Raw genomic sequence first — 72089 nt, forward strand, 5'->3', positions numbered from 1 at the left:
TGTCAAGACGTGTTGTATGAGCCTTCCCAGAAGCTCTGTGAAGGGCACAGAACAGCTTCCATCTGTAAAAGGGCCAGCATGGGCTGACCTCAGGTAAAATCATTCTCACTCTGATGGAGGGGGTTGAGGCTCCAGGCACAGACTGCTTGGAGAAGTGGGACTCCCCTGGAGCAGGCAGCCCTTATGTGCCACTCCTGGGGCAAAGGTGTGGAACTCCAAGTTCCAAAGAGGGGGACTGGGGGACACCAGCTCTTGGCACAGTCATACAAGCACCAATGTTCACATGGTGACCCTGGATCAATTTTAGCAGGGCAATGAATGCTCCAAAGACAGCCGATGAAGTAAGGACTGTTATTATCCACATTTCAGAGGAAGAAACTGAGGCACAGAGTCACAGAGCTGCCTAAGTGCCTTGCATGTCCCACGAGGCCACCGGGATCAAACTTTTCCCGAGCACAAGTGTGTGGGCATTCCCATTCTCCACTACTGGGGAGCCTGCAGTCCTTATCCCAAAAGAGTGGTTCTTGAAAGAGTAAGAAGGAAGTTGTCAGGCTATAATAGGAGTTATCTTTGAGTGGGATAATTACAGATGATTTCTGTTTTTCCTTTATACCCAAATTTCCAATCAGAAATTAGGAATGCAGGGATACCCGGGTGGCTCAGTCAATTGAGCATCCAACTCTCGATTTCTGTTTGGGTCATCATGCCAGGGCTGTGGGATGGAGCCCGTGTCGAGCTCCATGGTAAGCATAGAGCCTGCTTAAGATTCTCTCTATTTCCCTCTGCCCCTCTCCCTTGCTCACTCTCTTTCTCAAGAAAAAGAGAGAGAGGGAAGGAGGGGGGAAGGGAAGGAAGGAAGGAAGGAAGGAAGGAAGGAAGGAAGGAAGGAAGGAAAGAAGGGAGGAAGGAAGGAAGGAAGGAAGGAAGGAAGGAAGGAAGGAAGGAAGGAAGGAAAGAAGGGAGGAAGGAAGGAAGGAAGGAAGGAAGGAAGGAAGGAAGGAAGGAAGAAATTAGGAATACAGACCAAAACAAGGCATGTTTTTCAGGGCCCCATAACTGAGCAGAGCTGAGGTAGGAGGAGTGGGAAGTCTCCCTTTAGAGAATCCTCCTGGCACCTGTCCTCTGGGACCCCAGCCCTCACTGGGCTTGTGGGGTTGTATGCCCTAGCAGGACCCACCCCTGGCCTCAGGCAACAGGCCTGGCTGGGCTCCAGGACCCCCTCTCGGGTTGGGGCCTTGAAGCTGGGCCAGCCTCTCTTTGGTGTCTGATCACAAGAGGAAGATCTCAGGGCTGCCCTCATGTGTCCCTTCAAAGAGGCCAGATGGAAAAGCCAGTGTGCAAGAAGAGAAGGGGAGAAAGAAGACAGCATGGTACTGTCCTCTCATTGAACTTGACATGCAGCCATAATCCTGTTCTTGGGCATTATGATACCCTCAAAACTCATTCCTGTTTGCTTTTACTCAGTTGGCCTGGTTTCCTGTTGCCTCCAGCCCAAGCCATCCCCCATCCAGGACAGAAAGGAGGTTTGTGTTGCCCACCACCATGTGCTGAGCACTGAGCTGGTCAGTGAACATGTCCATGATGCCCTTCTCAGATGTCAGGTGTCTCAGGTTCCCCAGGGGCTGAGGGGGGTGGGGTGGGGGGTCGGACTGTGACCTCTTCTAGTCCAGGACACTGAGGCTTAGAGAAGTGCCCACATACACCCCTTCTGGCAGTTCCTTCCTATTCCCTCCTATTGATCTGCTCTGTGGACCACCCCACATCCCCCAGAATCCCCAGTCAGCAGCCCTCCTAAAAAGCCACCTTGGAAATCCTCATGCTAGGCTTCACTCAACGTCATGCTAGGTTGACATGGAGCAGCCGGGTTTTCCTGACTCTTGGCAGAACCCCACCACTCAGGATCTCTGGTGCCATTGAGGGTTTGGTAGCCCAGGAAGCCTGGGATGTGCAGGCCAGCTGCTCTGTGCACCAGATGTGGACAAGAGGACAGGGGGTGGGGTGTGAGTCAGACCAATATAATGGGCATGAGGCCTGTGTGACCACACAAGCTGTGTACTCAGAAAGACCCCGGTGTTAATACTCTGATGTCACCATCACACTTTTCCATTGTGTCCTGGACCCCAGAGGTTTTGCAGCTGGCCTTGGGTGAGACGCTTGGACCTGGAGGACAGTCTGCTTCAGCCCCTCTGAGGCTCAGCTGGGTGAAGAACTCAGGCAGTTGATGTGTTGGGGCTGCTACTCTCACTGTTATTTTCCTCTCTCGCAAAAATGGACGCATAGAGTCTGTTGGCTAAAGCCTGCCTTTAACCTCCCAGCCCTAAAGTTCACTGACAGGGGTGCTTCCCAAACTGTTCTGCGCTCAGTCCCAGGAGGAAGAGTGGCTCCATGGAGAGGTCCAGGGTAGGCCCTGCTCTGAACCCTCCTCCATGGGGAGGCTCCTCCATGGGGAGGCTGACAGGTTGCTCAACATCTCACCTGGGGAGGTGTAGGGGATTGTAGCACTGCTTCTGGCCAGTAACTGACACATAGCCTGCAAATCCTACAGTCTCCCCTCCAGTTAAGTAATAAGCAAAATATGCCTGGGATTCTCTCCTTCCAACACTCGTGTCTTGTTCCACTGGGGTGAGCTCCTTGGGAGAAATCCACCCAGCACACTGCTGGATGGCTCGCTGGGCAACACAGTAGGAGACAAGTCAGCTGGCAGCTGCACACACACAGGGCACTTCTGTCTGTGTCTGAACAGTGCACCCTTTCCCATCCCCGAATCCCATCTCACTCTCTGGAGGCCAGAGGTGGACCTGGAGAATAGGTGGACATGGAGTGACCTGCCCCAGTGGACACTCAGCCCACATGAGACCGAAGGGTCCTCAGTGCATGTGGACAGGACCCTCATGCTCCTGTCCGGTCTTGCCTGAAGCCCTTCTCCACACCTGCGTCGGCCCCTTTCTTCATCTCAGATTCCACTCCACTCCTTCACGAGCTGCTAAAGACAGAGACTCCTGGTTTTTCTAGCCGTTTTCCTCTTTCCCACCCACCCCCCACTGTTCTGATTCTGGCCCCAGGAGCCTCGTACACCGTCCCATTCCACAGCCCTCCACTGCTGACAGACCCAGTCCTCACACATATCTGCCCTTGGCCCCAGACCTAAGCCTGGCACCCAAGACAAGGTCCAGTCTTTAAGACAGTGCATGGGCCCCCTAGTCTGTCCTGCCTGCCTCTGGCTTCCCCACCCCCACTGTCCCAGACAGCACCACCTCCTACATCTGCCGCTGCCCTCCAGCTCCTTCTCCCGTAGTTCTCCCTGACCTGAGGACTCCTGCCCTGCAGCTGGGTCTGATGCCCTCAGGGCTCCCGCTATGGGTGCTGGTGTGCCCCGCACTGCCCACCAGGTAGTCACTGCCTGCACTCGTCTCCCATCAGAGTATGACCAGGCACTTTCTGGGGACCTGTCTTCTACCTCGGCATGCTTTCACCTGACAAAGTACAGTTGCGTGTCCATAGCTGAAGCTCAAAACCTGGCCCCAAACCAGGCAGTGAGCAGAGTGCCTGCACAATGGAGGCAGAGGGTCTGCAGGCCAGGTTTGCCTGAGCCCCCAGCATTGCCTTGCACACTCACAGGCACACACGCACACATGCATGTTCAGAAACATTCACCTATACTCACACCACAGAACTTCTAAAACTGCAGCCAGGACTGCCAAAGCGCATAGCGAGGAGCCCTGCGGAAAGGGGGGCAAGTGGAATTAGAACATCCATGCCTTCATCAAAGCACCTTCTAGGACCTCTCACCCACAGCCTGGCTCCCTAAGATGTGCATACCACCCACTCTTTCACAGCTCCCCTTTTAAGTCCACCTGCCTGGATAAATTCTTAAATTTTAAATCCTCATTTTCCATACTTTTACAGCCTAGGGTAGAAGAATTTCTTTATGCAAGGTCAGCCCTGGGGTGGGCACTGGAGAAGTCACCTTGCTTCCTGAGGCTTGGTTTCTCGGCTCCTAAGGAGCTTGGTAGCTTGGGAACTTCAGAACACTCTGAGCCCAGACAGGTGTCGGGTGCATCCTTCCAGCTGCCGGGAGTGCAGCCTAGTGGGCAGAATGTGCCTTTGGATCTGGAGAGCAGTGGAATCAGAACCCCTTCCCCTGTATGAGTCCTCTCTAATTTCTCTGCATGGATGGGCCTTCTTGCCCTCTACTATGTTGGTCAACACAGTCCCAAGGCAGCCCTGAATGCAAGGGGAGGGAATACACAACTCCTTCCTGGGGGACTAGGCTGCAGGGAGTTGCAGAATCTCAGCTTTCACATTCACAGGCACAGTGCCCCCAGGGGAGTGAGCTTCAAAGAATACCTATTGAATGAATGAGCACACCACAAATGAGCACGCCTCTCAGTCACATTCCAGACAGCAGAAGCATTGCCTCCATTCCAGACAGATAGGAACATGCCTGTGGCATGCTGAGCCTAACATCTTCTCTCTGAGTCTTGAAGCCCAGCACCTGGCCCCTCAGAGCCATGAAGAATGTGACCAGAACCCACTCTTCTGTCCACTGCAGACACAGCTACCATTTTATCTCACGTGTCTCTCAAGGCAAGGGCACTCAGTCTACCCCACATACACGATGGCCCATGTCTCAAGAGCTGTCTCAGAGCCTCACAGGGCTATGGGATTGATGGTGCTCACCAAGATGGATAGTCATGGCTAAGAAGAGAGAAGCTGTCACTGCCAGTTGAGCCTCTGCTTGGCCCTGTGACAGTGTGGAGCTTCCCACAGGGATGTGCATGGGGTAGAAGGGTCTGGCCATGGCGAACACAGCTGACACAGACAGCAGAGGCTTGCACATGTCTTACTGGCCCTGGAATGCTCACTGCCTTTTGAGTGTTTCCTGGCTTGTTGGTGGGTTCTCTGGTCATCTTCAGCTATGTCCCCAGCTCCACTCTTTATCTGTGTGTGTGTGTGTGTGTGTGTGTGTGTGTGTGCACATCAACACAAGCATGCATGCACATGTACTGTACATCTGTCTGTGCTAGGGTAATGACTTGATCCCAGGCACCCCCATGGAGCACAGGGCACATTCTCTGTTTGATTCAGAGCACCCAGACCTCGTGCAGCTGAGGGATGGCCACCCACTGAAGCACCCTCCAGGTGCTTCCTACCCTGGCACATAGATACTCTAATCACTACTTTGAAGACAAGGAGACTGAAGCACACAGACTCAGTGGCTGTCAAAGTTGTGGGGAGGGTGCAGCTTTAACCTGCATATATCCGGTCACAGACAACCCACTTTCCACAGCATGGAACAACCCTCAAGATACCCTGCAGACCCCTCTTTCCCCCAAATACTTCTTAATCCTCCATTGCTTCCTTTTGTTCTCCTTTTTTAAACAAAAATAATAAAAGAAAAAGAAAACTGAAAGAGTACATTTACAAAATATTAACAAAAGGTTCATCTTCAGATGGTAAGGCTCTGACTTAGATTTTGAAAATAAATTTAGACCGTTTAATGAGGTGGATAAGAAAAAAGTCTCCCTTTTCTGCCTGTTTTCTCCTTTGCCAATAGCACAGTAGATAATTCCTTTATGTCTGAGGTGACTCTACAGTGCATGAAATAAATTATGCAGTGGGCTGGAATAATTGCAAGGCCCTTCCCTCCTTCCTTCCACCATTAAAATGCATTCTATACGGTGTACTTTATTAAAGTAATTAAAATGTATTCAAATTCCTTAGCCGTTTGCTCTCAAAATGTCAAAGACCAATTCTCAGATTCAAGCCATTTCTGCGAACCAACCCAAGCCTGGATATGGCTGCAAAGCACCCACCTCGACACCTGAGCAGAAGCCACCAGGCCTTTGGCTTCTCCCACCACCCCTGCAGTTGCTGACCAAGTTCCTTTCTCTCCACCTTTGTCCTTGGAAAGTGATACAGCAGCCACTGGTCAGTGACTCACTGGGCAGCAGGAGAGGGGGTCTCCAGGCCCCCTCCAGTGTGTCCCTCATGCAGGTGAACCACCTCCTTGTCCAGCCCACAGCACGGAGACATCCTTCTTGGTGCTTGTCTCAAGAGCCACAATGCCCCGTGCTTCCCAGCATATTGCCTAGCATACAGCAGGATCCCCAAAATGTCTTTAGACTTTGTTTCTGCTTAACAGGGCTCAACCTGATTCATTCCAATCCTGGACCAGGCCATAGTATGGCCACTGTTCACCAAGTAAGACATATGCAGTAAGAAGTCCCATGTAATAAGACCTGCTTCACACCAGCAACGTGCAAACATCACTGTATTTATTGCTCATAGCAACACTCAATTCAGAAGACGTTGGGTGCTGTGCTGTCAGGTAGAACCATTCTGCCACTTATTGACTCTGGTCAACTTGAGCCTAACTTATTATGCCTCAGTTTCTTCAACTGTTTAAGGAAACGTATAAGACAATAGTCTATAATGATACTTTTGTTTTGAAAACTAGATCATATTATGTGTCGGTCACACAATAAGTGGTCAATAGGATGAAAATGACAATAATGATGATATTGATTAGTGAACATCACTGTGATGGTGGGGTCATGATGAGGATGGTGATAATGATCATGGTGACAATGATGGTGATAATAGTGATTGTTATGGTGATGACAGTGATGATGGCGATAATTATGGTGATGATGATGGTCATGGTTATGATGGTGATGGTAGTGATGATGGTGATGATGATGGTAATGACCATGATGATGATGATGATGATGGTGGTGATGGTGATAATGGTAATGGTAATAATAATGATGATGATAGTTGTAGATTATATTATTTATACTTCACAGAGTCCAGAGACATTAAGACATTTTCTCAAGTTCTCAGAGATGGTAAAAACATGAAGATATAGCTTATTTCATAGTCAATGCCTTTCCAAACACCTATTGCCTTTTTCCAATGTTCATTTCAATTCTTAACTGACTTCTCATATCTATTATTCTTTCAGCAGCTTGACACAAGTCCTCCCCCTGTCCATCACAATTTTATTCACTCTTCCTTTTTTCAAGCATCTTTGCATCTGACCTTCCTCACACAGCCCCTGAATAATGAACTGCTGCCAGGCAGAGCATTGGAGTGTGAATAGCCGGACCTCCTCACGTCCTGAACATCTGGTCCCTCCACACTCAGAGGACTTGAAATATGCAGAGGCCGGGTGCTACAAATTGGAATTCAGAGGCCCACCCTCCCTTTCCTTTCAATTTCCTTTTTGAGAATTTAGTTCTCCAACATCAATTTCTGTTTATAATAAATATTTAAGCACTTTGCCTGCCAAGCTTGCAGCATGGGAACGCTTCAAGCTGGCAACCCGAGAGCCTCTCGCTGCCCCACTTGCCCTCCCAAGAAAACTCCCTCAGGAGGTCTCACCTAGGGTGCTTCTGGTGTCCTCCGTTCCCATAGCCCCTGCAAAGAACTCCTCCCTTTGGCTTGTCTTCCATATCAAGTCAAGGGCCACATCCCATCTGACTGAAATTGTGGCCACAGACTCCTTGGCTTCTGTGCCTCCAGCCACCCTGCCCCTACCCTCATCCACACTTCTCTACTAAGTGAAATCCAAATCTGATCTGTCACTGCCCGGCCTGAAATCCCACGATGGCTCCCTGCAACATAAAGTCCAAACTTGTTAACCCTCTGCTCCAGCCCCTGTGTGATGTCTCCCACCTCCCTAGCTCCAGCTCACACCTCTTCATTGTACAGTATTGCTGGCACACACACTGATTATCATTCCAGGCTTTGCTCCTGTCCCTGGGCCCCCACACCACTGCTGCCAGCTGCTCAGTGCTGACTAGCACATGCTCATGCTCCAGCTCACCCTCAGCTGTCACCTGCTGCCTCTCCTGGACCTCCCTGAGCCTGGCCTCAGTACCGTCCCCTGTCCTGCATCCCTCCACTCCAGTTCTTCCATCACAACTCCATTACATTACACAGCACAGCACCTGCCCATCTGTTTTTTGTCTCTCTCACTGACTACAGACTTGTCCAGGGCCCAGAAGGAGATGCAGGACCAGAGTGGCCAGAAGCAGGGCTATGAAAAGGTACCCTAGGAACTCAGCCCCGACAAAGCCTTGTCTGCAGCCCAGTTCCACACCCTCCCCATCTCCCTGCCCCCCTTGGCCACTCAAGGCTCCCTAGCCTGGACTTGCCCCTTTTAGCACCTCTCTAGTTCTTCTGAAACTTGTCTGTGATGTCCTGAGCCTTTATAAGATGCTTTTGGGTGCCACAAGCTCTAAGGAGCAGAGCCCAATAGCCTGGGTGCCGGCAATGGCTGGACATTGAATGCAGTGACATGGGAAGTGTCTGCATCCATGTTCCACATGGTAAATCTCCAGTCCCAGCTGCATTCCAGTCAAGAACCTCTTGTTCTGGACAAAGGAACCAAAAGTCCCCCTATCACAGCTGCCTGATCCCAAAACAACCCATACAAAGCTCAAGAACCATCAAGTTCAGAGACCAGGACTGCACCTGTCCCACAGACAGAATGGATGTCTTTTTTTTAATGTTTATTCCTTTTTGAGAGAGAGGGAGAGACAAGCATGAACAGGGGAGGAGCAAAGAGATAGGCAGACATAATCAGAAGCAGGCTCCAGGCTCCAAGCTGTCAGCACAGAGCCCGATGTGGGGCTTGAATTCACAAGCCATGAGATCACAACCTGAGCTGAAGTTGGATACTTAACCTACTGAGCCACCCAGGTGCCCCTGGATGTCTTTTTTTTTTTTTAATTAAAGTGTAGTTGTCATACAACATTATATTAGTTTCAGGTGTACAACATAATGATTCAACATTTGTATACGTTCTGAAGTAATCACCAAGATAAGTCTAGCTACCATCTGTCACTGTACAAGGCTGTCACAATATTATTGATGATATTCCCTAAGAACAGGGGTCTCTTCCAACACGAGCAAAAGAGGTAGCCAGCCTCTCTAGAGAATGTCACCCAGCCACTCAATTTGTCTGGGTGTGGAGCACCCCACTCCCTGTGTGAAAGGCAAAGGGTGGCATTTTCAACAGCAGGAGTGTCTGGCCTGTAAGGACAGCTATTTGTGGGCACTCCCATAGGCTGACAGAGGAACTCAGAGCCTCCTAGTCCTTCCCAGGAAGTTACCAATTCTGCAGACACCCTGGACCCATCCAGCTGAGCCTACTCAGCTGTAGCTCAGGTCTTAGAACTCTTCATTCTCACTCCCACCTCTCCAAGACAGGGCAGTCTGCAAATGTAGGTGTCGGATGGGAGGAAACAGGTTCTCAAAAGGTAAGATATCTACATGCTTCGGGGGTGGGGGATGGGGAACTCCTGAGAAAGATGCTGTGACTCTTCCCCCTCACCCCCAGTGAGCAGGTCAAGGATGGCAGCCCACCCCTGGGAAAGCAATGGGGCTTGAATCCCACCCCCAGCAGCTAGAGGAGCAAGGAAGGAGTCCCTCAGCACTGGCTTGTCTCTGGTCCTCTGTAGGTCAGCTGGGAGGGCAAGTAGAAAAGCCAGCCAGGCTCACAGAGCATGTGATGGAGATGCTGGCCCCTCACTCTCACTTTGCTGCCAGCCATGGGCTGGGAAGGTGACTTAAAGTCAACAATGAACCTGTAGGAAATCAATTTTGCACCTTGCACCTCACCTCAGCTGAATTCATGAATGGTTATGTTCAGGGATACTTACAAAGCAGAGTGTTAAACAGCCCAGGGCCCAGGGCTCAGAAAAATCTTCACACAGAATCCATAAGTTCCATAGGGCAATGGCACTGGGGACAAAGGAAGGAACTCCAGTCCCACTGGCCCATCCACTTTGAAGATCTGTTCATCAGCATTGTTATCACTGAGGGAGGTATGTTATTATCCCCCTTTTACAGATGAGAATACTAAGGCTAAGAAAACTTAAATAACTTGGTCAAGGAACTAGAGGCCAAGCTTGAATCAGGAAAGGTAGCCTTGCAGTGGTGAGATGCTAGGTCTCCCTTACTGGCCACCTGCCCATGGCCGCATGACTGGGCCTCTCTGTAGCCTGAGCTTTACACAAAGACTGCAAGTTGTAGGCTTGCAAGCCCCATGCAGACCAGCATAGGAAGCCTGTACACTTGCCCATAGGGAGAGCTCAGTGAGGTAGCACTGTTGTGGTAATGACCTGGAGCTCAGGACCCAGTGCATGCTGGGGACATAGCACTGGGGGTACAGTAACTGACTGAACAGATGAGATCCTTGTTCACATGTTGTTTGTGTTCCAGTGTGGGGAGACTCAAAAATGCCAGTGAGCAAATCAACATAAACCTGGTCACCTAATAACAAATCCAGTGGACAAAACCAAATAGGGAGGGCAGGGTGGGGACATGGTCCACAGCTCATATCAGGAGGACCTGAGGGAGTAGGGATCAAGCATGTGGACATTTCCAGCAGAGGGGCACAGAGCAGAGGCCCCAGGTCAGGGTGAGCTGGGTGCCCATAGGGAAGAGGTGAGTCTGGCTGGGGCAGAGTGAGGGGGTGGCCTGTGGGAAAAGCCCAGAAGGGCCATATGAAGACTTTGGCTTTCACTCTGGAAGGGATGGGAGCCACTGAGGGTTTGAGCAGAAGAGGGATCCAATATGACTCAGGTGTAACAGGGTCATTCTGGCCGCAGTGCCCATATAGACAGCAGGTGGAGTGAAAGCAGCAAGGCCAGGGGGCTGGATGCTTGAACCAAGGAAAGTGGGTGAGGTGGCCAGGAGGCCCAATTCTGGATGCATTTGTTGATGTGGGAAATACCAGAGAAGAAGGAGGCAAGATGATTCCCAGACTCCCGATCTGAGCAACCAGAAAGATAGAGATGGCATTCTCAAGAAGGTTCCTGTGATCCACTCAACACCTAAGAGATCTTGTTTTCTCCTCTCTGGAAACACCATTGTGGGAGTGATGTGAGGCATCGCATTGGGATGATCCAGTTCACCTGAGTCTTCCAAAATGGGCTGCTGGCCAGGTGAGCTCTGGAAGAGCTGTCATGTCTCCTTTCTTTGGCCAGCCTCACACTGGGACCTCTCTGTCCTATGTGACATGATGCTTGGAGAGAGCAACTGCCAACCCAAGCTGCTGGGTGGTGCCTCACACACACAGACCCAGGTTCTGCCTGGCAGGGACCATGGAGGGGCAGGGTCAGAGGGCCACAGCCTTGGCAACACTGAGAAGATTCTGAGTTCACATCACAGGCAATCCCAGCAATCAGCTTAGCACTTTGCAGCTGGGCTGGGAGACCAGCTGTGTGCCCAGAGGTGAAATGTAAAAGTTCCCCCCTGTGTCAGACATGTCTTGATAAAGTCATCTGCAGTCCAGGAAAAGTGTGAGACTTGACCAGCAGCTGCTTCAGTGCCCAACGAGTACTCAGAGATAGATCATCGCCTGCCACAGGGCAGCCCTGGGCTTCCTGGCCTCCTTTACCTCCTGTGGCTGCCCCAGGCCTGGATGCTGGGAGGTTCACAACGAGATGGTGCTGTCCCCAAGCCACATGGCTGAGTGTGGTGGGAGGGGTGAGTGATGAGGCCTGAAAATAGAAGTTGTGCTTTACTGAATGGATTTCACCAGGTTCTGGTGATTTCACCAGTCTGCCTTATTTCCCAAATTTCCATGGGGCACAGAAACCACATCTTGTCCTTCCTGGAGCAGGAGAGGTGCAGGCACAGGCCAGAGAGCCAGTCAGGGTGGGCCATTATTGGGCTCTGAATCAGGGATAGCTTTCCTCAAAACTTTTATCTAGTTCTCCATTCCAATCCCACCCCCAATACCCCACCTTCAATTCTAGAGCCTTCCCGGGGTTTTGTACCAATAACATAATTTGTTTCCAGCTTTCTCCAGTGTGCAAAGTCACTTACTATTTATTCATCCACTCCCAGGCTTCCAAAGTGTTCTGAGCATCTCTTTTCTGGTACAGGTGCATCTCATTTTGTTGCCCTTTACTTTATTGAGCTTTGTAGACACTGCATTTTTCACAAACTGAAGGTTTGTGACGAACCTGCGTGGAGCACGTCTACCAACACCATTTTCCCAACAGTATTTGCTCACTTCGTGTTTGTATCACATTTTGGTGATTCTCACAATATTTCAACGTTTTTCATTATTACTGCCTTTGTTAGGGTGACCATGGTCGGTGATCTTTAATGTGATAGTAATTGTTTTGGGGGCACTACAAACCATGCCCATATAAGACAGTGAACTTAATCGATAAATCTTGTGTTTTCTGCCTGATTCACCAACCACTAGTTCCTATCTCTCTCCCTCTCAGGTCCCCTACTCCCTAAGATACAACAATACTAAAATGAGGCTAATTTAAAAGAACCCTACAACGGTCTCTAAGTGCTCAGGTGAGAGGAAGAGTCACAAATCTCTCACTTCAAAAGCTAGAAAGGATTCAGCTCAGTGAGGGAGGCATGGTGAACTCTGAGACAGGACAAAAGCTGGGCCTCTTGCACCAAACAGTTAGCCAGGTTGTGAGTGCAAAGGAAAAGTTCTTGAAGGAAATTAAAAGCGCTACTCCAGTGAACACACAAATGGTGAGAAAACAGAACAGTCTTATAGCTGATACAGAGAAAGTGTGAGTGATCTGGGTAGAGGATCAAATCAGCCACAACTTTCCCCTAAGCCAAACCCTAATCCAGAGGAAGGCCCTGACTCTCTTCAATTCTGTGAATGCTGAGAGAGGGAAGAAGCTGCAGAAGAAAGTATGAACTAACATACTAACAGGTTGGTTCATGATGTTCAAGAAAAGAAACCAGCTTTATAACATAAAAGGCAAGGTAAAGCAGCAAGAGCTGATGTAAAAGCTGCAACAAGTTACCCATAAGATGTAGCTAAGATCATTAATGAAGGTGGCTACACCGAACAAGAGATTTTCAGTGCAGATGAAACAGCCTTCTATTGGAAGAAGATGCTATCCAGGATTTTCATAGCTACAGATGAGAAGCCAATGCCTGGCTTCGAAGGACAAGCGGACTCCCTTGTTAGGGGCTAATGCAGCTGGTGACTTTAAGTTAAGGCCAATTCTCCTGTGCCATTCCAAAAATCCTGGGGCCCTTAAAAATTATGCTTAAAACTACTCTGCATGTGCTCTACAAATGGAACAACAAAGCTTGGGTGATGACACATCTGTTTATAAATGGTTCACTAAATATTTTGAGCCCACCATTAACTCTGGCATGCCTGGTAACACAGCATCCGTTCTGCAGCCCATGGATCAAGGAGTAAATTTTGACCCTCAAGTCTTATTATTTGAGAAATACGTCTCCTAAGGATTGAGCTGCCATAAGTAGTGATTCCTCTGATGGATCTGGAAAAAGCTAATTGGAAATCTTCTGGGAAGTGTTCACCATTCTAGGTGCCATTAAGAACATTTGTGATTCATGGGAAGAAGTAAAAAAAAATATATAACATGAACAGGAGTTTGGAGAAAGTTGATTCCAGCCCTCACGGATGACTTTGAGGGGTTCAGGACTTCAGAGGAGGCAGTAACTGCAGATATGGTGGAAACAGCAAGAGAGCTAGAATCAGAAGTGGAGCCTGACAATGGGACTGAATGGCTGCCAGCTCATGATACAACTTTAATGGATGAGGAGTGGCCTCTCATGGATGAGTGAAGAGAGCAGTTCTTGAGATGGAATCTACTCCTGGTGAAGATGATGTGAAGACTGTTGAAATGACAACAAAGGATTTGGAATATTACATAAATTTAGTGATACAGCAGTGTCAGGGTTTGAGAGGACTGACTCCAATTTTGAAAGATGTTCTTTTGTGGGTAAAATGCTATCAAGCACCATCACATTCTACAGAGATGTGGTCATGGAAGAAAGATTCAATCAATTCCAAAGACTTCATTGTTGTCTTATATTAAGAAATTGCCACAGCCACCCCCACCTTCAGCAACCACCACCCTGATCAGTCAGCAGCCACCAACATCTAGGCAAGACCCTCCACCAAGCAAAAAGATCATAACCTGTTGAAAGCTCAGACAGTGGCTAACATTTCTAGCAATAAACTATTTTTTAACTAAGGTATGTAATTGGGTTTTTTTAAGACATAATGCTATTACACACTTAATAGCCTACAATATGGTGTAAAGATAACTCTTACATACACTGGGAAACCAAAAACTTCATTTGACTCACTGTTTGGACATTGGCCATATTGAGCTGGTCTGGAACCAAACCTGCACTGTCTTGGAGGCATGCCTGTATTATGTCTTCCCTGGTTCTCTTTGATCTTGTAAGTTTTTGCTCCTTTTATTCCTTTACTGTCATTTAAAGGAAATTTTGATAGGAGACCAAACACTGCATATGTTTCATTTTCCTTGTTTAAAAAGGAGCCCCTTCTTGCCTTTTGGAAAGTTTCCTCAGAGGTTTTTGTTGTTGCACTGATCCATTCCACAAACACGCAAGTGTGCCACAGGCCCTATGCCAGGTGCAAAGGGGATTCAGAGGTACAGCAGACATGACTGAACTCTGAGTGGAGCAGGGAAGAGCATACAGCTGGGGTCAGGTGGCTCAATGCACAGCAGAGAGCGCCTATGGGGGCTGCGAAGGATAGCCATCACTCCTTCTGGGTCAGGGGGTGCTGGGAGGGACTGGGCCAGGGAGGAGCAGCACAGGAGCCCACCATCTGGACACACTTCTCCCTACCTGGCCCCATAATGTGGGTGAAGTCAGACCCCTGGGCCTGCCCACCCTGCCTTTGTTTGGAATGTGAGCCCCACCTTCCCTGCCAGCTCATCCATCCTCTGCCTGGGCCCTCCAGCCATGTGCAGTGGGTCCACACTATCTCACCTCCAGGCCTCTTCACCTGCTGATCCAGCACCTGGAACACCTTCAAGTGCTGTTCCCCCCATTCATCTCATGTCAACTAGGAAGACGCCACAGCTCTGCCCTGAACACCTCAGCCCATCCTTTGCCTCCAAAGTCCCTGGACTTCATTCTGCCCAACCATTAGCCAGCAGTGCTGTCCTTGGCCATTCATGTCATCTTCACCAGCCTCCCCAGGGCACTGCCCAGCACTACATGAGGTCCGTGACTGGCCTGTGTGTCCAGAGAAGAGGCAAGGCTGGCTAGTGCTGAGCACAGGTGACCATTGGATTGTAGGAGACAGAGGCCGGGGCCAGCCAGGAAGATAAGAGGCTGAACCTGTCTCCAGAGAGGCCAACACAGGCCATGGGGGGTTCCATTCCAGTCCCCTCACCTGCTGAAGGCCTCAGTGACAAGGGACTTAGAAGGTCTATCAGCACTGGATGCACAGTGACTCCCAGTCACTGGGGTGGCAGCTCTCTCTCTGGAAAGTTCACACTGTACTTGGTGCTGTCCTGAGCACTTAGTGGGATATTTTTGTTAATCCTCCAAATGTGGGATATAGACAGCATTTTCCTCATTTCAGGTTCAAGGCCAAGCAAGAAATCACATCTGTTTTTGTTGTAGCAGTAAGTTTTCTGCATCATGCTTCCTAGGTCCAGGCCCTGTTGGTGAGCATGCAGGGAGGGCTCAGCCCACTCTGGTCACCGTCACAAAGGAGAAGCCTTGGGCTGCCCACCCCCTCAGCAGAGAGAAAGAAACCCAGAGAGGACCCCTACTTGGGGTCAGTGCTCACCCAGAGCAGCTCCAGAGAGAACAGTGAGAACAGACACCATCCCAGATGGAGAATCTGGAGCTACAGAGGGTGACAGGGACAGTGCAGAGCCTCCCCAGATCTGCTGCCTGGACCACCCAAGCAAGGGAAAGAAGGGTCTCTTCTGGACGAGGAAACAGAATAGCAGTGGCTAGAGCAGGCCTGGGTTCCTGCTCTCTGTTCTGCTAGCTTCCCTGTTGCTTTCTCTAACTACCTCTTCCTCATTCCCTACCCCCCACCCCCACCCCAAGTGCCTGACACCCTCTTCCTGTCTCTGCCTCTTCCTTTCTTCCCTGGTTTTCACACTGAACTTTCTTCTTGTCATCACAGTGACATCTGGGCCAGGGGCCTGTGCTGTGGGGCTACATACCTGGGAGCTCCTGGGGTCCAAGACTCGCCACCCCAGTGGAGGACACAGGACCCAGATGGTCGGTGCACAGTAGCTCAGCGTTCCTGACTAGCTAAGGGCTTTATCCCAGCTTCCCCTGCCCACCTTACCCGGCCTCACCCTTCTAAATTCATCTACCGCACGTCTCCCTCTTCTCTCCCACTTTCTTTTAAACCAGCAGAATGTTACCTCCTCTTCCTTTGGAAGGAAAAAAAGTAACTGTAGGCGAGGAAGCCAGTTCCTCCAGACAACCCAGGCAAAACGCCTAGGCTGCCTGTCAAATTTGATTTCGAAAGATAATTCTATTTTGAGCAAAAGAATAATGAAAAGACGTCCCCAGCTGTCCTAGAAATATCTCGATTCTCTTCTCCTGCCAACCCAGGTGCCCAGGCCTGGCTCTGTGCCTTTGTTCACCAGTGTCCGCCTCTCCTGTGTCCACAAGCTGCCCTGCCTGCAATGGCTCTCTCCTCCTTCCCTATGTCCTCCTTGGCACCCTCCCAGAGCCCTCGCCCACTCTTCCCTCTTTGTAGGACTGATGAGGAATGATGACAGCCAGGCAGAACCCACGGGGCCTTCTCCATGCCTGGCAGCAGCGTTCAGCACAGGGTCACACCCACACAGAGCCTGGCACATCCCGTCAGCACCTACTGCATGACTCACACCAGGCCACGGCAGCTGGGGAGGAAGGCTCCTGTCTCACCAACAAGGCTTAGTGGGTTATTTGAGGACTGAAGTGACAGAGCTGGTGGCTAGGGAGCCTGGGACCATCTCTGCCTGTGCTGGCAGCTTCCCTGATAACGCTGAGAGCACTGCCTGCCAGCAACCCCGCAGGGACCCAGTCCCAGCTCACCCTCCGGGGCTATACCCAGCAGGAGAGGAAAATTCACCCTCCTTTCATCCATGCAAAAGGAGTCCAGCCCCAGGAGTCTCCCTGATGGCCGAGGGGTGTGCCTGGGACAACCTCCAGAAGGTTTCATGGGGCAGCCCTGCTCTCACCCCCTCTCCTGCCCTTCCTTCCCAGCAGCACCTAACTGGAGCTGGTATACACCCTTCTTCTCAGTGCAGTGTAGGTTCATCACTCCCCCAACACTTCCAGGAGGCTCTGTGCACAGGGATCAGGAGCACAGGGAGCAGTGGGGAAGGCGTGATTCAGGAGAGGGAGCCAGTGGGGAGCCCAAGGAAGGGCAGGATCCAGGCCGGGCCCATCCCACATGCCCATCCCTTCCCTGTGCAACTGTCTCCATCACACTCACCACCTTCTGATGCCCCACCCCATCAACAGCATTGGTTTTGCTTATTGTCTGCCTCCTCCAATGACTTTCAGCTTCCTACAGGGATTCTCTTCCCTTTTGTTCATGTTCCCAGGGCCTAGAACAGTCATGGGCATGAGCAGAAACAGACCATGGGTGTGGGCCTGTCAGGAGGACATGGATGCCACATGACCTAGGAGGAGCCAAGGCTGGTGAAGGCCAAGGCTTTGCTTAGCACAAGGACTCCCAGCTGTTTGTCAAACTTTACCCTGTGCACTTGCCACCGTGTTCCTCATGCAGCTCTGAGATGGAAGCATTATACTATTGGTCTCCTGACCAGAACACTAGGATCTCAATCACTGAGCCTCTCCCCCAGCCACACCACAGCCAGCAGTGGAGGAAGCATCTGGAGCTGTCCTGGACCCAGGGATCATCAAGAGACTGGGCACCCACCACTATCTTCTCCCTGGGAACAGCCACCTCAGAGAGACCCCCAACCCATCTATGTAGCCCCTGAAACAGGGGCCCTCGGCACAGGCAGGGACGGGGGGATGGGGGAAGGAAGCCACTGCCAATGTTTCCCTTATCCCAACACAAATGAACACATCCTCCAGGTAAGCCTGAGATTTCCAAAAGATGAGCAGCAGAAAGCATGGCCAGGGTCCCTCCAACTGACCTGTTGTTTTGGGCAAGCACATCTCATGCGATGCAGTCATAGGGCATGGTCATTTATGCCCTACTTTCTCCCAAATGTGTGTTATTGGCTGGTTCTCCTACCCCTGGATTTCCGATTTTCCTAACTAGAGTCAGTGCAGCTCCAAAACCAGTCTCAGGTCAGTAGCAACCTTGCTGAAAGCCTATCATCCCTGGCATGTAAAAAAGTGATGCTTCAAGACATCAGCAGTAGGAAAGAGGAAAGGAAGATGGGAAGAAGCAAAGTGGTGCATGTTTTTCCTCGTGTGTGATGCAGGAATCATAAGCTGCCCCAAGTGTGGATGGTGCCAGAAATAGAAGTGTAAGTACATAATCCAAATTCATCAAAATAACAACTGCTTGTAATAGCATAAATATTAACAATTGAGAGGAGGAAAGAGTGAAAAGTACCGGATACCTTAAGTGAGCTAAATTCTTCAATTTAATATTGAGGACTGAATACATGGGTCATGGTTGATAAATCAAGAATAGAGTCATGCTTGATTTCATGTTTATTATAAAGTCTTTATAAAAATAATTTTAGTAGCTGCATGATACCTATCTGGGCAATTCATTAGGTACCTGGGTAGTTGGTACCATTAGGTACCTGGTTTGCTGTTACTGACTATGAGGACTAAAATTACTAGATAGGGGTTTAGAATGCTTGACAACTCTTAGACAGCTGGAGGGGTAATTTCCAGAAAAACAAAAATTACAAACGGTTAACAGCAAAATGATGGGTTAGTAGGGCTGATGAACATGGCGTGTGCTTTTAATTTTGCTTTGTACTTTCTGTTCTTTTGGACGTTTGATTACTTTCTTTGGACATGTTTACAGTTATTTTGATATTTAAAATAATATGTTACCAATCATGCTACACCTTTCTCTAGTAATTTCGGCCCTAGAAGTTAGTTACAGGAAAAGTTATAAGTCCAGTTGTTAATATAGTACAACCACTAAAATTATTTTTATAAAGAATTTATGATAAATGTGGGGAAGATTTCTGTTATAATGTAGGATGAAAACTTAAGAACATGCAATTGTATATGGACTATGGTCACAACTATTTAAAAACCAGAAAGAAAAAAATCATCCTAGATTTATTTTTTTTGGATGGGTAAAAGTATCACAAAATGTTAATGGTGGTTGTCTTTGGTAGAAGGCACTACAGATATTTAAAAATTCTTCTTTCTAATTCTGACTTTCACATTTTTGTTAATAGAGAAAATGCATGATTTTTTTTTTTTTTGATGAAGAGGAAAGGAAACATTGAACTGTGAATTAATGGCAGCAGGGACTGTGGGCATAATTTAACTTGGCAGTCCTTGTCTTATATATAAAAAGATAATGGACGCAATCAGGAGATTCTGTTTGTCCTCTTTGCTGCCAACAGAATTGCAATGATGCTGAAAGCATTTGTGTCCCCCACTAGTTGAGTCACAGTCCAGATGAACCCCAAATGATTCTAATTATCTGCTGCCAGTTGTGTGAAACACATTCTCCAAGAGGAAAGAATACTTCCCAGCATAAGAGCAATCCCAGCATCAGTAACCAAGAGATTCTAAATCCAGCTCTCCCACAGCCTGCCATGACCTCCATTCTAGTCACCTTCCTCTGTAGGTAACCCCTCCCTCTAGCAGACAGCCAGAGCTGCACCATTTCTCAATTCCCTCAAGATCTTGGCTCCCCTGAGGAGCTATGACTCCATAAATGTACTGGTGACTCAGATCTACCACTAAGGGAAAGCACGTCCCCTGAAGCAAAACAAATCCATATGGCAAAATGCCCCAAAATTGACTACAAGACACTGTTAATCTACCCACCCAATATTCACCCCAAAAGGGATTTCAATGTATTTCAGAAATAACCCTGATCCCATTGTTCATGGTTATTTCAGCCAAAAGAAATTACATAAAATGGGGGACCAGAGGTGGGTTCCAGCGAGGATGGGGAGAGGTGGGGTTAGTGGAAGCTATTAACACTTACTGAGTGTTCTAGAACTTCACATACTGCATTTAATGCTTACAAAACAGGAATGGATAGGAAAGGGGAGCTTGGCTGACTAGGTTAAAAAAGTCAAATGTGTCCTGTGCAAAATCCAATGCACTTTTCACTCTCTCTATAAACATCCCTAAATATGTATTGTGTGGTGTGTGTGTGTGTGTGTGTGTATACTAGAAGTGAGTGGTTAAATATATTTATGGTTTATAAATAAAACATTTACAAAAGTGATGATTTTTATTCATGTGTGGTGAAACTACCAGTTGAAATTTATAATGACTCATTGACAAATTATGCTCTGACTTTCAAATAACAGAATTAGAGTTTAAACGTTTTTGACAAGAGCATGTTTTTGATGGGATAGACTGAAGGGGACGCAAATTTGAACTCCATGTAGCTACTGCCAGTTGGTTTTAAGTAGAAGTGGTATGTATGCTTAAAACTGGGCCTTAATATGAGTAAAATAGGGACTTCTGCTTATAACCAAGAGGAATCAGCATGGACTGGATTTACCCTCCCATCTGAAACTGATAAACGAAGTGAAACAAAGATGTACAAGACACTGTGCCTAATGTGACAGAAGATGATAATCCTGAGAGAGGGATAAAAAGTAAGTAAATGACCCTTAATGTATACTTAAGTAACAGAAGATAATAATTCTGAGAGAGGGATAAAAAATAAAGTGACCCTTAATGTTTCTCAAGTTTCTCATCCTGGGAACTTCCAAGGCGAAGTACAGAGGTTCAAATTAAGGAGGAGCCTTGCAGACTCCCTAAGTTGAGAAGATGGAATGGAGAACCCAGGAAGACCAAGTCCTCTGGAGTCTACAGAAGAGTGTTGAGTACAAAAGAGCTGCTAAGAGAGAAAAGTCTTGGCAACCACAGAGGACCTGCCTCAACTCCTCAGCTGACAACTGATCAGTACATGCTTGTAAGCAAACTACTCAAGGCCAGGAAAAGACTGACCCCAAGGATTGGAGGTAATAGTTCCTGGCATCAAAAGAATGCTGGGAATAGCATGTTCCCACTATTTCCCAGGAAATAGCCTGTTACCACCAACCATACTGAAAACATCAGAAGTCATGGGGATTCAGTAATAGTGAATATTAGATTTAGGATGTTAAGGATGCTTAAGATACAGTGCTCCTAAAAAAATCTTCAAAGACTCAAAAGCATCAAACTGTTTGTTTGAAGCAAAACTCAAGAATGTTTAAGGGGATACAACCAATATCCATCACCCAACAAGATAAAACTCATAATGTCTAGCATCAATAAAAACTTAGCAGGTATGTAAAGAAGCAAGAAAATAGAAGTCCCAATAAGAGATAAATCAATCAAATCTAACCTACAACCTCATACAGATGTTGGAGTTAGCAAATAAACACACAAAAACCAGAGCTAGGACTGGATTGAGACATAAGACACAAAGACATAAGGCACAAAATTTCAGAAGACACTGACTCTCAAGCTTGTGCAAATGCAGATCAGATGAAGAGAAGTTAGAGAGGTAAAACTCTAAGCAACCACGAAAAAAATAAAACAAAGACAACAAAGAAGATAGTATAAAATCATTTTAAAATATATAATAAATCCCAAGGAAGGCAGAGAAAGAGGAAAAAGAGATCAGAGAACAGATAGGACAAACAGAAAACAAAAAGCAAGATGATGGATTTAAACTTAATAATACCAATAATCACATTAAATATAAATGAATGAATACTCCTAAATTAAATGGCAGATATTGTCATATTGCACAAAAAAACCAATACCTGGTTATATTCTGCCTACCAAAAATACACTTGAAACACAGACACAAATAAGTTAAAAGTAGAAACATAGAAAAAATATATATCATGCTAACACTGGCCAAAAGAAAGCTGGAGGGACTGTATTAATATCAGATAAAGTATATTTCAGAACACAAAATATTACCATGGACAAAAATGATTATTTCATAATAATAAAATATTTATTTTGTTAGAAGGACATAAAAATCCTACCCACTCATGCCCCAAATAGCAGAGCATCAAATTACATGAATAAAAGCAAATAAAACTTCAAAGAGTAATAAATCTACAATTACAGTTAGATATTTCAATGTCCCTTTCTCAATAATTGCTAGAATAAGTAGACAGAAAATCAGTAAGAATAAATTTGAAGCACACTATCAACCAACCTGATCCGAAAGATATTTATAGAACACTCCATCCAACAAAAGCAAAATACACATTCTTTTCAACTGTGTATAGACCATTTATTTGGATACACCATATTCTGGATCATAAAACAAAACTGCATACATTTTAAATCATTCAAAGAATACACAAGCTGTTCTCTGTCACAAAGGCATTATATTAGAAATAAATAGCAGTGGGCGCATGGGTAGTTCAGTCAGTTGAGCGTCCAACTCCATTTCGGCTCAGGTCATGATCCCAGGGTCATAGGATTGATCCCTGTGTTGGGCTCCACTCTGATCATAGAGCCTGCTTAAGATTATCTCCTTCTCTCTCCAGATCCTACAACCAGTTTACAATTGCATCAATAAGAATAAAACACTTAAGCATAAATTTAACCAAAGAGATGAAATATCTATATACTAAAAACTTTAAGATATTGATGAAAGAAATTGAAGAAGACACAAATAAATGCAAAGATATTCCATACTCATGGATTAGAAGAATTAATATTGTTAAAATGTCCATACTACCCAAAGCAATCTACAGATTCAGTGCAATTCCTATAAAAATTCCAATGGCATTTTCTACAAAAATAGAACAAATATCTTAAAATTTGTATGGGATCACCAAAGAACCCAAAGATAGCTAAAGCAATCTTGAGAGAGAACAAAGCTGGAGGTGTCACATTCCCTGATTTCAGTCTGTATTACAAAGCTATAATTATCAAGCTATAGTATGGAATAGGCATAAAAACAGACACATAGATCAATGGAACAGAATAGAAAGCCCAGAAATAAGCCCACAGCATATATGGTCAATTAATTTATGACAAATGAGCTAAGAATATACCATGTAAAAAGGACAGTCTCTTCAATAAATGGTGTTGGGAAAACTGGAGAGTTAGATGTGAAAGAATGAAACTGGACCACTATCTAACACCAATACATGAAAATTAACTCAAAATGGATTAAGGATTTGAGCCTAAAAGTTAAAACCATAAAACTCCTAGAACAAAGTATAGATGGTAAGCTCCTTAAATCAGTCTTGGTGATGAGATTTTGGATGTGACACCAAAATCAAAGGCAACAAAAACAAATATAAACAAGTAAGACTATTTTAAACTAAAAAGCTTTTGCACAACAAATGAATAAACAAAATGAAAATACAACCTACCAAGTGGGTGAAAATATTTGCAAATCATGTATCTGATGAGGAGTCAATCTCCAAAACATGTAAAGAATTCATACAATTCAATGACAAATGAACAATCTGGTTAAAAAGTTGGCAGAAAATCTGGATAAACACTTTTCCAAAGATGACATACAGATGGCCAACAGGTAAAGAATAAATAAATAAATAAATAAATAAATAAATAAATAATAATAAAAAAAATAATTCAACATCATGAATTATCAGGGAAATTCAAATAGAAGCCACAATGAGATATTACCTCACACATGTTGGAATGACTATTATCAACAAGACAAAGAAATAAGTGTTGGTGAGGATGTGAAAAAGAGGAAACCTTTGTGCACTGTTGGTGGGAATGTAAATTGGTGCAGCCACTATGGAACACAGTATGGGGTTTGCTCAAAAAATTAAGAATAGAACTACCATATGAGCTAGCAATCCCACTTCTGGATATTTATCCAAAGAAAACAAAAATACAACTGGTAAAGACATATGCACTCCCATGTCCATTGCAGCATTGTTGCAGTGTCCAAGATAGGAAGCAATCTAAGTGTCCATTGATGGATGAATGGAAAAGAAAATATAACATATATTTCAAAAAAAAAAAGAAATCTTGTCATTTGTGACAATACAGATGGATCCTGAGGGCATTATGCTAAGTAAAATAAGTCAGGCAGAGAAAAACAAATTCCATATGATCTCACTTATATGTGAAGAGAAAGAAAGAAAGAGAAAGGGTGAGAGAAAGGACGAGGAAGGAAGGAAGAAAGGAAGGAAGGACAGACAAGTTCACAGATGCAAAGAATAGATTGGTGGTTACCAGAGGTGGGAGGTGGGGCAGTGGGTGAAGTGAGTGAATGGGGGAAAAAGGTAGAAACCTCCAATTATAAAATAAATAGTCATGGGGATATAATGTACAGCATGGTGACTATAGTTAATAATATTGGGTATTATGTATTTGGAAGTTGCTAACAGAGTAGATATTAAAAGTTCTCACCACAAGAAAAAAAGTTGTAACTATGTATGGTGACAGATGTTAATGAGACTTATTGTGGTGGTTATTTCACAATATAGACAACTATCAAATCATTATGTTGTATACCTGAAACTAATGTTGTATGTCAACATAGTTAAATATAAATTAATTAATTTATTAATTAATTAATTAATTTAAAAAATGGGATTTTTAACCCTAAAAAATATTTTTAATGTTTATTTATTTTTGAGAGAGAGAGGGCAAGCAAGCCAGGGAGCGGCAGACAGAGAGGGAGAATCCCAAGCAGTCTCCACTGTCAGTACAGAGACTGATGTGGACCATGAATTCATGAACTGTGAGATCATGACCTGAGCAGAAATCAAGAGTTGGCCAATTAACTAACTGAGCCACCCAGGTGCCCCTATTTTTTAACTGAATGATAATGAAAGCACAACACATTGAAATTTGCAGGATGCCACTAAAGAAGTACTTAGAGAAAATAAAAGAACTAAACACCTATATTTAGGTCTCAAATCAATTATCTCAGCTTCTACATTCAGAAACTAGAAAATAAGAGAAAATTAAACCTAAAGGAAGTAGAAGAAAGGAAACAATAGAAATAGAAAAACAGAAATCAGTGAAACAATAGAAATAAATTGGTGAAAGCAAAACCTGTTCCTTGAAAAGTTTACTAATTTTGTTAAACCTCTAACCAGACATCAGAAAAAAAGAGAGAGAGAAAGAGAAGTCACATATTATCAAAATCTTGAATGAGAGAATTGATATTTCTGTAGATTCTACAGATATTAAAAGAATAATGAAAAATTATTGTGCTAGTTGAATAGCGCTCCCCCCAAAAATTCATGTCTATCTAAAACCTGTCAATGTGGCCTTTCTAGAAATAGGGTCTTTACATGTGATCATGTTAAGGTCATACTAAATTGGGTTAGGCCCTAAATCCAATGACTGGTAACCTTATAGGAAGATGGAAATTTGACACAGAGGAACACATAGGGAGAGCATCATGTGGAGATGAAGGAAAAGACGGTAGTAAAAAACCTATAAGCCAAGAAACACCAAGAAATGCTAGCAATCACCAGAAGCTAGGAGAGAGGCATGGAACAGATTTTCCTTCAGAGACTCTAGAAGGAACCAAGCCTCCCAACACCTTGATCTTGGACATCTAGTCTCTAGAACTGTGAGACAATAAATTTCTGTTGTTTCAAGGCATAGTAACTTGTTACATAAATCCAAAGGAAATGAATATAATTATAAAAATATTTATGTCAATAGATCTGAAAATTTAGGTTTCACCTAATGAAATGGACAAATGTCTTGAAAATGAAAACTACCAAAAACTCACTCACACAAAAAAGGTAATTTCTATTTATCCTTATATCTATAAAGAAACATAATTGTAGTTAAAATTTTTCCACAGAGAAAACTCCAGACCTAGATGGACTCAATAATTAATTCTACCAAACATTTAAGAAAGAAATAATGACAATTGTACACAAACTATTCCAGAAAACTGAAAAGGAGGGAATACTTCCCCACTGATTGTATAAATCCAGCATTATTATAATACCAAAACCAGAAAAAGATATTACAAGACAATAAAACTGTAGATTAATATCGCCTGAGAATAGGGATGTAAAAATTCTTTGCAAAATTTCAGTAAATAGAATCCAGTAATGTATTAAAAAAAAAAAGAATACATCATGACCAAGTGGGATTTGTCCAAGGATTGCAAGATTGGTATAGCATTCAAAACACAACCAATGTAACCTCCATGTTAACAAACTAAAACAGAAAAACCATATGTTCATTTCAATAGATGCAGAAAAGTCATTTGAAAAAAATTCAACATCCATTCCTGACGAAAAAGAAAAAAAAATGCTCAGAAACATATGAAAACAAAGAGAGCTTCTTCCACCCATTAAAGGGCATCCACAAAATCCTACCAAAAATCATACTCAGTGGTGAACAACTGAAAACATTCCCTAGATGTCTACTCACCACTTCAATCAGCATTGCACTGGAGGTTCGAATCAGTGCAATAAGGCAAGAAAAAGAAAGAATACTTGGAAAGGAAGAAGTAAAACTATCTCTAGTCACAGATAAACATGGTCATCTATATAGAAAATCCAATGGAATTTTTTTAATTACTAGAACAAAAAAGTAGTTTAACAAGTTTGCAGTTCACAAGAGTGATGTGCCAAAAAAAAAAAAAAAAAAAACCCCAATTGTATTCCTATATACTAGGAATAAAAAATCATGAATTTTTAAGAAATGCCACTTACAGCATCATAAAATGTGAAACACTTAGGGATAAATCTGACAAGAAGATTTGGAAATCATGAAGCACTGCTGACAGAAATTAAAGGAGACATATGTCATGTCCATGGATCAGAAGGCCCAATATTGTTAAGACGTCAATTCTCTCCAAATTGATCTACAAATTTGACATAATCCCAATCAAAATCCCAACAGAATTTTTTTATTTTCTATTTCATTATTTTATTATTTTTTTCAATATATGAAATTTATTGTCAAATTGGTTTCCATACAACACCCAGTGCTCATCCCAAAAGGTGCCCTCCTCAATACCCATCACCCACCCTCCCCTCCCTCCCACCCCCCATCAACCCTCAGTTTGTTCTCAGTTTTTAAGAGTCTCTTATGCTTTGGGAGAGAGAGGATGTGGAGAAACAGAATTTTTTTTACATATGAACAAACTGACTATAAAATTCAGATGTAGGGGGTGCCTGGGTGGTTAAGCATCCAACTTCTGCTCAGGTCATGATCTTGTGGTTTGCAAGTTTGACCCCACATTGGGCTCTGTGCTGACAGCTCGGAGCCTGGAGCTTGTTTCAGATCCTGTGTCTCCTGCTCTCTCAGCCCCTTGCCTGCTCATGCTCTGTCTCTTCCTTTCTTTCAAAAAAAAAAAATAAGCATTAAAATCTTTTTAAAAATTCAGACATAAATACAAAATTCAGTCCTAGAACATCCAAAACAACTTTGAATAATATTAAGACAGTATGGTATTGTAATAAAGATAGGCAAATAAATCAGTGGAACAGAGCAGAGGTAAATCCCCATCTTGAGCAACCTTGAACTGTACTTTAGTGATGGATCATGAGACAATGAGAAGCACTATTCAGCCTTGCTCCAGTCAGCCTCCGATCCAGGTGCAGCTCAGAATTCTTCTCTACCATGATGAGCCCCTTCAACTCAGGGCATCCGCAGAGGCCAAGGACAAAAACTGAACTCCCCCCCCCACCCCCCACCCCATCCCAGGGTCACAGGAATTTGACTACCCTGTGCCATTGACCAGCTGTCGATCCTAAAGTCCTCTATAATCATGTGGCCAAGGGAGCTCCCTGGGCCCCATGTGAGTAGTACTACTCCAAGTAGCCTGACCTGGACTGAGGGACTATGATCTAGGGTCCCACCCATGGTTATGTGTCTAGAAGTGGATCACTGACCTCACAGGGCCTGTGGTTTGGTAGGGGAGATAAACAACTCAACAAGTGATTGCGAGGTTGACATGCAAAATTTTACAGAAGCGTTGGTATGTAATGCCGACCCAGCTCACTGTCGGAGTGCCTAACCTAGCTTAGGTAGGCCATGAAGGTAGCTCAGAGATGATGGCATTCAACCACGACCGGAAGGACAAGTCTGAGCTCAAACTATACTTAGGTCCTTTGGGCTGTGTTGTTTTACGAGGTTACTAATAAGGATAAAGCAGAAACAGAGAGAGGGAGTAGGCAGTAGAGAAAAGTGGTCTAGTTCCAGAGTAAAAGGCACCCCCACTCCCTTGCCAAGAGAGATGTGGCTATAAAGGCAGAGAACTGCCCAAAGGAAGAATCACAGAGGCCTACATTACTGTCCAAAGCCTCTCACTGGCAAGATTTATATAACCCACATCCTTATTGCCTCCCCACTACCCTTGGCAGCCATTAGCCCTTGCAGCCCTGTGCCCCTGTAATTGGAACTGGCACCAAGGGTTGAGTTGAGACTTGAGTCAGGGGTGCATGGCCTCGGGCAGTGGTCTCCCAGCTCTGCCAAATCAAAGTCACTTGCAGATGATCTAGAAACCTTTGAAAGTTCCCATCCCCTTCATCTCCCGCTTGGACGTTGGGGAAGCCAAGCTGCAAAAAGAGCTCCATGTCTTAGATTCTGGGTGCAGTGCCCTCCTTGGGGAGTACAGGAATGCTTCCCTAGAAATAAGATGGAGCAGGCTGGAGCAGGATTTCTTGATTCGCTGTCTTCTCAACTCAGACACAAAATGGGCTTTAGTGCAAAGCCTCGGATCAAAGAGAAACAATGAGAATCCTGAAAAAATAAAAGTAGATGCCTTTGCCTTGAGACACTATCAACCCCAATCATTTATTTACCGCCTTTTCCCTTGGAGTCATGCATGAATTCTCTGAAGCCTGAGAGTCCCATTTCCCCAAATCCCCTTGATTTTCTGGAACTTGATTAATGATGCTATTAGTAGCTTTGTTTTATCTTGGCTTTATTTGGTCTTGACTAAATTTGGGAATTGAGCTTACCAATTTGGTTAGAAATATATTATTTTTCATATTTCTAAAGTTCCTTATGATAATGGTCCAGGACTGGAGTCTGAGATTTTCTTGCCAACTGCTCCTCATATTGGATTTAGGTTTTGGGAGCATGAGTTTATTTGTTTGTCTGCCTTAGAGCATTGGACATTCTTCACTACTAAGTACAGAAGGTCCCCAAGTTACGATGGTTCAACTTACAATTTTTTTTTACCTTAGGATGGTGCAAAAGCAATACAAATTCAGGAGACACTGTGCTTCGAATTTTGAATTTTGATCTTTTCCTGGGCTAGCATCATTTGGGACTATCCTTTCCTGATGCTGGACAGCAACGGTGAGCAGCTGTTCCCAGTCAGCCACAGGTCACAAGAGCAAACAACCTGCGTACATTCTGCCCATACAACCATCCTGGTTTTCACTTTCAGTACAGTATTCAATAAAGTACACAAGATATTCAGCACTTAATGATAAAATACAATTTGCATTAGGACATTTTGCCCAACTGTAGATTAATGTAAGTGTTCTGAGCACATTTAAGGTGGGCAAGGTAAAGCTATGATATTTGGTAGGTTAGGTGTCTTAAATGCACCTTCAACTTAACAAACATTTCAACTTACAACAGGTTTATAAGGACATAACCCTATCATAAGTCAAGAAAGACCTGGTATTGTAGATGAATGGGGAGGCTCCTCTGCCCTAATACTACATTACCTATGGCTTCCACTCTTGATATATTATTTGAACATGGTACGTTCTTTTGTAATATCTTGATGGTCATTATTTACTGTTAATTGGTGGAATTGTTGTTTATTACTTTGTAGAAGTATCTAGATTATGCTTCCACTATAAATTATGGAGGAAGCTTGGAACTTTTGCTTGCCAGATTATTGCTGGCACTGAGGAGATCTGGACACCATGATGGAGGCGGGATCTACCTGCCATCTTTACCTATCTGTCAACACAACCTGAGACCTGACCCTGGCTTTTCCCAAGGCCTCATGGCCTAAACAGAATCACTGGTACCCTGTCTTGGTTCCACAAACCAGGGGTCTGCAAACCCTCATCAGGCAGACTAGTACTGCCTGGACCCCATTACTGAGTCCTAGGAGAGGAAACAGAGTGGACATGAAATGGAATTATGTGGGAGAATGTTCATTTGGTCAAGAAAGAGTTAATGATAACTCCCAATTTCTAGATGGGACAATGGACGATGGGAATACTGGACAAATACCAATTTCAGAAAGAACACAATGAGGGCACCTGGGTGGCTCAGTCACCTAAGTGTCCAACTTCAGCTCAGGTCATGATCTCACGGTTCATGGGTTCGAGCCCTGCATCGGGCTCTGTGCTGACAACTCAGGGTCCAGAAACCGCTTTCACATTCTGTGTCTCCCTCTCTCTCTGCCCCTCCCCTGCTCATACTCTGTCTCTCTCTGTCTCTCAAAAATGAATTTTAAAAAAATTAAAAAAACAAAAAGAATGAAAGAAAGAAGGTAAGAAGACAATGGCTTCTTTTGGAATCAGTTTGGGTCTGTATTGCTTGCAGCATATCCCAAAGATGTCAAATAGTATATGAGCCAGCAAGAAAAATAGAATATAAATTTGAGAGTCAATAGTACTCACTCATGGAACTAACATTTGTTGAAGGCAACCTGAGCATAGGAATAAGAAATTCCTGAGTAAGAATAAGCCTTGAATAAAAAAAAAATCAATGCCTGATTTTCTGGAGCTCATAGTGCGGGTGGAGGTGAAGGTGTGGAGTGGATGTTAAGTACATACTTTCAAACCTTAGGCAACTAGGACCAAGGTACAAGAAAATGTGCCCTTGCATGGAGACAGGGAGTCTTGTTTTCCCAGAAGGGTGCAGGGATAAGGCTGAGTGTGATCATGGAGAAGTGGGACGTGAAGGGGCCAGAAGGTGACAGAGAGCTCCTTGTCCTCTCTATTAATACAGCAAAGAAGGAGGCAGCATCATCCACTGAACACAAGGGGTTGAGGGATGAGTAGAGTCCCGAGAAACAGAAGGACATGACAAAGATACGGGCAAAGACACATGGAAGTGTGACGACCTCACTGAGATCAGAGGTCATTCAATTATCAGGATCCGTGCTGCACAGTGGAGATTTAATGTCTTGAGCTATGCCCAGCAGCCCCATACCGGATGAGCAGCCCCCTCCCCCGCTGCTCTGGAGGAGACATCTTACACAGATGACCATGGCAGTGACAGGAAGGTGCCCCAGGAAGATGGAGGGGGGCAGGAGGGACTGGCAGCCAGAAGATCAGCAGGAGTTTGGCACTCAGTGTGGAGGGAGAGCACACGTACCACCTGTGGAGATGGAGAGCTCTGGAGCACGTCAGGGAAGACAGGAGGGCTGGCTTCAGACAGTAAGGAAGTGATGCTCCAGGGGCTCAGGAGGCTAGGGCACTATGTATGGCTGGCTCTGGGTCCTCCCAGAGACCTGAGACCTCCTAGGAGCATGTCAGGAGGTATTCGACATGATAGTGAGTTAGGAGGAGCAGAGGCAGGGGTAGGGCTTCTAAGGGAGGGAGCCTGCACACAAGGTGGAGCAGTGATGATCTGGCGGCAGCAGGAGGGCAGAGACAAACCCCATGCAGGCCTCCTCTACCAGGGGTGTGCAGTATGGGAAGTGACAGTGAGAAACAGCTCAGGGAAAGGGTCTGGAAGGCACAGGGGACAGGTCAGAGGAAGGCACTGGGGGAGGGCCAGGGCTCTGCCCAGGGTCTTCTGCCACCTGGATCTCAGATGAATGTACACAGAGGATGTGGTGGGACAACAGATCCCCTTTCATTTCACTGCCTCTGGGCAACTGGAAGCCACACAGCACAGTGGGGAAGTATGCTTTGCTCTGGTATATCTCTGGGATGGGAGGGCAAGCAGAGAGGAAGTGGGAGATTCCCTTTTCCTTTCCCCCTCCAGCATACATAGAAGCAAGGATTTGGTTCTCTGGCTGACTGAATTTCTTATTCTCATGTGTACGTAATATCCCATTTTCACAGTCTTCAGTCTTTATCCAAGGCTCTTAAGTTAGATTTGCTCTTTTATGTTTAATCAGTGGTCAAAAAATCTTCAGATTATTAAATAATATCAAAGTGTTGACTGAGTGAATCCACTTGAGGTAAAATTAACTATTAGTAACTCAGGACAGGATAACACACTTATTAGGGCAAGTTTCTTTTTTTTTTTTTTTCCACTTAGAATCCCTGATTGCAAAAACTCACCAATTTAGGAGTATTACAGAGAAAAACAAAACCCTCTTTTTGGGAAGTCTTCCTTGTCACCATGATGACAATGAAGGCACCCCTTAGCAACCTTAAGACTCAGGAAACCCCCTGGCCTCCCCCTGGGGAATTTCCTCCCTGGGATGGGAGGAATGGAGGGAGGGAGGGTCTTCTTGTAGCTTTACCAACCACCTTCCCACTCCCCACCCCACCCCCACTGATGTGCACCCACCCACAGATGTGGAAGAGGACCAGAGACTGATGGAAAGAGGCCAAGGTGGTGCCAACCCTCGCCATTGATCAGACCAGGAGTGCCAACCTCACCACAGAGCTGCTTATAAATGCAGGAATTGGGGTGTCCCAGAGATACTGATCAGAATCCACATCTCAGTGAGACTTCTTGGAGATGTTAGTGCACCTAACAATTTGAAAGTTTTGGACCAGACTATGTGTATAACCCCAAAACAACGCACCTGTAATCTCAAGTCTCCCAGGAGAAAACTAGTTGAGAGAGCAAACCTAATTCTCAACAGCTCTTAGAAATAACCCTACTTATGATGAGCAGTGTTGGTGGATGATATGCCTGGCACTGTGCTGAGCACCTTCCATGCACATAATACTCCTTGAAGACCTAAGAGCGAGAGATATCACTATGGCCCCCTTGGTCCAGGTCAGGATTTGGAGGATCCCAGAAGTTAAGGAACTTGCTAAGTTCACCCAGCTTGTAAGAGGCAATGCTGGAAATCTATCATAAGTCAGCCTGAATCCCATACATAGATGCCACAGATTTCCTCCAAAACAAATCTATTCATGTAGGCCCACAATACTGAATGGCTCAATGATTCTCCTGAACAATGCTAGACCACACAATTAATATTTCAATAAACTTTGCTGCACCCATAAATGGAGTAACAGTCAATGTTCAAAAGTGATGTTTTTTTAAGAATCATCAATGATACAAGGCAATTTTCATTATGAAATATGTCTTGATAAAAGCATAATGTAAAAACTATATAATATACTGTATATACATATATACATTAAACTCAAATGTTTACCATTCACAGAATGGTTAAATAAACCATGGGATATTCATTCAATGAAATGCTATTCATGCTTAAATAAAAACTAGATCTCTATGTATCAACATTGATATTTCTCAAAAATATAATGTTTAATCACAAAAAGTTGACAAATCACAAAGTTGACAACTGAGCCATACCTGGGTGGCTCAGTTGGTTAAGCGTCCAACTTTGGCTCAGGTCAGGATCTCACAGTCTGTGAGTTCGAGCCCCGCATTGGGCTCTGTGCTGACAGCTCAGAGACTGGAGCTTGCTTCGATTTCTGTGTCTCCCTCTCTCTCTCTGCCCCTCCCCCTCTCATACTCTGTCTCTCTCTTTCTCTCAAAAAATAAATAAACATTTAAAAATTTTAAAGAAAAAAAGTTGAAAAATAAAACTTTTAGTATGATATCTTTTATATGCATTTAGAAGCACAGAGAACATTCTAAATTACTTGTGGATACCAGTATGTAATATACAAGCCCCCAAAGCGCAGACTGGAAAAATAACATGGAATCACAGCAGTTGTTGGAACTGACCTGGGGCAGGGGGGTAAGGAGATTTCAACTGTATGCTATGTTATAATTCTTTAGGAAGTAAAAAGATAGGATAAATGGGATCTATATTGACAGTTGTTGATTCCATACGTTGGATATATGTATTCTATATGGAGGATGCTTGTTACATATATAGTTTTTTGCAGTTTTAAGATTTCTATATTTGAATTTATATGCCAAGGAAAGTTTAAAAATGAAGTACATAAAATATTAACAATGCTGTCCTCTGGGTGGTAATGTTATAGGCAATTTTAGTTTTCTTCTTCAGATTTCTCTGTACCTGTAAAATTTTCCCTATTAGACTATGTGACTTTTTATAATCAATAGAAAAATAGACTCACTTCCCAATTTTCCAAGAGCTAATCCATTTCATGCCTCTAGGCTTTTGGTACAAAGCAGAGCATATTATTGAAGTCAGGCATAGTATAAAATCAAGAAAGTGAATAATGTTGGATTTGACAGCAAATGTTCTTTTAAAAACAGAGAGAATTTTTCTATTCCTATTTTATTCTATGATTATGTTTGTTCTTTATGCCAAGTCTACAGCCAAACAAAGACAGATACCGTCCCACACATATGTGAATGCTTCTTGAAGATGGCGCATTTCATCTTTGAAGGTTAGAACCAGGCCATGTATTAAAGAAGATCCAGTGCAGCCCCATCATTTGACCAACAGAGAAACTGAAGCTGAGAAGGGTGAAGAGGCTTGCCTATAAAAGCTAACATAGACGCACCTGGGTGGCTCAGTCAGTTAAGTGTCCAACATTTGATCTTGGCTCAGGTCATGATCTTACAGTTCAGTTCCTGAGATCGAGCCTTACATTGGGCTGTATGCTGACAGCACAGAGCCTGCTTGGGATTCTCTCTCCGCCTCTCCCCTGTGTGTGAACGCTCATTCTCTCTCTCAAAAATAAAGTAAAATAAAATAAAATAAAATAATAAAAGATAAATAAACTTTAAAAAAAAAAAGCTAACATAATTATCTCCTCTTAGGGCCAGATTTGCTATCCTCAAAATCTAATTACTTCTCTTAGTAAGGCTCATTTCCTTTACTGAATTCACTCTGTCCTGGAGAAGTAAATGTATTTGGATTTTGGCTTCTCAGCCCGCCTTCTCCATGGAGTGCTGACTCTTACCATGTAGTACTTTCAGAAGCTGACCCTTTCTAAAGAGAAGAGGTCACTAAGGCTAAAAAAAATTTTTTAAAAATGAGTATCCCTCACCATAGGTATCTAACAAAAGACCTGGTGATATTTTTCCCTGCTGGGCCACCCCTAGCCCCTGTGGTCCCCTCTGAGGGACATGGGATCTGAAGCAAGTAAATGAGGCTATTTGCAAAGCACAGTCAAGGGGTTGGGGCCTTGGTCACTCTGTCAGCTCATTTTCTTTCCTTCCCCTTGCATCTTGGCTCTGTCTCACTTTCAGAGTCAGTGGAGGAACAATTCCTAGGTCATCAGAAACTGGACAGCCTACGCTGCCCAGGTCCAGGTAAGACAGGCAGTGAGTCTCAACCTGCACAGCCCTGCCTGGGTACAAACTGCAACCCTCCCACCTGAAGGGCCAACTCAAGGCCCTTACTCTCTCAAGGTCCATGCCCTTCCCTGTCACTGCCTTCCCCTGTCCCTATAGCTGGCCTGACCTGACTCACCTGATCAACTTATATCCTCACTGAACCCCCATTCACAGGGGTAAGCCCAGTCTCCTTGCCTGGGCCCCAAGTGTCCTTCAAGCTCTGCTCCCTGCTTCCCTCTGTCCTCATCCCCTGCTTTCATACCCCTCCTGAACACACACTCATACATGCAAGTATGTGCATACAGGCTCACATGTGACATGTTCACACACATGCATGCATGAATGTACATACCCCTAAAGCCCACAGTTTCCTAAATGCACTAGGCTCTTCCAAGCCCCCCCTGGCTTTCACACACAGTCTGCTCCTAAATCAGCTTGGAATCCTCCCTCCAGACTCCCAGCTCAGACATCCATGCACTAGCAGGGTTCATACACGGAGGGGGCTTTGTGAGGGCAGTGACCCCTATGATTCCTGCCCTCAGAGCACAGAGTCTAGCACAAAGTGAAATGAAATATCAATTCATGAGTCAATAAGACTCATGACTATTTATTTTGAAAATCAGAACCCATACATACAAACAGAGCACAGAGAAGTGAGCCTTCCCAGCAGCCCAGAGCTGGCCTGTCCAAACACCTCCCCATGGGGTCTAGGGTGAAGGTGCCAATATTTTCCCTCTACACTTCATGCAGAGGCACTGCTTCTTTATCCATTGACTGGTTGACAAAACCAGTTACCTCACAGAAGAGATACCAGATACCTTACAGTTGTGAACATTTCACAGGTTGTGTTATTGCGGTGGCTGTGGTTGTTGTTCCTGCTGTTAGCCTTCTTTCATTAATCTAAGCCCAGGGCAAACACTTTGAAGCATTTTAAAGCTCTGCCTCTGTGTCTCTGAGGAAGGGTGGGGATATGACTCCAATTCTAGGATTGCTGTCTTTCAAGGTGTGTCTCAGAGGCCTGGGCACAGGGCAGAAGAAGGCTTTCCTCCCTGGTCCCCTTCCCTAAGCTGGTATGCACCCTTTCCCTGGTCAAGCCTTCCCTGGCTGGGCTCTGTGGGGTGAGGCTTGGGCTCCAGAGAGGGGGCCAACCCTCTGCAGAACCCTGCCCCACACCCTGTGCCTCAGGGCCTGTCCGTTCAACAGACATGCATGGATGGCATGGCCCCTTGAGCCAGATCCCAAGGTGAGGTGGCTCTGGCAGACGGGAAGGAGGAGGCCATCATCCCTGCCCCAGGACACAGGCAGGGAGGTCAACTCACTGCTCTGTTCACATCAAACAGGACAACCTGGACAGCAATCATGCTGAAACCACTTAAAAACATGAAGTTGAACAAAAATAAAAATGGCTACACCAATGCTTCCGCAAAGCTCAATTTTAAAGCAACGCTTCTCCCTTCCACACACCTCCCCTCCTCCCTCTTGGCTGTTTGTGCCAGAACTGGCGCCACCCTAAAGACATGACCCAGGAAACAGGCAGCAAGTACTTAATTCCTGTCAAAACAAGCTAGATCCTGTATTTCCCTGTATTTCTTCTATTTCCTGTATTTCTCCCAGCCCCTTCCTCTGAGCAGACTTGCAGTTTTTGAAGGCCATAGTCTGCTGCAGCCTTCTTTGCCCAGCAAAGCCATAAAGCTATTGTTCCTCTTGATCCCAAACTCTGTCTTGGCATTATATTTTGGCTCTGAAGCACAGAGGGCAGTTTTTGACAGCAGTTCTGCCTGGGCCAGGCCAGGGACTCACAGGTTGGGCTCATGGCTTCACAGTTCAGCAGGGGCCATGCAGCCACCCAGTGACTCAGCGGCCAGTTCTGCTGTCCTGGCTTCTGTGTGTTCCCACCTTCCTCTCTGCTGAATCGGGGACTCCAGGGTCTTTTCATTGACATGGGGACAGGGAAGTACAGTTAAATACTTTGAGAATATACAAAAATACAAAGAGAACTAGAACTGCCTATGTACCCACTACCCAGAATTAACGGATGTCAATATTTCCATGAGTGCGTAGGAGATTCTAGGGAAATAATATAGCTATGATTGAGTCTCCTCCGTATCCCTTCCCTGTCCCATTCCTCCTCCTTAGCCCGACAGACAAACCCTATCTGAAGCCAGTATGTGTCCTCATCCTGAGAGTCATATTTTACTCTATGCATCCAAAAAGACAGCGTAGCAATGCTTTGTTCATTTTTACTATTTACATAAAGTCAGAATGAATTTATAATCCTGAAACATGCTTTCTTCACTCATCATATTCATAGTGCAGCTTTAAGCTCCCTTGCAGTTGATTCATATAAATCTGGCTCATTTGTTGTAATTGCTGTTAGAACGCATGCATGTGAATATAGCGTGATTTACTCAGCCTGTTCCTTCACGGTGGGCACTGCTATTTTTCAGTACTGTAAACAATGCTCCAGCTAACAGCGGTGTTCACACCTTCACACGGAGGAGTTTCCCTGGGGAGAATACCTCGAGGAATTTCTGGGTTACGGTTTCGTGCTTATTCAGTTTTATTAGGACTCTCCCATCTGGCCTCCAAAGGCAGAGCTGAGGTACAGTACTCCCAGGGGGACTGAGAGTATGTATCACCCGCTCTGGTCACTCTCCTTCGTGGCCTTCCTAGCACCATCTCACGGTTGGCCACCTCCCCAGACACGCCAATTGACCCTATTAGCCATTAGGGATTTCATCTTCGAAAAATGCAGGGTCCTGTCCTGTGACCACTTTTCTCCAAGTTTGCTTGTCTTTTGTCTTACGTGGGTGAGAGGCTGGGGTGAGAGGCTCACATCTGAGCTGAGGACAGAGAGTGCTCTTCATTTTCTCATTTTCTTTCTCTGACAGGAATCCCTGTTAACACAACAACACTTGCCACACTAAAGTGGTATCCTGAGTGGACCCAGAGAGCACAGTCCTTCAGAATAGGGGTGGAGGGAAGCTTGCTTGGCAGCTGTGATTTGGGGGGGCTCAGAGTTGGCTCCTTGTCCCCTGGCTCTTCCGATGAAATGGAAGGTGGACCCTCTGGTGCACACCAAGAGTCCTGAGGTGCTGGGACAGGCAGATGGGAGTGAACCTCACAGCCACCCCAGCCTCACTGCAGCAACCATAAATGACTTGTGTCACACTTAATAGCAATTAAATGAATGAGATGTAGTTTAATTTATTATGAATTTGAGATATCCTCAGCATAAATTTCAGAAAGTAATGGTTAAAAAGGAGATAGGGGACATGAGCTGGAATCAGCATGGTGGCCCAGTCATCACGGTCCCTTCCCTATAAGAAAGTAACTGAACAATCACACCACGGGGGTGGAGGAGGTGAGCACAGGTAGAGAAGAGATGCAGGGGTGCTGAGTGTTGGGGTGGGCACTTCTCCAGAACATCTGCCTCCCCTCCCCGGAGCCAGGAGAAGACTCGGTGGGAGCAGGCTTGCTCACCAACCTGGAGGGGAACAGCAGAAAATCTGTTTCTACCAAGGCTGGTTTTCTCCAATAAATAAACATGGTGTTAGCACAGCAGAGGACAGAGAGAAGAGGAGGTCCTCAGAGGAGATAGAGGATGCTGGGAGATGAGGCAGGGACAGCACAGGGCAGGTCCCACCCCAGAACTCTACCTGGAGCTCCTGGGAGAGGCAGATTATCAAAAAAAGAGGAGGTCCCTCCTGGTTGAGCCTGGCAACATGGATCTGAGCTGAATGAAAGCCGGGGATCCTCCCTCAGGGTTAAGACATCCATCCTCCCAGAGGAAGAGAGCCTGTAACAAAGCTCCCTTTGCAATGGCAGGGCAGAAACCGACACAAGTAAGTCCACAGTTAACCATAGCCCAGTACCCCACCTCCCTCACCACCCACCCCTAGATCCTGCCACAGGAAACCGTGGAAAACACCCAGCCCTCAGACAGAAGCTCTGAGGGAAGAGAACAAAGAGTCTCAAATAAGATGAAGGAAAGGCAGGGAGAAATTTCCCATACCATATTAACACAAAGAGGAAGTCTTCATTGAGCTACATATATTCAAAATGACAAGAAAGGATATAGCAGTCATGGAAAATATGAGAGCAAAGAAAAGAATAAATTAAAGGAAAAAACATAAGGCAAAATAGATGAATAATCCACTCTGGGTGGGAAGGGGGGTTGGGAGACAAGAAACAGTAGGAAATGCCCCAAAACTGCTACATGCTAAAGAAAACCTGACACAAACCTCAAAAGTAGATATCAGGGTGCCTGGATGGCTCAGTTGCTTGAACATCTGTCTCTTGATTTCAGTTCAGGTCTTGATCCCAGGATGGTGGGATTGAGTCCTGTGGTGAGCTCTGTGCTGAGAGTGGAGCCTGCTTAGGATTCTCTCTCTCCCTCTGCCCCTGTCCCCAACTTGTGCTCTCTCCTCCTCTCTCTCTCTCTCTCTCTCTCTCTCTCTCTCTTAAAAAAAAGAAAATTGAAATGAAATGAAAATTAAAAAAAAAAGTAGATGTCTCTGCCAAGGTGTTTGGGGGAAGTGTGCTGAGGTCTGCAAGTTGAAATGTATCAAAGATAAGAAGGATTGATGGAAGGGAAGAAAGAGGGGTGGAGAAATCCTGATCAAGCCAAGTGTAGGAAGATGTTGATGGGATCTGGGTAGTGGATAAGTGGAGGGTCACTGTGAAATGTCTTCCTCTTTTCTGTATGTGAAAATATGTATAATAAAATGTCAGGGACTCCTTGGGGCACCTGGGTGGCTCAGTTGGTTGAGCGACCGACTTCAGCTCAGGTCATGATCTCACGGTTTGTGAGTTCGAGCCCTGCGTTGGACTCTGTGCTGACAGCTCTGAGCCTGGAGCCTGCTTTGGATTCTGTGTCTCCCACTCTCTCTGCCCCTCCCCCATTCATGCTCTGTCTCTCTCTTTCTCAGAAATAAATAAACATTAAAAAAAATTTTTAAATAAAATGTCAGGGAAGAAAGCTAATACCTACTCTTCAAAACTATTGTAAGAATTACACGAGATAATGAATGTGAAAGGGTTGCATACACTACCAAGGATTTACAGGTTTTAAAAGTGATTAAATAGTATAACAGCATAACAAGGGGAGACTAAAGAGGCAAGGAAACAAATAGAATGCCTTTCAGAACTAATAAATAAATTAGAAATAGCAAATGAAAGACAGGGTGGATCATTGCATTTCTGACAAAGAGGAAATATTGAATATGATCAAAATGAATGCAGAATGGAAAGGCAAATTGATTAAAGTGATTTTTAAAAGTCAGTGGACATGAAGAGCAACAAGAACCCAACTGAAGGATAATTGGCATCCCTAAAACAGGGAACCTACCAAATGGAAATGAAAATATTCAAAGGTAAATGAGAAGGAAATCGTTTTGGAGAAAGAAAACGGGAAGAATTGTATCTACAGAGCGAAAGAACATAACACACTCCAGAAGAAAATGATACAGGCAAATCAACACTAAAGTATATCCTAGCAAGCTTTCTCAAGGATAGTGAAGAAATTCTTTAGACATCCAGGCAAAAATAATAATAATTATAATTCCTTACAAAGAAGGAAATCAGGCTGCCTTCAGATTTCTCCCAGCACTAGTAAATTCCAGAAGACCACAGGAATGTGTTCAACATTTGTGGGAAATAAACTGTGACCTAAAAAATTTATACTAAGCCCAGTTGAGCAGTCTCAAACATGCAAGTGCCCCAAATACTGCACCCATGAAGGTCTCTTGAAAGTCATACTGGCTAAAAACAGCCAGCCAGTCAAGGCATACATGGACATGCCTGGTCTGAAGACCGGAGATGGTCCAGAAGTGGGTTACTTATAGAACCAAGGCCAAAAATTGCAAATATGACTCTGCATGTCAGGATGCTAACATCAGCCACGTGAGAATGGTATCAACTAAGCACACTTGGAGGTTCGGGCAGGTGAGGGATTTGGAAGAAAGTCTAATCTCCTTCTGTTCTCATATTTCATAATGGGTTGTCAAATACTGTCTGAAAATTGATAAATCAAGAAATGGAGTTGTAAGTGTATTATCTAAATATAAATACCAAGAAACAAGACAATCAGCCTCCATGTTCCTGGAAGAAAACGTATCAAGTACAAACACACACACAGAACATTAAAACTCAATAATGTAACAAAAAAGATGATAGATCTAAGACCAAATGGGGATACATCAATAAGTATGAGTGGATGAACACATTTTAAAGGTTACATTTGAAAAAGAAAGAGATGCATCTATAACAAGGTCACTGAAAGCCTCTGCAGACATCCTGGCTAATACAGACAAGGCAAAGCTGGGGGTGTGAAGTAATACCAGTCAAGACAATTCAAGGGAAAAAGCATTATGGAGAGAAAGAAAGGCACTCTATAATGATAAAGAGTATAATATACAATAAAGTCCTAACTGTCAGGAAAATGTATATACCAAATAATGCAGCAGCAAATGATAAAAAGAAAAACTACAGCAAATACAAAGAGAAATAGAAACACAACAGGAGCAAACAGATTTAAGTCACCTCTCTGTCTGCCTATGACCAGTCAATCACATAAACGCAATGACAAAAGATTAAGGGGGGAGGGGTTGTCTATGTAACAAAATGAATCAAGATGTTTCAAACCAAGCCGAGCAAACAGAATGTCCCCTCCTTTCCAAGGCCCATGGAACATTTACACACAGTGGCAACCTCCTGGGTTTCCAGACCTCAATGGCCAACCTACTAAAGAGTGAGGGCAGGGTGAGGGGGGGCAAAGGAGGGAAGTGGGGCTCCCAGATCCAGCACTTGGTGAAGCAAGCCATCCCCCCCAGACTGAAGAGGCAGGAGAGGGACGCTGTGAAGGAGCCAGGGGAGAGCCTGACCTGCAATGCGGCTGGATGGCATCTCGATGCCCTGTCCTTCCCTCCGACCCCTCCTGGATGCCAGCCCACGCATGCAAGTTTGCTCAGGTGACCCAGGCACGAAGGTGGCCCCCCTGGGCCAGGAAAGGTCAGGATGGGCAGAAAGTAGATTGGGGAGGGGCAAAGAGAGACATCATAGCATGCTAATCCAATCAAAGGAAAAGGGAAAGCAAAATGCCCCAAGTTATGAGTGAAAATAGGAAATGACAGAAAAAAATGCATGAGACATAATGGAAGCATGCTTTGCTCAAATCCATGCAAATACAATACAAAATCTAGAAGAAACAGATGACTTTCCAGGAAAATGTGAATTAACAAATTTGAATATAGGAAAAAATGTGTAGAGTATAGAACAAAATTAGCAGATGAATTAATACAGGAAAATATTCTGTGTATCTGTTCCACAACCGAATTCCCTTGTTTTTCACAAGATTCTCCTGCTGGTTTCAGGTACACAAGTAAGTCACCTGAAAGTCATGATAGTTTTGCTCCCTTCTTCCTAATTTTTATACCCTATTCCTTTCTGTTTGCCAACTCTTATTAATGATCATCTTTCCCATTTCTGCCTTTAATGGATGTGCTCTCAGAGAGTCCCTATTCCTAGGATGCTGGCTTCTTGTTTAAGTTTGTTTCTCTTGCTACATGGAGGAAGTATTTGTCTATTCCTGTTTTAGGTATGACTGTACACTTCTATCAAATGTCACTTTGAATTTAGTGGAGATAATCTCCAGGTAGTGGTTTATTTTTTCTTGTGACCTTTTAATATGGGAAATTAATTCCCAATATTTTGTATCATGTTAATTATTTTCTGACAGTAAAATATCCTTGGATTCTGGGAATGAGCACCCATGGGTTGTACTGCATTGTTCTTTTAGTTTGTTTATAAACTTGATTTGCTAAAACTGTATTTCAAGCTTTTGCATCAATCAATATGAATTTTTATTTTGGGGCTCTCTTTGTCAAGTTTCAGTGTGAGTTTTATGCTAGCCCCACAAAATAGTGTTGATGTCTTTCTCTAACTTCTAGAACAGCTTACACACACATTCAGATTCTATACTTTGATGATACAGAATTCAGTTTAGACCTGGTAGTTTGATAATAAAAATTAGGAGGAAGGAAGCAAAATTATTATTATCTGTATATCTGGAAAATCCAGGAGATTCCATTGGAGAAAAATCTATGAGAAAAATAAGAGAATTCAGTGAAGTGTCTAGATATAGAATTGATAGTCAAAAAGAAGTAGCTTTTGGAGGCTCCTGGGTGGCTCAGTAGGTTAAGTGTCTGACTTCAGCTCAGGTCTGATCTCACCATTGGTGAGTTCAAGCCCTGAACCAGGCTCTGTGCTGACAGCTCAGAGCCTGGAGCCTGCTTCAAATTCTGTGTCTACCTCTCTCTCTGCCCCCTACCCCCCACTCTCTCTCTCTCTCTAAAAAATAAACATTAAAAAAAAAAAGAATTAGCTTTTGTCTATGCAGAAAGCTACTAGAAAATGGAAAGGAAGGAAAATGATAGCTTTTCCATCCAACTCCCACCCACTCCCACATTATCTCCTGCCCCACGCCCTCAGCCTGGCATGAGCACACACAGATGGGCATTGTCACCTACACGCTCTCTACCAAGCCACTGAATCTATAAACACGATCGTTTTAAAATTTATTTTTATTTTCAAATCTATTTTTAAGTTATACAATTTAAAAAAAGATTATTAAGGATGCAACTATATAAACTCTTACCAGTTCAGCAGTATGTTCACAACATAATGTGGAAGCAAGGAAAGTCCCCACTAAGAGTATATCTGCCAGTCGTGCTACCTCTTGTCCCTTCTGCTTACGTTATTAGTGTGATCATCAATCCACGGCTTATTAGCAGAAATACTTTTAGACTGCTTGTCAATTTTACGAGGGAAGTTTAGTTAAACATTGATAAAATCATCTGTAGGCACAGAGACTCTGTAACGTTCCGGGGCAGCCCATGGAGCCTTTCACACACCTCTCCACAAAGAGGGCAGGGGAAGGTACCTGTGTGCATTCCATAGAAATATCAGTAACCATGCCCCAGCTCCTAGGCACACTCAGGTGCATGTGGCCCAGCATACGCACCAGCTCTTATCAGGCTGCATCCCCTCAAGGTATCCCACTTAGTCGTGGAAATGGTTTTCACAGGGAAAGTTAGAGGCGTCCATGATGGCTGGACAGCTGGGGAGCAAGGAGGCCACCAGAAATTATCTCAGCAGCCCACAGCACCAAGCAGCTGATCCTCATAAGCTATCATCACCTACCACCAAGGACGCATGTGTTCCCTTTCTCCTCCACCTCCCAAATCTCACCCGCACCTCTCTTTGCCTGCCTCTGCCAGACCAAGAGGAAGGGGGAATACATAGTTCCAGACATCTCACCTGCATTGACCCAGAGCAGAATGTAGGGGTGATAGGAGCCCACAAGGGACATGCACAGTCTCCGACAGCAAGGACAGCAGCCCCATGCCTGTATCTCACCCCACACAGCAGTACCTCACAGAATTGGAAACACACTGAATCCCCTTCAAAACAGGGACAAAGGTCTGTATGGCATGGAACTGTCTCTAGAGAATGTTCTTCCCTTTTCCAGCTCAGCCACAATCTCCATGTGAGATCCTGTATCAGCAAGTAGTGGAGGGAGAGAGAAAAAAGAAATGGGTAAATATATACAAATGTGTGCCTAATAAAGAAGAGAACTCACATCCAGCATTTACAGCCCTAGTTGACCTTCACAACTTCTTTTTCCCTCTACCCATGCCTGTTTCCTCTCCCTCCGCCAGCACCTCAGTGGATCATGGTTCTTCACTGGCCAGGTGACCTACACCTTCATTCCTAAAGGATCTGAACCACTGGTAGCACAACCTATACCGGATTGCTGTAGTCATCCATTAATTTTTACCATGGCACGGAGCTCACGTGAGTACCCAAGGCTCCACCATGCGTGCCCTCTTCCACACAGCAAGGTGGCCGGTCTTGCCTGCCCACCTCTCCCCAGATGCTGCAACCCCTCTGCTGTCCTCAAGCTGGTGATTGTCCTGCTACACTGAGAAAACAGAGGGCCTCTATAGATGGTCCTCTGCTCACCAGCCTGGGCCCACAGCCTGCCCTCCCACCTGGAGCCTCCAGCACGCAGGCTTTCTGGGGGTCTGTGGGCACCTCCAGCCCTGTGGGTCCCAGCCTGAACTACTTCTCCGTCTCTTGCCCCAAACTGTGCCACCCACAGCCTTTGCCGTGTCCGATAATGGCAGCACATGCTCCTGACTGAGAGGGTCAAAACCCCTGTAATTTTCTTTGATGCCTCTTTCCCTCAAACTCCATGTCCTGGGAATTCTGCCAGTTTTACCTTCAAAATGCATCCAACATTGAGTCACCTTTGCCACCTTCGCAGCTGACTCTCTTGTCCCAGCTGCCATCAGCCCCTGTCTGGATTACTGCACAGTCCTTCCAAACAGCCTTCCACAGGTGTTCCCACAAGCCCAGCTGTGCTGCCTCACTTGGAGGGGAAGCCCCAGACTTTGTGAAGGTTCACAGGCCCCGGGGATCTGGCCTTCCAGCCATTCTGCATGCAACCTCACTGTGTCTCACATCTGCCCTCAGGCCTTTATACTTGCTGTTCCCTCTGTCCGGAACATTCCTTTCATAGATATCTTCGTGCCCAACACCCTCACCTGTTCCAACCATTCACCCAAATGTCACCTGCTCTTTGAGGCTTGCCTTGGTCACCCTGTGAAATTACAGTTGGCACTCCCAGCCCACTCACTCGGTCCTACTTTGTTACAGACACTTAATTACCTCCACCACACTGCATGAAGTATGAAACACTTGACATTTATTGTTTGATTCCTCCCCCACCTGGAACGCAGACTCATGGGTCATCAGGGATGTCAGGCTCTAGAACAGCACCTGCTCAGAGTAGGGGCTACTTGGTGAATGAAGATCAGTAACATGACCTCTTACGCATTTACAAAGAGTCAACACCAAGGGAGAAGCAGCATTGCCGGCTGTGGTCCCCACTCTGGAGGAGCTCACCGTCCATATGGAGAGAAGGCCTTGGCAATGAAGACTCTGTGAGCCTTTGCAGAGTGACTCCACTGGGCCTCGGGAATCCCATCAGCCAACAACTGACTTGTTACTGCTAAGGGCTCAGGTCCCCCAACCCCAACAGGACAGAGGTCAATGAAGGGCAGGCTGGAGCTGGGAGAAGGTGTGGGTATTCCAGCCCCAGAGGGCCACCTGCCACTGCCTCCATGTCCTTAAAGCTTCCCTCAGCTCCCACCTGCTTCTTAAATTCACACTTTCAAAGTGACTCCTTACAGGAACCTATAGCAAAACAAGCCCCACTACAGGCAGGAAGGACAGAGGACACAGGCAATGAAAGACACAGAGTAGACAGAAAAGCCTAAAAGCAGCTCCCGCTGAGGTCAGAAAGTCTGGGGAGGGAGGAGCAGCCTCCAGCCTGATCAGAGAGGTGGGAGCTGAAAGGTCCTGTGGGGACCAAGGCGCCCAAACATGGCTGGAGCCACTCAAACTCTCCTGCTAGTCGTCCAGCCACACATGTCATGTCCACAAGCAGGGAGAAATCACAGGACCAACACCTACCCTGTGGTGGATGCCATAACTGTAGGGGGCTAAATGGGGATGGAAAACGAGCTTCAATTTTCTGTATAAATAAATTGAAATTTATTTTGACAGGCAATGACTCCCAGTGCTGAGAAGGTGTCTGAGGAGATACCCAGGTCCAACAGGCAGACAGCGCCAGTGGGTTGTCTGTCCTGGGCATGGGAGGGAGGGCCATGGTGGACCCAGGCTGCCAGCCCACTTCCTCCCTATGCACCCCTTCCTGCCCCAGGGAGGCGGTCAGGGCCCCCATGGCCGGCAAGCTTGAGAGGATATACCAAGGCATTGGGGCCACGTGGGTGCTGGGATGACAGCAGGCCTGGGGTCTGTGACCTGCAGGTGAGGAGGGGCATGGGAATGTGACATTTTAGAGGATAAAATCCCTCCTTTAAGTGACCAAGCAGAAGCACATCAAAATCTAAAAGTTATTCCTACATAAAATTCTTTGACATTAGGTTGGCAATAGATCTTTTAAAATGAAATCCATTAAAAATAACTGGCTTAACAGGCAAATACAACCCACCTAACCAGCCTAGAGATGAGCTGTATGCCTCCTGCTCCACACACCACATGTTCCCATAACAGAGGCTGGAAGACCCCAGAGGCTTCCCTTCATGGAGAAGGGGGCCACCCTTGTTCTTTCTGCCCCAGTTTAATCTGGGGAGTCATTTCATAACTGAGGGAGGACTCATAGCCTCTCTTTGAGGTCAAATATTAACTCACAGGGCAGGAAAACAAGTTAGCGTAAGCTTGCAGGGAAGCAACCTGGCGATTTGTAATAACCTACAGATACCGCTTCGACAGAGTCTGCACAATCAGAGACGAAGACAAAGGTGTACACACAAAGATGTCTGTCAGGCATTCTCATCATAGTAACAAATTAAAGGTAACCCAAACATGGGAAGTGGTTAAGTAATAAATTATCATATCGATGGGATATTGGGTACCTATGAAAAATGTTTACAAAAAGCGGTTTTAATGATGTGAGAAAATGTTTCTGATTTAATATTGAACTAAAATCCGAATGCAAGATTTTATTTACAGTGTGGGCTCAATTAAGAAAAAGAAAACAGGGGCACCCAGAGTCTGGGTGGCTCAGTCCGTTGAGCATCCAACTTCGGCTCAGGTCTTAATCTCCCTCCCAGTTTGTGAGTTTGAGTCCCACATGGGTCTCTCTGCTGTCAGCCCAGATCCTGCTTTGGATCCTCTGTCCCCCTTTCTCTCTGTCCCTCCCCTGCTTAGGAACGCTCAGGAGTGTGCTCAGGCACTCTTTCTCTCTCTCTCTCTCTCTCTCTCAATAAATAAATAAATAAATAAATAAATAAATAAATAAATAAATTTAAAAATATATAAAAAAGAAAAGGAAAACAAATTTAAGAAACACCAGAAAGAAAAATATAATAATGCTAACAGCAAGTAGGAGAATTAGGGGTGAATTTTCTGCATCATTCCACTTTCGATTTTCCAGATTCACTACAATGAATGACCACAGAATCAGATAACATTTAATTTAAAACTTGTTTTGAATAATTAAAAAGCAGGAATGGTATTTCCCTTCAGAGGTGGGGTCCCAGATTCGAAATAGAAACCAAGGTAGCCCCACCTTCTTACCTAGATGACAGCTCAGTTTCCTGTGGAACCACGGAAGCAGGTGTACAGGAGAGGCGACTCAGGCCGGGGGGACGTGATGGGAGCCAGCCCCAGCCCTGGTCCACAGGGCAGCCTGGGGTCATGGAGCCCAGGCTGGAGGAGGGAAGGGGCCATCCAAGGACACCCAGCAAGGAGCAGCAGAAGGCCTGCAGGGGGCTCCGTGACACCCTAGTTTATAGAAGCCCATGTAGAATAGGGTTAAGAGCCAGCATGGAATCAGCAGGCCAGGTTTGAATGCTGAGTTCACCACCCTCAGCCCTAGCATCTTGAAACAGTTACTCAAGCCTCCCTGTGCCTCAACATAGTCATCTGTAAAAGGGGACAATAATAGTTCCTAACTCAGGAGGCACACAAGTGCTCAATCAATAGCAGCTCTACTTTCAGTCAGCAGGGTCTCTAGCTGAGGGAGTGAGGTAACACTATTGAACCTCATTGATGTCTCATTTTTTCCAAGGTCCATCTACTGGGGTGTTCGCCTGTCCTGGCAGTAGATGCCAAATGTCATTCTGCAGGCCTCAGGGTCCCCTGGAAACCTAAAAGCTATGAATGTCCATCCCCTCCCCCAGCAGCCCCAGTTCAGTAGGTATGGATGGGCAGGGCCTAGGAATCTGCATGGTAACAACACTCCCGTTCTGCCTCACACCCTGCCCCGGGGGCTCCTTGCTGTCAGGGTGTCCACTCTCCCTGGATGGGAAGCTCAGTTTAGGGAACATTAAGCAGCATGTGCCATGAAAAGTTGTCCTCCTTGTTGGAGGTATTCCTCTCTCCTCCCTCCAAGCAGTCCCTGAGGTTGTGGAGACAGAACCAATTCACCACTATTGGCAGGTTCTAGGATTCATTGGGTTTTATCATTAAGTTAAGGAAAAAAAAAAACCACAACACTTAGCTTCATCCAGAAGAACCCAAGCTTTTCTGTGCATGCACTGTTTTGAGTGAGTCCATCCAAACCATCGCCATTAGATCTATAAATGGATCTCCAGGCTGGTGTCATGCATACTGGCTCCAGAAACTCCCACCCTCATCCCGTATTACCACCTCCCCATGACAGTTCAAAATTGCTCACAGAGCAAGCCCTGCCTGTGATCCTACACCTCATTTTATTAGGCTGCCTAGGTTATCATCCTAACACAGCTCAATTAAGCCCTGCATTTGCCACTCTGTGGAGAAGATTAGAAGGTTAGGATTCCTGTCTGGAAGCCTGAAGAATCATGTGTCCTAGGAGATTCAAGTCATTTAAATCCTCTGTAGCCAGGAAATCATGCAACCTAAATGAACTACTCGCTTATGTGGGATCTTACTCAAAAATGTATAGGACACAGCAGCTGCCCTCCAGCAGCCAGGCTGGTGGAGAGATAGACTGTCTTCATCTGTTTGGGCCGCTAGAACAAAATCCACAGACCAGTGTCTTATGAAGAGCAGAAACATACTGCTCACAGTTCTGGAGACTGGAGGTCAAGGCATTGGCAGGTCAGGTGAGGGCTTCTTTCAGGCCAAAGGATGCTAATTTCCTCACACAGTGAAAAGGGGCTAGGGAGCTTTATGGGGTCTTTTATCAGAGCACTAATCCCACTCTTGAGTGCTCCACCCTCATGACCTAAGCCCTCCCCAGAGGCCCCCTCTCTATGACCTAAACCCTCCCCATAGGCCCTCTCTGTGACCTAAGCCTGCCCCGGAGGCCCTATCTCTGTGACCTAAGCGCTCCCCAGAGGCCCCCTCTCTATGACCTAAGCCCTCCCCAGAGGCCCCCTCTCTATGACCTAAGCCCTCCCCAGAGGCCCCCTCTATGACCTAAACCCTCCCCAGAGGCCCTCTCTGTGACCTAAGCCTGCCCCAGAGGCCCTCTCTCTGTGACCTAAGCGCTCCCCAGAGGCCGTGTCTATGACCTAAGCCCTCCCTAGAGGCCCTCTCTATGACCTAAGCCCTCCCCAGACGCCCCCTCTCTATGACCTAAACCCTCCCCAGAGGCCCTCTCTGTGACCTAAGCGCTCCCCAGAGGCCCCCTCTCTATGACCTAAGCCCTCCCCAGAGGCTCTGTCTACTGCATACCATCACTTTTGGGGGTTCAGATTTCAACATGAATGGGGGGGTCACAAACATTCAGGCCATAGTATAGATCCATAAACAAATACTCCTATAATCTGACAGCAAGAGCCTCCAAAGCAAGAGCAGCAGCTTCAAGTGTGCAGAGGTGAGAGGCCCATGGAGGTAGGCTCCCTGAGGTGGGTGAGCACACCAGGCAGAAGTTACTAGAAGTTACTAGGGAGCTAAAGGACCTGGACAGAAGGGAAAGACATTCCAGGAACAGGGACCACCTTGTGCAAAGGTGCAGAGGCAAGAAGGAAAGAAGGAAAGGTGGTTTGAGAGAGAATGATATGCCTTGGCTCCTCCTTTAGGAATGAAGGCTTCATTCTCCAGTTGCTGAAAGTGCAGCCCCTGGGGACTGCCTAGGGCCACACCCCTTCCCCAGATGGCCACATCCATGACTGCTGGACACACTCTCACACAGACCTGCTCCCACCCCTTGTCCCAACTCCACTGCGCTCTCATGGCCACCCCCAGCTCTCTGTGGGGCCAGCTGAGTCACTGCAGCTCAGCTGGGCCCTCTGCCCAGGCCTGTGTCCTGCCCCTCCTTCCTCAGGTGCAGACCCAACACTTCCTAAACTAATCTGCACCTCAAGTTAGCTTGGGGGAAACTTCTTGCTTCCTGGAGCCCAACCTGCAGCAAACTGCAAGTCACTTGGCAGTGCCTAGCAAACATTTTTAAACAGTGGGAAGGAAAAGAGCTCAGTCTTCAGACTTTGGGAATTACTACCTGGATAAATTAGCAGGGACTGACCCTGGGCTGAGAAATAAAGGTTCAGACACCATTTGGTACTTCATTTTGTGGTGCCTCAACCCAACCCTTTTTTTTTCCATCCTCTAATGCAGACACTCAGTTGTTTGATTTCAAGCCACCAAGAATGTTTAAAGGCAGTGCCTGTGCTGAAGAAGCCTAGGAACTCTGAGATCCAGCCCAGTGAGCTGCGGCCCGGAGAGGTGAGGTCCTGTCCCAGGCCACCCACATGGGAGAGCCACAATTACAGCCCGTGTCTGAATCCCAGCTACAGAATCCTTTCTACTCTGCAGTTTTGACACATGGTGCATTTAGAAAATTCTAAAGTTGTTGTGGCGGACTGAACCCCACCCCCCGCCACCAAGATGACCATGCCCTGATCCCTGGAACTGTGAATATCACTTTTTTTGGCCAAAGGGACTGCAGGCATGGTTAAATTAAGGCCCCTGAGATGGGAACATTTTCCTGGATTATCCAGGTAAGCCCTAAATGGAATCACAAGGGTCCCTATAAGAAGGAGGCAAGAGAGTCAAATGCAGGAGAGGCTCTGTGACCATGAAAGCAGAGACTGGAGTCATGTAGGCAGGAGCCAAGGAATGTGCGTTGCTTCTAGAAGAAGCTGGAAAAGGCAAGATTATCCCTTCTTGTCACCAGGAATGAAAAGTTGTATGTCTGTGGCCTGGGTCTGAACTCCCTAGTGTCACCATGGGCTCACAATGAGGGAAACCATGAAACGGGTTTCTAACAGAAGTAGGTGTTTGTGCCCCAAACTCACAACTTCCAGAAAACAATGAGCCAGAGCAAGGAGCAGATATGGTTTAGGGGAAGTGTCACTGAGAAGACCATGGACATGTGACAATGCAAATGGGTGTATCAGCAGTGAGGCCCACGTGTGGGATTCCCTGGGCTTTCTCTGTGGATAGTGGGCAGACCCAGCTGCTATGCACTTCACATAGCCCAGGCTGACAGCCACCCAGGGGGGCTCCTGAGATCAGGGAGCAAGCTGTGCCAGACCCCAGGTGAGAAGGAATGTGGTTGGGTCAGCTGCTGCAGGCAAGGACACCTCAGCAAGCCAGGCAGGAGAGATCAGTGAGGCAGAAGGGAGCCCCCACACACTTCCTGAGCAGCTGCCCCAGGAGACATCTGTCTGCCTTGATTTAAACCTCAAAAATCAAAATATCGATAAACAAATACAGACTGAGACAGAGCTGGCTGGGTAGAAGCCCAGGGAAGAGGTGCTGACAGGTTTTGGGTTATCTTGTTTTTTGTTTCTTACCAGTATGTTCTTTGGTACCAATACCACACACGTATCTTTTAGCAAGTGTATGAAGCAAGCCCAGCACATGGTCTAGGAGCTGGGGGCACTCAAGGGAGCAAAACCTGCAAACTCCCTGCCCTGGTGGGGTGCTGGCAGCTAAGGGCTGAGTTCAAACCCAGGTCAGCTCTATCCCAAGGTCTGTGCTCACTTCACTGCCCTCCAGGCTGGGCCAGAGAGCAGTGTAAGGGCCCAAGGAGCAGATTTTGTAAGAAGATTGCAGTCCAAATACAAAAGGCCCTTCTTCCAAAAAGGGGGAAGGGAGGAGGAATCTGGGTTCTGACCCAGACCCTGATGTCCAGGGGCACAGGGAGCTCCCACCACCCTGAGAGAAAGTGCTTCATCATCTCAGGCTTGAGCTGGAAAAGGTGACCAGAGACTGAGGAGAGTGGCCAGCAAGTTTCAGCCCCCACCCTGGTGGTCTGTCCTACTCAGTCAGGTACAGGAAGGTATCTCACCTGGGCAGTGAGAACACTTCTGCCCGCTCCAGGGCAGCTGCTGGCTGTGCTCCTCCCCGAGGATCTGGCCCTGCCAAGCTCAGCCCCATTTCTTACCAGTGGCCAGGGAAAATGGGACCAGGCCTGCTGTGCAAGCTGATGACGGGCCACACCTTTCATGCCAAAGCCCCTCCTAGAAGGAAACAAGTTCTGGGACTTTAAGCCTCGGAGGCCAGAGGAGAAGCAAAGCTCCCAAAGGAGATATGAGGCCTCAGGATGACCCCATGCCCCAACCAACAGCAAGCACAGCTGGGCTTGCATTCCACACCTGGGGAAACTGAGACACAAGGAAGGAGCTGGGCCTAAGAGCTGTGTTCTGAGCCCTGGAATGAGAAAACAGAAATCAGGAGGCTAAAACTGATCCTATCAGGTGGGCCCCAGGAAACTGTCTCCCCAGCAAGTTATGTGCAGACACTGGGCCCCCTGCCCAATCCAGTTATGGACTAATGGTCCCCAGGACACTGCAATTTAGGGAAGGAAGGAGGGGTTTCCTTCCTGAATCCTAGGAAAAAAGAAACAACAATAATGGCCCAAATGTTGAAGGCAAAATAGCTTCCTCCTAGAAGGAATGGTTTTAAGAATCATAGAAAGAAACAAAGACAGACAGGCTGATACACTCCTGGACAGACCTAGGAGCAGCCAGAACCGTGCTGGAGAAACATGCCAGGAAAGATGCCACTTCCCTGACTTCTGAGAATGCCCCCAGCACTCCAGAAGGGATCCCTCCATGTACTGGGCTAATTTTAAGGCTCAACGGTTGAATGTTGTGAGGCCCAGTGGTCACACTGCATATACCCAGGCCAGCATCAGGCTCAGGACTGAGAAGTAGCCTGCCACCCACCCAGTAAGCCTGGCCCCCAAGCCTGAAGGCCACCTGATTACATGCATGCTTCAGCAGGGTCCCTGGGTCTGTGTTTTAAACAATGCTGCAAGGGATTCTGACATCCATCACACCCATCTGTGAGGTTGAGTAAACCCCAGGACAGAGTCCCACCCTGGCGTGAGCATGTTCTATGGACGGCCCACTTGGCACCGCTGCTTTCTTGCCCATGAGAACATGGTCACTGTGAAGTTCACCCTGGAAGGCCAAGAGTCCTCCCCTCAGAGCAAGGGCACGAGGACAAAGCCCAGGGATGCCTGGCCATGCTGCATTGCAGAACCTGGAATAGAGGAAGAGTAACTGACAAATGCCATTCTCCCACCTCTTATCCTGGCAAGTCAGCTCCATGGGGACTAATGATCCAGAAGATGTAGTAATGGATGAAACTCCACTTGAGGTCCTAGGCCTGAGTCTGATGCCACCTTGTACCCCTGCGTCCACAGACCCAAACAGTGGGCACTGGGTTCATTCAGAAGTTCCCTGGAGTTCCAAGAGTGTGTCATCCGTGGACCTAGAGCAGGGAAGTGCTGAGGCACCAGATGAGACACCTCTAAAAGGGGAGCATGGGACGGTTTCATCAGGAAATCTAGTGTCCCAAACCACCTGCTTCCTGATCCAGTTGGGCTCTCCTGTTAACTGACATGAGATGTTCTTTTTTCAATAAAAATGTTTTTTTAATTAATTAATTAATTTATTTATTTTAAGAGAGAGAGAGGGAGGGAATGCGAGCAGGGGAGGGGCAGACAGAGAGGGAGACAGAATCCCAAGCAGGCTCTGTGCTGTCTACGTGGAGCCCGACTCACGGCTCGATCTCCTGAACTCTGAGATCGTGACCTGAGCAGAAATCAGGGGTCGAACACTTAACAGGCTGAGCCACCCAGGCACCCTTGAGACATGATGTTCTTAATCTCCCTCCAGTTTGGTTAGCTTTTGAAAACCTGACCTTGGGCTGTGGCCTGGTGACAGCACAAGGTCACGCTGGCCCAGCCTGGGGATCCAGCCTGTGAGGCACCTTCCCCCAGCAGTGACTCCTCTGTCCTGGTCCCCCAGCCGCTCTCTGCTCTGCAGCTTCCACCTCATGTGGATGGGACCCCACTCTTCCCCTCTGGACCAGCCCTTTCCAGGCACAGCCTCTGTATCTGCCAGCACCCACACGAGGCAGTGGGAACAAGCACCTGTGTCCGCCCCTTCAGCTCACCCTCTGGGGCGGCCTGCCTCCAGCACACGTGTCTGACCCTACACTGGATGCCCCAGCTGTTTGGTGCTGGTGTAACCTGAGCGGAGCCAAGGAGATTGAGAACGGGACACAAGGGAACGCTCAGACATAGGGAGGACCCTACATCCCTCACCACCACAGAGCTTCCGGAAGGTGCATGACCCAGGCCCGGGCATAGCAGGACCCACCACACAGAGCTGGCTGCCAAAGTGGCTGGGGAGACCCCAGCGTGCTGGCATGTGGCGCAGCCCACATTCCTCATCCAAAGGGGGGCCCAGGCTTGCCTCGAGGGTGCTTCAGGTCAGCTCCGTGGTGATGGGCTCACTGGAGAGGTGCGGCAGCCCAGACCACACAGAGAACACTACCTCCCAGCCCTTGGGGAGCTGAGATGGACAACAGGAGAGCTCCAGCATGCACCCCTGATCCAGCCTGTGAGGGGACCACCTGGTGCAGCAGGTGGGATGTCCCACACCCTGCCCCTCCCACACTGGCCAGCGACCCTGGAGCTCCCCACATGCAAGGCTCTGCAGGAGGAGGCCTCTGTGAGCACAGAGCCACCTCCCTGTGAAGAAGAGAGGCCACTTCACTGCCTTCCACCCATTTTGAGGAAAACAAATCCATCCAGGGAAGAAACAAGATAGCAAACGGGCCTTCTCAGCACTTGGAGAATAGGGCACAGGAGGCTCAGGGCCATGTTCTGAGCACCTCTGGGCCTTTTGGGACAAACTCTTGTTCCCCCTTCCTTTGAGTGTCAAATGGAGCCACCACATCTGTTTCCATTCAGAGGGTCAAAGCTGGCACGGACCCAGGAGGGTGACAATAAGCTGGACTCTGGATCATTCATGTGGAACTGTGGGCAGGTCTTTCTTGGGCTCAGGGTGCTCCTTTGGAAGTTAGAGGAATCACAGCTCCCGGCTTCCTGCTGGGGATGACACTCAGTGGTGACCAAAACCTGGTCAGGCCTCTCTGGGCCCCTTCCACTCGGCTTCAGCCTTGGCCTCTAAAACTGCAACTTTCAACACCAGCAATGTCCCTCCACCGCCCACACACCCACTGAGGGACTTGAACAAACTAACGTGGCTGCTAGCAGCCTGAGGCTGCATCTCTGGGGCACAGCACCCCCCTGCAAACACCTGCTGAAGAAAGCTAAGGCTGCCAAGAGAATTTGCCATGTGCTTCAGCTGACATCTGAATGCAGGCACCTGACCCCCAAATAAGGCAGTTCCTTCAGAAAACTTAAAATTGTAAATTCTTCCTCTGCGGGCCCTTCTGTTGAAAGGTATTGTATTTCCTACCACGCGGGAGTATATTTCTCAAGGACTCCTGGGCCAGCCCTTTGAAATGCGGTCATCAAGAAGGACAGGGCCCCTCCTCGCAGAGTCCAGGGAGGCAGCCCTTCAAATCTAGTTTAGGCGAATGCCAGTTACCAAGCACAGCATCCACACTGACCAGCCCTCTCACCCGCTTTCTGGAATCTTTCACTTGCCTGACTCTGCTCAAGCCTCCAATCCCTGGTTCCCCCTTAGAATCCCAGACACCTCTGTTCCAGTCAGAAGGGAGCTCAGCTCCTCCCCCGCTGCAGGGGTGCAGACTGACACCTGTCCTCACCAGCATCTGGCCCTGTGTGCCTCAGGAACTATCTCAGCCTCGGTAGACCGGTGGAGAGCGGCTGTGTGATGACCAGAAGGAATACACGTGCACACCCTAGAGGAGACTCAGACACGATGAGAATCAGGGCCATACCGCACCTTTATAAGGCCCCAGCTGTATGCTGGGCACATCTGTGGTCACGAATGTGAAAGTCTCCATGTCTCCAATCTACTAAGAGGATGATCTGGAAATATAATCCAGGCCCATCTGACTCCATAAACCCCCAGGTTTCCTCCCAGAACCAAGTGGCAATGTGTAAAGAAGCCACAAGTGTTAGGGGTGCCATGTCAGGGACTGAAACACTTTGCACAGACAGAATACCGTGTTCCACTCTGATGGAGGAATGTAATGGTGGAGTCTCCAGGTTTTCAAAGAGTAATACCAGGGCAGCCACAGACCCTGTAAGTGAGAGTGACGAGGGAGGGTGGGGAGAGAGGGAGGGAGGGAGGGGAAGGGAGGGAGAAAAAGGGAGGGAGAGGGGAAGGCATTGGGGGGAGAGACAAGGGTTGGGGGAGGCAAGTCTGAAATTTTCAAGTGGTTTCCTGCCCTCTTCCTTCCTCAGCCCCTCCACATCCTTTCCCAAAAGGAAACCATGGGGTGGGGACAGCCCTGGAAACTGATTCCCACTCGATTTTCAAGAGGAGCCACCTTTCTGAGCAGAGAGCCTCCATGCCAAGCTTTTGTCTGCAAGGAGTTTTTCTGTGAATTTATTAGAAGCTGAAGAAATGCTGACAAAGCAGTTTTGCCCAAGCCAGCAGGCTTCCAAGTGCACCTCATTAGACTAGCTTCCTGCAGGCAACAGGGAACAACAGGCAGGGGAGGCTGAGGTGGGTGACAGGGGACAGGCAGAGTGTCAGGGCCCACCCCTGGTTGGCATGGAGGGAGTGTTCACAGAGCACAGCTCCCCAGAGGAGCAGGAAGAACCACAGGGCTCTGCACAGCCACCTGCCCACTCAGGTCATGCCAGACTCTCAGGACATGGGAGGCTGGAGGGCAGGCGGACAGAGGAACCACAGGACACCAGGTTCCCAAGAGCTGGTTCTCTCCCACCTCCCCTGCCCCCATGCTCCTTGTTCATTTCAGGACAAAGGATTGCACTTGGAAGAAAGGACCCTTTCCCCTTGAGACCCCAGCTTTTCTAAATTCTTCTCGATTCACAAAGTAATCCCATTTTTTCAATCACCCAAGTTCCACATATTTTAATGTTTTCTTAAAAATAAATAGCAATCCCTGCGGTCATGAGGACTCAGTATGTGGCAGGCAGGCCTGAGCAAAGCCTGTGGCTCCCTGGTCACAGTTACTTGTTCCTGCCAGGCTCATCAGAACAACCGAACAGCCGTCTGAGGTGTTACAGAGGAGGGACCCCAAGATGAGAGACGTGAGGGACTCCTGGAGTCACACAGTGAATGCAGCAGAAGCCATGGACTTGGGGCTCACGTTCAGTCACTGCTCCACAGCAAGTTCCTACCTTAGAATATTTCCACATTCTCTGTCTTGTTGATTTTTATAAAACCTGATGAAGTAAGCAAGCAAGAATTACCCCATTTAACAGATATGGAAATGGAGACCCACAAAGGGCCTTGCAGGAAGCTATGGAGTCAGTGAGATAAAGCCAGCTAGAGCCTAAGTGTTCCGTGCCTTAGCCTACATGTCATTCTACCTCGCCAAGTAAACTTTGCTCTGGAAGCGATTGTTGAAAAATATTATTGGTCGGGGCGCCTGGGTGGCTCAGTCAGTTAAGCGTCCGACTTCAGCTCAGGTCACGATCTCACAGTCCGTGAGTTCGAGCCCCGCATCGGGCTCTGGGCTGATGGCTCAGAGCCTGGAGCCTGCTTCCGATTCTGTGTCTCCCTCTCTCTCTGCCCCTCCCCCGTTCATGCTCTGTCTCTCTCTGTCTCAAAAATAAATAAAACCTTAAAAAAAATTAAAAAAAAAAAGAAAGAAAAATATTATTGGTAATGTGATGCTGTGACTGGATGGATCATGGGGTAGGAGGGACATCATTTGGGTAGAGGAAGGGGTGTGAGGAGAGGTCAGGAGGCTGAGAGGTCTGGACTTGGAGAAGGGCAGGGAGCTGCCGGGAGTGGGTGGGAGGCTCCACAGAGAAGAAGGAGAGCTGGGCGCTGCCAGCCAGGTTGCCTGGATGGTGACCACCTTCCCAGCCACATAACTGACCGCAAGGCCCACCCATACCTCCAGCAAGAAGAAGATAAGAGTGAGGAGAGCCTCAATGCTGGACATTGCCGCATCTTCACATGGGAGCCCTAATCCTCACACACACCCCAGATGAGGCATGCTCACCCCTGAGTCTCTCCGAAGAAAGAACCCAGAGACCTCCTTATGATTTCACCAAGCCCCAGCAGCTTTAGGACAAGCCCGATTTCCTCCAGCTATCAGTGAACCGTTCTTTTAATACCTCCCCACAGTTCAGTGACTAGTTCATCCTGTGTGTGTGCACGTGAGTGTATGCATGCACAGGTGTGTGTGCCCCTGCTCCCACGCTGTGGCTGTGGGGTGCGAAGGATGGAGGCAGGAGACCTGCTCAGCACAGCCACCCTGACACGAGCCCAGCAGCCACCCTGCTCAGTGTCTCACTGCCTTCTGCTAGGAAAATGATCACTAAGGCTGGATTTTGCCCACAGATTTGGATCCCAATGAATATTTCCAGCAAAAGTCATGTAAATTGATTTGTAGAAAAGGCAAAGATGGAGAAAAATGGGAGGCTGCAGACTCTGAATTCAATACCAAATAATCTAATATGCCCAATTGCATTTTCTTTCCCTACCTTTGATGTCTGCAAGCAAATCATTGGCACTTTAAGTTTGCACATATATCTCAATGCAAAACGGTCAAGCGGCAATAAATAAATGCATTATCCAGATAAATGTCTGCTGGTCAGGGTGCAACTGGAAAGAACAGTCTGTGCTCCTACAGTGATTTACAAGCAGGAAATTCACTTATTCTCCCCTGACCCTTGGCTGTTGTCAGCTCTCATAATTCTAGAAATGGGAGGGGAGGGGTGGGTCAGGGGAAGCAAGGATGGTAGGAGGAGGAAGTATTGGAGGGCACCAGGCCTGGGGAATAAGAGAAGACCATTTACCAGGCAATGATGATGTCTTGGCCTTCACAGCCCCTAGGCTGCCCAGAGCCCCAACCTGATCTCTGCTCCTACACTTTAAAATATCCATCCAATCCAAACATCAAACATGCTAGTCCCAGCCTGAAATTACACCAGCACAGCATCTCACCCTATGGCCTTCTTTGACCTTTCTCCTTTGATTCCCTAGGGCCACCTCATTCTTCATGAAGAATGTTAGGACAACCTGCCAACTACTCACCCTTTCATCTCTCCCCTGTAATCCATCCTTCCTGGAACTGCCAAAGACATGGTCCTAAAATGTAAATCTTGACATGGCACTTTCTGTTTAGTTCCTCGGTGTTTTTCCTTTTCCACCCTTCACTTGACTCCAGAAACCTTAAATAGAAACATTCCTTTTCTCCCAATGTAAGGCCTTCTCTGACTCTTTCCTTTGTTTTCCTATTCACACACATGCCCACCTGAAAATGGGTCATGAGCTCTTTGAAACTAGGAGCTGCATCTAATTCATCTGTTAGCTCTCCAGCACCTGATACAGTGCCTGAGATGGGCACTTGGTGGATGCTATATCCAGAAGGATGGATGGATGGATAGATGGATGGATGGATAATGGGATGATGAATGGGTGGGTAGCTGTTGGATGGGTAAATGGATATGTGGGTGAATAGATGGTTGGGTACATAGATGGATGGATGGGTACTTGGATGGATAGGTGACGGGTGGGTGGACTGGTTGATGCCAGTAGACAGGTAGATGACGATAGGGATACTTGAGCGGGCTGGTGAGAAAGGGAGTAGGTGGTAAGTGTGAAAAAAGAAAGACCCATTGGGGCTCTGAGGATTAACTCCTCTGAGACCCTGAGGAGGCTGTCTGTAGTCTAACTAGTAGGGCTGATTACAAAATACAGTGAATCTCCTGGCAAAGCTTAAATCCCCTTGTGTCCAAGCCCCATGACCCACCATGACTTAGCTTCCATGGAGGTGCAGCAAGCCTTCGATCATGCCTTTGAGCCCCACCTTCCTGGTTTACTCACCATTCCAGCACTTCTTGGAACTGCTCGTCCAAAACAGCAGCCCTCTCCCAGCTTTCCTTCCATCTGCACAATGTAAGTAACCTTCCACGATTTAGGTCATTGATCAGAATGAACTGTTACAACCACAAACAGAGCCTACAGCCACAGTATAGAAAATGCATCTGAAGGAAACAAGGCTCATCACTCAAGCTATGGGCACAGAGCTCCGCCCTCTTTGTGTCTGACTAATTGCAGTGACCCTCATTCAGGCCCTATTTTGTCCACAGCAACATAATTAGAAATGTTGTCAAATATTTTACAGAACTCACCATGCACTTTATTTAAAAGCACTGAGTCTTACGACTTAGTGTATCTGTTCAATGAAACTGAATGCCATTAAGCCATGATTTGTTTTTAATGAACCCATGCAGGCTCCCAGCAATGACTATTTCTTTTAAAAAATATTTCCTCTCTGAGTGTTTCTTTTGCCAGAGAACAAATGCTGACCATGGGGATAAACAAGGAGAGTTGGGGAAAGTGTTTAAAATCATGTAGATAACCAAACAATTTATTACAGTTCCAACATGAGCACCCACACCCAGCTGCTGTTGTGCGGCGTCTGCCTCTTAGTTGTTCCCAAGATGCTTCAAAAACTGACTGTGGGGTTAGGATTCAATGTACTTCTCACCTCCTTGCTCTGTAACCTCTGTAACATTAGACACACACTGGCCCACCCGGCTGGGCCTGAACTTCCTGATTGTAGAATGGGAGTCATAGGTACCATCTGACAAGGTTATTGTGAAAACTAAGCAAGAAACCATGACCATAGCATGTGCTGACCACGAGACACCAACTGACAAACATGGGTAATTGGTCTGCAAGGGCTGGGTGCTACAATCCGGCTCCCAGGAGTCTCCTAACTATTCCTACTTGGAGCAGCCTCACACCCCAGTGCCCACCCCCTGGACAGAAGGATGCCTCTACACATGTCAACCACAGATATATTCCAAAAGCACCCACACAGCCATGTACTCTTTCGTGTACCTGGTAGGCCCAGGCCACAGCCAGGATTTGCTTGGCTCCTAGAGAAAGAACAGTGCATTGAAATCAGCCACTCCAGAGACACTCAGCCCCTTGTTCTCCCAGGGGGTAGGTGGCCCATGGAGGATAAAGAGACAGAAAGACTTCAAAGTCAAGGTGATTAATTGAGTGTACATACCTAATTTCACTCCCCCCAAAATCCACTGCCCACCTCCAAAACAAAAGCAACCCCCCCCAAAAAAAAACACTGTGAAGAAATCTTTTAAAAGGCATAAATCCACAAGGACACTGAGAACAGGAGAGATGCAACACCAACAAAATTTTAAAAGGTGTAAAATAAAGTGGAAAAAAGCAAATCCTGAGCCAGCAGCAGGGAATGCAAAGAATCACCCCAATTCACACGACAGAATTCTCAAAATGCTCAGGAACTGGCAGCACCGGGAACTCGGAATAATAAATAACTACAATGGGGCTAAAATAAGGAGAACTGGCCAGAGGCTGTTTGAGAAATAGCTAGATTCCTAGGCCCCTCTTCCACACTCACCCTTCATGGAAAGGCTGCCCTCCCCCACCCCTGCACTCCCACTCTCCCAGAGGAAGACAGGAGGTGGAGACAGCACAGTAGGGCTGTGAGTGCCATTCCAGACACCAAGGTGGTAACCAACAGCATTCAGTCTCCCCTTCTTGGCCCCCAGAACACTGCACTCAGATATTTTGTCCTCCAAGCAGGAGATGAGAAGTGTATTCAAGCTCCAGGGAAACCTACTAGCCCCAGAGGACAGGAGGATGTCCCACCAGGGGAGGTGGACTATACATCCCCTCTCCCACAAAGCTCCCCATCAGGGCTCCCCAGGAGCCGCCGACCTGTTCACCTGTCCCAAGCAGGATATTAGCCCTGGCTCTTAAGCCAAGGAGTAGCAGACCCCTGAGGAAGACTTCCATCATAACAGACAGAATGAGCCACTCAGAGGAAACCCACACATACATTCCAATAAAACTATCATTAATAGCCTCTGAGAGATAGAAGATATATCCACAAAATGTGAAAGAATATAAAAAAATAATATTCAAAAAACAAACACAAGCTCTTGAAAACTAAAAATATGATAGTAAACATCTCAAAATGTACAGAAGTACTGGAATAAAAAGTTGAAGACATCTGTCAGAAAGAAGAGAAAAAGGCAAAGAGCTAGAAAATAGGACACAAAAAGAAAGAAAAATAGAAGACCTGCTCAGGAGACCATGTAGCAAGCCCTGTCAATGTCCTGTCCTGATATCCCAGGCCTCATTTGCTCCCCTCCCTCATTATTGTGGGGCTTTTGCTCAAGGGCAGAGACACTTTACTTGTTTTTTTATATATTAATTATAATTTATTGTCAAATTGGTTTCCATACAACACCCAGTGCTCATCCCAACAGGTGCCCTCCTCAGTGCCCATCAGGCGATGGGCACTTTCCCCTCTCCACCACCCCCCATCAACCCTCAGTTTGTTCTTAGTATTTAAGAGTCTCTTATGGTTTGCCTCCCTTCCTCTGTAACTTCCCTCCACTTCCCCTTCCCCCTGGTCTTCTGTTAAGTTTCTCAGGATCCACATATGAAGAGACACTTTACTTGCATCCGCAGGGGACAGAGTGCTGGAAGTCTAGACTCCTGATGGCCCTGGGTCAGTGGAGCACAAGAGAATGAAAGGCCAGGTCCCTTGCCTTAGGGCAGGAAGTCCTGAAGTGCAAGTTGCACCCTGGAGTCCCCTGCTGGACAGCCAAAGAGCCCCTCAGGGGACCTGGCCTGAAGTCTCATCCTGCTCTCCCTTAGCTGCTTCCCCTTCCTCCTCCTGCTCCCCACTCCCTGGACAGTTTCTCTTGGAAGTCACTTGCATACAAACCCATGTGTCAACGACGATGACCCAAGACAATGTGTATATCCAAATAATAAGTTTGTGAAGAAGAGAACATAGAAAACATGAATGAAGAAATGAAAAAAACAAGAAAACCCTTGAACCGAAAGACACAAATCTCCAGACTGAGAGGTCTATGGAGGACCCAGCAAAACCTATAATGGTTTTGCTCTATGTGAGCAAAAAAACAAAAAACAAAAAAAAACACCCCAAAACCCCAAAACCCAAATCACTTTATTGCAGAAGTTTAGAACAAAGGAAGAAAATCAGCTTCTACATGTTTCAGAAAGGAAAAACTAGGCCACATACAATGGATTAAGACTTAGGATGCCTTTACCTTCTGTGAAATATACAGGACACTAGAAAAAAAATCAGTCTTGACTATTTACATCATTTACATTTAATGTGATTACATATGGTGGGACTTAATCTACCATCTTGCTTTTTGTTTTCCAGTTGTCCCATCTTTTCTTTTTTCCTCTTTTCCTTTTTTTTCCCTGCCTTTGTCCCCCTTTGGATTGAATATTTTTAATGATTCCATTTCACCTCCATTTTTGGTTTATTGGCCACATAACTCTGTGTGTGCGTGTGTGTGTGTGTGTGTGTGTGTGTGTGTGTGTGGTTTTATTAGAGTTTATACTAGGCTATCTACCTTTAAGTAATATTATTGTACAACCCACATGGTATAAGATCCTTACAACAGTATATTTCTGTATGTCCCCTCTACCAGCCTTTTTGTTGTTTTTGTCATATATTTCACAATTTTCCTTTTAAAAGATTTTTCAGAGTTTTTTATATATACCCACACCTTTACAGTGTCTGATGCTCTACATCCCTTTGTGTGGATCCACATTTCTCTCTGGAATCATTTTCCTTGCCCAGAGGGCTTTCTTTAACATGTCTTATGGTGCAGGTCTTGTGGTGCTGAGTTCTTACATCCTTTGACAGTCTAAGAAAATCTTTATTTCACCTTAATTTGGGGAGATATTTTCACCAAACATAGAATTCTAGGTTGACAGGTTGGTTTTGTTTCAGTACTTTACAGGTGTCACTCCCCTGTCTTCCGACTTGCATGGTTTCCAATAAGAAGTCCGCTTTCCTCCTCATATTTGTTCCTTTGTACAGAACACAACTTTTTGCTCCAGCTGCCTTATAATTTTTTATCACTGGTTTCAAGCAAATTGATTTTGATGCTCCTTGACATAGTTTTCTTCATGTTTCTTGTGGGTTTATAGTTTTTAACTAATTTGGAAATTTCAACTGTTATTCTTGGAAATATTTTTTCTGCCCTTCTCCCTTTCCTCCCTCTCTTGGAGGCTCCAATTATACGTATTTAGCACTGAAGTTTTCCTACAGTTTATTGTTCATATGTTTCACTTTGGATAGTTTTCATTGTTCTTTCTTTAAATTCTTTAGTCTTTTCAGCATTAATCTGCATTAATCACATTCAGCATATTTTTCATCTCAGATATTTTAGTTTTTACCTCTAGAATCTGATTTTTTAAAATAGCCTTTATTTTTTAGAGCGGTTTTTGGTTCACAGCAATTTTGTGAAGCAGGTACAAAGATTTCCCATATGCCCTCTGCCCCTACAAATTCATAGCTTTCTCTGTTATCAACATTCCCCACCACAGTGGTACATTTGTTGCAATTTATAAACCTACACTGGCACATCCTAATCACCCAAAGCCCATAGTTTACACTAGTTCCATCTTAGTGTTGTACATTCTATGGATTCAGACAAGGATTCATTACGACATGTACCCACCATTGTAGTATCAGACAGTGTAGTTACACTTCCTTAAAGACCCCCTGTGCTCTATCTACTCCTTCCTCCCTCCCCTCAACTCTTGACAACTGATCTTTTTACTGCCTCCATAGTTTTGCCATTTCTAGAATGTGATATAGTTGAAATCATACGCTACGTAGATTCTCAGATTGGCTTCTTTCACTTAGTATGATGCACTTAAGCTTTCTCCATGTCTCTTCATGGCTTGAAGCTCATTTCTTTTTAGTGGTGAATAATATCCCATTGTCTGGATCACCACGATTTATTTATACATTCACCTAGTGAAAGATACCTTGGTTGCTTCCAAATTTTGGCAAATGGAAATAAAGTTGCTATAAACATTCATGTGCAGGTTTTTGTACAGATATAAGTTTTCAGCCCCTTTGGGTAAATGCCAAGGCATGTGATTCCTGTATTGTATGTTAAGAGTTTGCTTAGTTTTGTGAGAAGCCATCAATGCAATTCCATTATGCATTCGTGCCAGCAACAAAAGAGAGTTTCTGTTCTGCATCCTTCCCAGCATTTTCTGTCATCAGTGCCCTGAATTTTGACCATTCTAATAGGTGTGTAGCAGTTTCTCATTGCTGTCTTAATTTACATTTCCCTGCTGACATACCATGCAAAGCGTCTCCTCATGTACCTTTGCCATCTGTGTATTTTCTTTAGTGAAGTGTCCCTTCTTTGGCCCATTTTTAAATCAGGTTGTTTGTTTTCTCCTTGCTGAGTTTTAAGAGTTCATTACATATTTTGGAGAACAGTCTTTTATCAGAGATGTCTTTTGCAAATACTTTCTTCTAGTCTGTGGCTTATCATCATTTTTTTGACAGTGTCTTTTGCAGAGCAGAAATTCTTAATTTTAATGAAGTCCAGATTATCCATTCTTGCTTTCATGAATCATGCTTTTGGTGTTGTATCTAAAAAGTTAAAGCTAAACCCAAGGTCATCTAGATTTTCTCCTTTGTTAGCTTCTAGGAGTTTTATAGTTTTGCATTTTATATTTAGGTCTGTGATCCATTTTGTGTTCATTTTTGTGAAAGGGATAAGGCATTGTTCTTGTAATGTAGATGTCCAATTGTTTCAGCACCATTGTTGAAAAGGCCATCTCTTCTCTGTTGTATCTCCTTTTCTTTTGTCAAATATCAGTGGACTGTGGGTCTATTTCTGGGCTGTCTCTTTTGTTTTATTGATCCATTTGTGTATTCTTTCACTGAAACCACACTATCCTGATTACTGTAGCTTTACAGTAAGTCAAAAATAGGAAGTGTCAATCTCTAACTTTGTTCTGTCCTTCAATAAGGTTGGGACCCCCAAGCTTTTCTTTATCTCACACAGAGCAAAACCCTCACAGTATGCACACATCTCAGGCTGCTCCTCATCTTATGCCCCACCACCACCTCACCCCCAACCCTACCTCAGATCCCTATTCCCCTGGGTCATAGTTTGCAACACATCATACTGTGTCCATCTGCTTAGGTCTGTCCCTCCCACAGATAGGAGAAGCCCTCACTGGATCCAGTCCTGCCACCTCCATGTCAGAATGAGGTTCAGGGATATTTACTGAGCCAATAAGTGATATAGAAAAATCTCACTGAGTGCAGAAGAAAGGGCATCTGTGTTGGAGGAAGTCTTCCTGCTGCAGAGGTACTTGGGGAAGCTGTGATTCTCCTCTACTCTCACTTCACCCTCCACCCTCCAAAGCCTTTGCCCCCTTAGCCCCCAGCTCAGCCCCCTTTGAAGTCACTCCCCAAAGCCTATCTACAAGCCACCCATCCTCAGGAGAGCTTCACACCCATCCTGTCCCTTCTCTGGGCATAAGCAGCACACACGCTTAGACCAGTTGCTTTGATGCCTGGAGCCACAAAGGGAATAGGTCCAGGTTTCAAATCCTGACTCTTCCACTCTGGTTTGGGGCCTTGCGTGAGTTACTTAAAGTTCCTGTGTCCAACTTCCTCACTTATCAAATGGGGAGAAGATTATTAGAAAGATTAAATGGAGTAATTCATGTAGACACTTAGAACAGTGACTGGCAGGTAGGAATCACTCCTGCAGGTGGGTTATTTTCAGCATCACCCTTCATTCTTTTTCACGAAGGCAGGAGAAATTCAAGTCCCTGGAGGGCAGGGAGCAGGCCTGGAAACTGATGTGCACACAGTAGGTGCTCCACAAAAACAGTGGGTGGTTTGACAAGAGAAGAAGGAGATGAATGAACACCACATGCCCACCCCTGTGTCGGGCATTGAGCTTGGAGATTTACCATGTGATTCCCCAAGTTCTTATAAGCACTCAAGTGGATGATACAGCCCGCCCATCAGACTAGGGGACAAGCTCAGAGAAGATGAATGCCTTCAAGTTACATGTCAGTGAAAGGAAGGGCAAAGTAGGAGACAGAGGCTACCTGCTTCCCACCCTGGGCTGCTTCCTGCCAGCATGTGGTGGCCTGTAGAGCAGGCTGGGCAAGTAGAGTCCCCAGAACTTGGGGACGGTCTCTGTGATGGGAGGCCCCTGGTGATACAGGGAGCCTGAGTCCTTCTCACCTCAGCACAGGGCTCCCAGGAGAGCTTGCCTCCCTGCCCAGGATGGCCTAATCTCAAAAGTCGTTCCATCTGATTAAACAAAAAATCCTACTAATTCTAATGGCAAACATTTGATAATTATTTTTGATAAAAGTTTAAAAGTTCAAATTAGCCAATCATTGTGTAATATTTCATCTGAAAATAGAAGAACAGAGAAGAATTAGCCACGGAAATTGCATGAAAATGCTTTCTAAAAATATAATTTTCTTATCTGCAAATGTGCAGTGCAAAAACCCAGTCTAACCCCCACCCCACACACCCTGTCCCCTTCCTCACAAATCCATGCAGGCATCATCAGCCCATCTCTCTAGCTGTGACATCTCTGTGGCTCCGGTGACTGTGCTTGAGCCCATTTCTCCTGGCAGGAGTGGTGTGGTTGAGATCCTAGGACCATGGACATGATAACACACTCATCACTTCCACCGTGGCCCAGGACAGCCCTGGCCACGGGGAGCATGTAAGGCCCGGCAGGCTTTGTGGGAATGACTGCCAGTACAGAGCCTACCTTCAAACCATCAGTCAGCTGCTCACACAGGCTGCCTCCCACTTTGCAGATGAGGAGCCTGGGGTCTGGGGAGGGCATGCCCCAGACTGCTGTCACCTGGCATTCTGTGCACCGTTCTCCTCACGTCCACTCGCTGAGGGCTCACTCCATGCTAGACAGTAAGCAGGGCTCTCCAGAAGGCTCCCAGGGTAGGAAACCACCATCACCACTTTACTGATGGAGGGAGTGACACACCCAGGCTCAGCCTGGAGACTGTGAGATTCTGAACCCGCACCCCCTCCAGCTCACTCTTGTCCTTGTGCTGTCCTACTGGCACCCCGGGTTGCAAGGCTCCTCAGCTCACCTGCAAAGGGCCCATCTGCAGGCATGTGGGCAGGGAAGGGCAATATGCTCCTGCCTTCTAGTCAGGTGCATGACCCCAAAATCCACACAGCTGAGATGCAGTTCAAACCTGGAACTACAGAGGTGGCAGGATTGAGGATGGGCCCTCAATCACTAGGGGTGAGGGGACAGCTTCAGAGCTGGATCTGCTGCTACCCAGCTGCAGGGGCCGGGGAGTCACTTCTGCCTGGGACTCCATTTCCTTTTCTGACAAATGGGTGATCTCCACATCCGTTCCAGAATTGACTTTCACTGTTTAGACTGGATTGCCCCAGAAACAGGTCCTGAGGCCTGGGTTCAAGTAGCAGTGTGGAATAGTTTGGGGGGGTGTGGGATCCCAGCAGGAAGGAGGTAGAGTGAGACAGAGAAGGGAAGGAAGGGAGATGTGCTTACAAAAGCGAGGCCCCAGGCCAGCTGGAGCCAACTTAAACCTGTGCCTGGCGAGCTCCTCTTTAAATGGCATTCATTTGACAATAAATTTCATATATTAAAAAAAAAAATAAATAAATAAATAAATAAATAAATGGCATTCACGTGGTAGCTGAAATTTGCCCTGGCAGGAGTCTTCACACCGTGGAAATCGCGTTACAGATCGGGCTCATTTCCCCTGGAGAACTGGCTGGTAAACATTCACTAGCACACCGCCAGCTTAACTCTTTGGGGAAATGGTGCAAAACACAAGCCCCACAGTCATCCCATCCTTACCCAGGGGGAGGACGCCGGAGCACTTGCACAAAAGTCCTGAGACTGGTTGGGACCTTCTCTGCAGAATGTTAATTCCTAATATTCTCACAGCATCCCACACATGGGACGGAGCAGCCGGGATGTGGGCAAGATCTGATGACACCCACTACGTTCTCCAGATGCTTCTTAAACCCATAGAGTCAAAGTGCAGGTAGGCAGGCTGGGTGGGCCAGGAACAGGAGGGCTCACTGGGGCTGGACGTTCTCAGGGCATGGAGTGGTGCGTGGCACTTTGCTAATTACCTGCTCTTCTGCAGCAGAACCCTGGGCAAACAGGTTACAGAAAGGCAGAGCCTGGCTAGCAGCAAGAGGGGCTGGTGCCTGGGAACCCTCCCAGCTCAGAGGTTCAAGCATAGAGTGACATCAAGAGGTGTAATTAGCACACGCTGAGGTCAGGCTGCTCCAGTAGGGAAATGCTGTTCTGCTGACCGTTGTCTTTGTGGTGGGCTGAGCATGCAACCTGAAGGGCTCGGTGTGCGCCCCACATTCAGGAAGTGTTTTCGCTGCAGAAGAAGGATGGTGACATGAGCCCACACTCAGCTCCAGAGTTCATCAAGTCAAGTGCCATTCATACTCATCCAACAATTTACCATGTGCCCGCTCCCCACCAGCTCCAGCAGAGCTGGCGATGGCAAGACGAACCAGGGAAGTCCCAGCCCTCACAGCCCACATCCAGGCATTGTAAAGCCACAAGCCACTCGTGAAGTAAAACACAGATAATCACGTACCTCCAATACCATGTGTTTCCTTGCAAAGTAAGAGGAAGACAAACTCTTCAGGATCAAGAAGGATGCCACTCCGGTGAAGACTCAGGCAGGGATCTGAATGAAGTAAGGAACCTGCAGGTAGGGAAAGCAGTGCAAAGGCTCCGAGGCCAGACAGGCAGTTTCAAGGAGCATCCAAGTAGCCAGTGAATGGGAGGAAGGGAACAAAGGAATGAGCAGAGGAAGTGAGAGAAGCCAGTAGACATCAGACATCAGAGCGAAGTCATTGGAAGACAGTGAGCAAGGGAGGAAGGAACCTGAGCTACAAGTTAAAAATGTAAAAAGCCCCCTGGGTCCACTCCAGGAGTTGAGGGTGTCAGAGATGGGACAGCAGAGAAATGATGTGGCAGCCTCCTGTAGTACCACATATAGACACCTGAACCCAGGACAGAGATAGCACTCCAGGAGAAACAGGGTCTGACCACAAAGAGACTGAGTCCTTGCATGAGCAGTAGGATGGAAAGGTACAACCTCAACAACTATTTCACCCACAGAGAACAAATGGGGGTCCCCAGCCTAGGGGAGGAGAGGGTCAGGGAAGAAGCTGGGTGATGCTAAAATTCCTTTGCCCCTCAGCCCCCACCCCAGATCAGCTCACAAAGCAGGGATGATAATTCTATCATCCCTGCAAACTTAGAGTATCCCTAAAGCTGTGAGTACATGTGTTCCATTGGCTGTGGTAACCCCAGGAGGCAGCAGAGAGTCCTGGGTCACCACCTCCTGCCCCAGTGTCCTGTGTCTGTGACAGCAAGGCTAAGGGGCTCGGTGAGCCCTTGCTGCCTCAGAGTTCATATAAGGAGACAAAGAGGAAGCGTCAGGTATCAGGTGACCACAGATCAAAGCAGGACCCAGGTGTCCCATCAGTTCCCAGTGAAGTTAGATGGCAATCACTAGGGCCCATACTGGGCCAGACACACTTAGCAGAGAGGCCCTGCTACAACACTCCCTCCCTGCCAGCTCCAAAACCCCACTTCAGAGTGTGGGGGTGGTGGGGACACAGAAAGTGGTGAATGAGTTTAAACTTGTAGTAGGACAACCTCAAGTAATGGAGAATGCTTGTTGGGATAAATGAACTTGTAGTCACCACATTTCAGATTTCAAAATACTGAGGACAAACAGAAGATCCTACAAGCCTTCAGAAAGGACATAAAAGTAAGTGAGTATGGGTTAGATGCAATGGTCCAGAAGACTCTTGTTAATGATTCTGAAAATCAGAGGGAAAAAGAGCAATACCTTCAAAATTCCAAAGGAAAATGATTTTGATCAGAGAATTCTATACCAGCCAAACTGTCAGGAGTAAGACGTTTAGGCATTTTCAGACATGCAGTTTCTCAGATTATCCTCCCCTGCACCTTTCTTCAAGAAGGTCTCAGGGGAGGGCTTCTCCCAATGAGGGCCTCACCCTGCCAGGGCTGCAGGAAACACAAGTCCAACAGGACAGACAGCTGAAGGGGGTCCCAAGTGGGC

General features: G+C 46.5%; 2 long non-coding RNA genes across 3 annotated transcripts; one reads left to right on the forward strand and one right to left on the reverse strand.

The window, feature by feature from the left end:
- Positions 1-22005: 22005 nt before the first annotated feature.
- Positions 22006-49165, reverse strand: LOC128313988 (uncharacterized). 2 transcript variants are annotated; one of them, XR_008295253.1, is made up of 4 exons: positions 48394-49165; positions 44659-44781; positions 44249-44344; positions 22006-22460 (listed from the first exon to the last, which is right to left on the reverse strand). It is a non-coding gene; the product is annotated as an uncharacterized LOC128313988 (long non-coding RNA). The 2 variants fall into 2 exon arrangements; XR_008295252.1 differs by lacking the exon at positions 22006-22460 and having other exon boundaries at positions 43883-44344.
- A 1272-nt stretch (positions 49166-50437) lies between these two features.
- LOC113598280 (uncharacterized) lies at positions 50438-54639 on the forward strand. The gene is made up of 2 exons (XR_003418953.2): positions 50438-50620; positions 51361-54639. It is a non-coding gene; the product is annotated as an uncharacterized LOC113598280 (long non-coding RNA).
- Positions 54640-72089: the final 17450 nt, after the last annotated feature.

Source organism: Acinonyx jubatus, chromosome C1 (genome assembly GCF_027475565.1).
Source record: "Acinonyx jubatus isolate Ajub_Pintada_27869175 chromosome C1, VMU_Ajub_asm_v1.0, whole genome shotgun sequence".
NCBI classification, from domain to species: domain Eukaryota; kingdom Metazoa; phylum Chordata; class Mammalia; order Carnivora; family Felidae; genus Acinonyx; species Acinonyx jubatus.